The sequence below is a fragment of the Tetrao urogallus genome (assembly GCF_951394365.1).
Source record: "Tetrao urogallus genome assembly, chromosome: 8".
Taxonomy (NCBI): Eukaryota; Metazoa; Chordata; class Aves; order Galliformes; family Phasianidae; genus Tetrao; species Tetrao urogallus.
In genome coordinates, this window is record NC_136821.1 from 25407207 (window position 1) to 25479295 (window position 72089).

General features: G+C 41.6%; 2 protein-coding genes across 3 annotated transcripts; one reads left to right on the top strand and one right to left on the bottom strand.

Moving 5' to 3' along the window:
• Positions 1-8588: 8588 nt before the first annotated feature.
• Positions 8589-32708, bottom strand: NOP58 (NOP58 ribonucleoprotein; the record flags this gene model as incomplete). Of its 2 annotated transcripts, none has more annotated exons than XM_079539440.1 (15): positions 8589-8670; positions 9392-9510; positions 14338-14471; positions 16829-16890; positions 18126-18260; positions 18974-19137; positions 19754-19880; positions 20813-20958; positions 21704-21838; positions 23660-23724; positions 24879-25015; positions 25755-25879; positions 28028-28080; positions 29671-29747; positions 32664-32708. In XM_079539440.1, the coding sequence occupies 15 exons, from the start codon at positions 32706-32708 to the stop codon at positions 8614-8616; spliced, it is 1581 nt and encodes a 526-aa protein (XP_079395566.1). In that variant the 3' UTR covers positions 8589-8613. The 2 variants fall into 2 exon arrangements, with proteins under 2 accessions (XP_079395566.1, XP_079395565.1); XM_079539439.1 differs by having other exon boundaries at positions 9392-9513.
• A 7487-nt stretch (positions 32709-40195) lies between these two features.
• SUMO1 (small ubiquitin like modifier 1) lies at positions 40196-44283 on the top strand (the record flags this gene model as incomplete). The annotated part of the gene is made up of 5 exons (XM_079538883.1): positions 40196-40201; positions 40283-40357; positions 41455-41532; positions 43186-43257; positions 44215-44283. 5 exons carry the CDS (start codon positions 40196-40198, stop codon positions 44281-44283), a joined length of 300 nt encoding a protein of 99 aa, XP_079395009.1.
• Between the last annotated feature and the right edge of the window lie 27806 nt (positions 44284-72089).

The following is a 72089-nucleotide window of genomic DNA, read 5'->3' on the forward strand; positions in this document are numbered from 1 at the left end:
AACTTTGTTCGGTTCTTTTTTTCCCCCTCTGTATTAGGACCACACGTCCCTGGAGATTTCACATCAAAATGGAATTGCGTACTGAGTATTAAATATTTATCAATGAATTCACAGTTGAAAGCAATGATGGATGAAAACCAAAAACACCTTTCCATCACTGCTATCCTCAGATTTATTCTTAAGGAACTCAGCACTGACCTTCACAGATGCTTCTGCTTTTCACATCAGACAGAACTCCTTCCCTTCCTGTCTGGAAAGGCTGAGGAAGCAGCTTGCACCACCAGAATTACCACAGCTGAGCTCCGACATAGCCAGCAGCCACAGAATGGGCACAGCTTGGTCCCCAATAGAGACCCCCCCCCCCCCCCCCCACCAGGTGATAGCTGGGCAGGATGGCTTGTGGTGGGGGAGCTGCTCCAGCAGCAATTCTGTCTTCTTTACTGTTGGTTTCCATAGGCATCCTAAAGTGGAAAAAAAAGTACACCTTGGTTTATGTCACCTTCCATATATGATGCAGACTGCGGACTCCACAGTCTGAAAAACAGCAGAACTACCATTCTGTGCAAACTGAACAGCCAAAAATGCATCAGAGAAAGTCAGACTTTTGTCCCTCTTTAGGCAGCAGCTGTAGGAAGAAATCACCAAATTAGTCCCTTTTTCCTGCAGGCATCACCCTGTGATGACTCGCAACACCCGGCAAAGGCCATGTCTAACATAGAGTGACTGTGCAACCCCAAAGCTGCACAAGCCTTGTGCACCAGCACTCCTCAGCAATGTGCAGATGCTCTGCTTTGCAGAGCCAATCTAGCCAAAAATGCGTGGGTTGGGGCCAGCCCTCTCTCTGCATGGAGCAGAGGTGCCTGCTGGGGTCAGGTGGGGTCAAAAACAGATCTGCAGGGCTCCACACTCACACTCTCTTCCCCTTCCTCCCCAGGTGTAGGAAAGCACAGCTCCTGGTGGACAAACCCACCAGCTGCAGCTATTTCTAAAGGTCTGGGCTTTCGTAGGGGAAGGGGATCAACAGCTGACAGCAAACTTGGATTTTACATCACACATTGAGCAAATTTGATTGAGAAATCACAGAAACATCACTAAGTTCTCCTGTTTCACTGACTTTTCCTTTACGTTAAAAGTACATTTAAATATCTTTTTTGTAGCTGTGACCTCAGCACATGGTAGTTGCTCAGCTGTCAGCAGCAGAGTTGCAGTTCCAAAGAATTATTGCAAATTTCATGCTGTCTGATACATTTGACAGCACTATAGACTCAAGTGATTAAATTGGCGTTTCAGCTTTTGTCAGCAGGTTTCCCAACTTTATGCTAAAAGAAAGGAAATAAACTCCAAAATGCATATGAAGGGGAACCAGCCAAAAGCAGTGGCATACAACAGGTCCTCAGGCTCGCCCTTAGTGAAGCAATGCACATATGTTGGACTTCAGAAACCAAAGTAAACAGTCTGACAACGCAGATGGCTGGCTGCTGAACAAGACTCTAACCATAGAGCTCACCTCCCTACAACACAAGTGATCCTGAGCCCGTGCCCATCAACACAGCATCTATAGGCCATTGAAGAACATCTTGGAAAGCACATGGGAGACTGTCACTTGCTGCAATAGGCCCAGCAGCTCTCCGCCTCCTACAGACATTGCAGGAGATGTGAAGCTCCTACCGCAAAAACCTGTGGAGAATAAAAATCTTCACTAACAGCTCCATGAAACACATCAGTACTGCTCTAGCAGTTGAGCAGGTGCCATGAGGCTTTCAGGCTTGTTTCTTTCCAATTTTTGCATAAGAAGAGATACTTTCTCGTTGGCAAGGTGGAACTCAACAAGAGAAATGGTTCATTTTCTTTCAACAGTTCCCGTGCTATTTGTACTTTCTTTAATAGCTTTGGGTGCATTCAGTGATCAGGCATGCTGGCTTCAAAGCACAAGCAATGAAAATTCTTGACCTATATTCCCTGGGGTTTTAAGGCCTCTTCTCCTGAAAGCCACAGAAGTCCCTCTCCCAGATGCCACAGGGCAGAACCATTCTGACCACCAAAATACTAAACCCACAAACCCAAGAAAAAAAAAAAAAGACATACTGTAAAAGGCTCAAGCAAATAAGAAGGAGGGAAATAGACTCTGCCACCCTCCTAGATACAGTGAACACAATGTGGACCTCTCCACATGCCTGCCTGCAGCTGAGCTGCTCTGTGGCTGCCCCTGTGCAGTGCCCCATGGGGACCTCGATGCTGCAGAGAGCAGAGCAGGACGGATTGTGCCACGAGATAAGATTGTCTGCCAGCACTTTGTTGCAGGCAGCTGCCAGAAGGAAAACAATCTGTAAGGATGGTAAACAGAGAAGGGGAAAAAACACCCGGGGAAGCAATCTGGCACAGGAGATGGGTGGTTCCTTGTTGGCGAAGAGCATGGGGGCACACAGCAATTCTCATTTCAGTTCAGCTTAGGCTTGTCCTGTGCAGCCCAACCTTCAGAGCCCCAAGAGCTGAAGGTTCAACCCAGTCCTGCCAGCATTCAGACATCTGATGATGAATAAGTCAGCAGAGAACTGAGAGATCACCTGCAGCTTCCTGCTGCACCTCAGCCACCTTTGCTCGGTGTGCCTTGCATCGTTCTCACCAGGCAAGTTGTCCTCCCTGGCATTTGAGCTTTGGGCATATGCAGGAATCTCCTGGCCAGGGCAACCTGGTTCTGGGAGCACAGGAAGGCAAGGTGCAACAGCCAAGGCAATGGCTGATTCAATGCACCCCAAAGCCTAAGGCTTTTTTTCTGAGGCAAGGGAGAGAACTGCATTGGATGCTTCAGTTTGTTTAATCCTGAGGGGTTCAAAGCTTTGGTGTTTACTCTATCAGGCTTATTTCTGGACTAAATAAACCATCAAAATCTAAGGCTCCACCAAAAACATGCTAGTTGAAGCTGATGAACAGTTAGCATTCAGCAGAGACAAAGCACGAATCCATGATTATTAGAAGATGAGTCACCTGGAGAAACTAGAGCAGTAGCCAACTGAAGAAAATCCCTATTGTGTATCAAAGTGAACAAAGCTGTCCAGAGCCAGGCCAGCATCAGGACCACAGTGGCCGTGGGGAAGGCAGCACCACCCCAGCATTGGGGCAGACACAGCCACGTCCCTCTGAGCGCCACATGCCCGCCTCACCCAGGGCCTGGCCCTGGACACCAGCACCCTCTGCCATCCACATTCCCTCCATGACTCACAGCACTGCAACAAGCCAGACTTTTGCAGACAACAAAAAAGATAAAAATCATAGTGCTTGGGGGAGCGCCAAGCTATTATTTCATCCAATTAGAGTCTCAAGCTGCTAAAAGTTAAAAGGATTTCCTTTGGAAAGAGAATGTTCTCCAGCCACTAAGTCTCCAGCAAGGTAAAGAGAAATAACTTCTGGCATTCAGCATTAGGAAACAAGCGTCTAGACAAAGGTTTCTTTCTCAGCTTGTCGTTGCTGTTATTTTTAAAAAGATGCTACACTAGAGGTCCTGGGAAAAGGGATTTCTATTTTTATATTTTTCTTTCACCTGTGACAGACTCACACATCCAATACATGCTGGTTTACACATCTCTGGTGATTTAGCTACTACCACCAAAAGGTACCATACCCCTGGGGTAGAAATGCACAGGCAAGTGCTGACGCACCCGTTGGGGAGTGACAGCACACAGCCACAAGGAAAACCAGCTGCCACTGCTCATGGGCACTCAAGCTGCTCCCTGAGGACACAACATCAGCAGCATGCCACACATCAGCCCTGTTCTGTGAGGTGCACGAGGGGTCACCTCCACGCAGTGAGGTCTTGGAGAAAGCAGCCAGCACCACGCTGGGCAGCACAGGAAGCCCTGCTGGTGGTACCCGCCCTACCTGGTGAGGCAGCTGCTTGCCCTTCCTGCACTGTCTGCTACCAACATAGCAAAAACACAGAACATGAATAAAGGGCAAGAACTGTTTCCACAGTTTCCTGCCGTGCCCACCCCCACACAAGCAGGCTGGCTACAAAGGGGAAAGCATGATCCCCTTGCCACAGCACTGCGTGGTATTGCTTCAACATATTGCATAACACCGGTTGGGTAATGGGACATTATCTTTCTTGTATCCCTATCTCCAGCACCAGGGAGTTGCATTGAGTGCTGCACTGCTGAGAATCTGCCTCTCATCCAGAGTAGCTGCCCTTCTGCACAGCCTCTCTGGTCTCACAGCAGACTGCCACAACATCTGAGCTCAGCTTTCAGTGTTCTCTCACCAAGTAGTACCAGTCTTAACAAACTACCTTCCAAAGTGATACTACACCATTACAGGAGCAAACCTCGGCTTTGACACTGTGTGACAGGAGGATGTTACATGTACAAACACAGCTGGTTTCAGCTCCATCCAGGAGAAAGGTTTTAACGCGTCTGCGGTTCTGTCAGAGGTTTCATCATGGACTTGGACAACCCTGTCTGCAGGTACTGCATTAGCAGATAGATTTCCTCCCAGTTCACCTCAACACTTCCACATTGGGTCCCATTCAGAACTCTCACTGTGTCTCATAAACAGTGAGGCAATGAGAGTTCTGTACGCTCACTGGATGGGAAGCATTAGCTCAGTTTTCAGAGGGGGAATACAAAAAGTAGAGATTAAACATGGCAAACCCAACCAGCTCTGATCTGACTGAGCATTTTTGCACCACATTCACTTTGAATCTGTTGCACTTTCTGCCACAAATTAATACCACTGGAATTACAGTCACTGAATATGGAGATGCTTGTGTCTATAACAGGCATGACCTCACACCGGAGAAACAAATAGCGTACAAAGAATAGGTAAGAACAATTTGGCTTAATGTTGAAGTCATACAATAGGCAGGGCCATGTCACCTCATGCACACATGCACTTGGACTGGCCTACAACGTTATGTGTGTGTGCTCAGAGTGCCAACAAACCACTTCTGAAATAATTCAAGGCACAGGATCCCAAAAGTCAGGCTAGCTCTAAGGAGAAGCAGGTTGGGGCACCCCAGCCCAGAAGCCAGCCCGCATATTTGACAAAAATCTCCTTGTAGAAGAGAAAATGATACTATCTGCCCAGGTAGAAAAGTCACACCATTACCTCATGAACCTCCAGCAGCTCCCAGAAGGCAGGCTGTCAGCTTGGTGTCCTGCAGGGTGTTACAGCTGTTCCTGGTGAAGGAGTGTGTATAAGGCCACAACCATGAGGAATAAAAGTCATCAGATCAGACCTCATTGTCTAAGGCTTGGTCAAGACTGCCCTCCTCTCCAACACTGAAGCAACATCCCTTAAAAGGGAAAGGTCTCTGCAATAAGAAGTGCAGTGAGATGACAGAGCCAGCTATTTTCTCTAAAAAATAACTGTAGGAGAGACACACACCACAGAAGCCACCAGCGGTTTACATTAAGCATCTCTTAGATTGAATGGGTTGGAGATGCTACACTTCTTTCTGCTTCTCAGGCACAGTAGTAACTCTTTGGAAGAGAAGTTAAAGCTGCACGCACCCTTGCAGCCACACATCTCCCCCGTTACGTAGCTGATATGGAGATGTATCTGGTGGCTTCAGTTAGCATCCAACACTTAACTCTAAAGAATGAAAAATTCCTAATATCTGTAAAATGCAGAAAGCAAAGAAAGTAGCGTGAGCATGGCCCATGTGTCCCAGGATGGCAGGACCTGGAAATACAGTGTTGAAGTGCCCAAGTATCCAAGATGCATTGCATTTTTTTCAGCTAGTCTTCTTAAATAATTTTACCCTCTCCTAGGCTTAAGCCCCATCAGCAATTTTTCACTACTGGCTTTACTGTAACCCACACAGGTCAAATGCTCTAAGGATCACAGATCCCACTGGTCCACTTGAAATGCCAATGCCTTTTGCCAGCTACTCTTTCTGGAAATTAAACAAAAAAGATCTATCCTTAACCCAACGTCAGTAATTTTCTTATTAAAAGGCAAAACAAAAGATCCATTTTTGGACAGATCTGCTTCCTCACAAAGATTAGTGAGCAATAGCACTAGGCTCCGCATTAATGTCCTGTTGCACAATTACTCAAGAAGGAGGCTGTGCAAACATAAGAATCCGAACTACTTAAATAAGAAGGCTGAAGTCCTAATTAAGGGCCTATTCTAAATTGTGGCATTCACTGTTACCCATGTAAAGAGGTTACAGTATTTCCCAACTGTAGTTGTAGGCTTCATTATTTCAAAGATGCAAGATGGTACACAAATACCCAGACCTTTGTCTTGGGAAAACCATGCGTAAGCAAGCCAGTTTTATCTGCCTGAGCTGATAAGCAACTTCAAATACAGTGACCCTGGCTTAAAACGACTGCAGTCTATCACCACCGATTATTTTCACTGCTCACATTCAGCATTCAACTTCAATACACTTATCAGTGTTTCAGCAGCTGCCCTTAAGGGTACTGAGCACACTGTTCCTAAGATGAGGAGTTTAACAGTCAAACAACTCAAATCAGAACGTAGAGTACCTACTTCCTTACCTGCTAAAAAGAGGTGGTGTTGATAAGCACATGATCTAGTCAGGACTGAAAAGCTTGCAACTTTTTTCCTCACCTAGCATACTTCTATTTCCTGCAAAACAGTTTCATTTTGCAAAAACAAAACACACACTGCATTTCTGATGTTCTGATGCAGAATAAAGCAGAAGCTGTAGTTACTGTGATATTGAAATCCACACTCAGAACACTGGGACAGGAGAAGAAGCAAAGGTTCAGCTGCAATAGCCACCTTGGGACATGGAAGCTTGTTTCTATGGGACACTGGCTTGCAGTAATAAAATGTGTTAAGTATGAAGACTGGCAGGAAGTGAATGTGATTCATCTAAGGAATAAGCGAAAGGGAGGAAAGCAGCTACGCAAAAATAACCTTGTTCCACTTCGATCTCATTCATTAGACTTACTGAGCAACTGATGTTCATACAAGTTTTCTGATTAGGGTATGAATTATATAGGGCAGCTTTTGAACAGCACATACATTATTTATCTGAGACTTTTGAATAAGAGAGTACATTCATAGTTCAGAGGAAACTTAAACCTCACATCAGTAAGGACTTCTGTTTGAAAACGTACTTACAATAAAAAACTAAGTGCACTGAGAGCTAAGCCTTCCAACTCGCTATGGATCATTTTTAACATCTTCATCACCTGCCAAGAGACTGAAGCTGAATTCATCTTGCTTTTCCAGCAAAAAGCAAATGAGCTGAAAGGTCTTAGCACTCCCGTGCAATCCAGAGCTTCGCATGACAGAACATCGACTGCAGACAGAGCAACAACACAAGGACACATTCGTAACACCCAGGATTAGCAAATGATTGCAGTACAGCAACACAGCCCTGAATACTGCTTCAGATACTCCTTGATCCTCCTGGGTTATAGCCGTCAAGCCCAGAGCAATCAGACAGAAGGCAGTTCATGTTCTTGATACAGGCAGAAATACACAAAGCAAACACCTTATCAACTTTGTTAGGGATTCAATATGCTTCATTTCACTGAAAGATAAGCCAGCTACAGGCTGTTAAATTTCAAGAGCTGGTCAACAAATATATTCCACAGAAAAGCACCAGTGGCAGTGGCTGAAAGGCCACTAAATCCTGCCAACAACACTGCTATTTTGCTTAGCTTGAATGTAGCCTCATAACTACTAGGTGCACTACCATACCTACAATCTTTTTCACATTAATGAATGCAGTGCTGAGCATAGTCAAACATTTTCTTTTCCAACAATGTATGCTCGAAGAATTTTAGTCTTGATTGTATGATGCTACTTCAGTGCAATTGTATTCCCCACAGAGAATGGCAAAATTAGCAAATGACTGATTTCTGTTTCTAATAAATGAAATGCTTTCCTTTTCAAGTCCATTTTCAGATGGCTGAAAAAGTCATTGTGTTCTAGTTTTCCTGTTCCTTTTTTTTTTTTCCCCCCCTCAAGTGAAGAAAGTTGCCATAACCATCACAGAAGCCATTTGGAAACTAACTCACATTCGTTCAAAACATGTGCCTCAATTCTGTCAGACAATGTTACAAAACAAATGTTTAAAAGATGATAAAAAGTCTGATAAGAAATACACTACAGGCTTGATAACACCTCAGCTGTTCAATACTTTTTTATGTTACACATATTTGTATCCATTTTATGGAGAACTTAAGAATATTTACAAGGTTTGAATTTCTTAGGGAAGAAACTGCAATGGAATGTTTACACATCGAAAAAATAGTTTTATGCTGATCATTCAATTACAACATTAAATTTTAGGAACAGTCCCAATAATGGTTAGAAAGCCAGCAAATAAATTACAAGACAAAGGCATAAGATCTCCATAAAAATGTTTTTATTTTTTTATCAGTGAAGACTGCATATGAAAAAAGGATCTACTGTCAGCTTCTCAACACAATATACTGCAAAACAACAAAGCAGTATTCCTAAGCAGCAGGGACAGTGGGGTATCCTGCTTCAGGGCACAAGACAGCTATCAAATGCACCTCCTTGCCCTCTAGCAATATAGAATGGTAACAGTTTTCAGCTAGAGGTTAAAGAAATTACATCAAGAAATGCTACTCTGAAGCACTGTCCTATGGCCTGTGTTTCCACCTTTTCTCAGTCTTCATCCTCGTCTTTCACCTTCTTCTTTTTCTTCTTTTTTTTCTCTGTATTCTGGAAACAAACAAACGTTGCTATGAATAAGCTGTAATGGAGAAGCAAAACAACACGTGCAGCTAAGCAACAGAGCTCAAACTCAAAGCATCTCCCCCAGCTGCCATGCTCAGCACAGCACAAGAGATGTTCCCTTGCTCCGCTGCTACTCCACTTGATGGTTAGAACACAGCAAGGGAAGTTGTGCTGTCACACACTGCTGGCTGCTACAAGCTGTGGTAAGTCTGTAACAGGCAGTGTGGCTGCTCTAATGAAAGGGGAATAGATGAAATTCCATGTTAAGAACAGAATTTCAAAACTGAGCAATTAATTTAGTTACAGCATCCAGTCGGCTGCTGCTAGGAGACATCAAGTGATGCTTCATCTATTCAGCATGCACAGACTTTGCTCTACAGGAACCCTGAACAACAGAGATGCCTGTGGATCAGTACCAAGAGATCTCTAGAGAAGTAGTAACAAGAATGGAGACTAAAGCTGAGGGTGAGCTCAGAAAAGGAAGGGAAACACTACTAGTACACTGAGAAACTACAATTTCTCAGATCTTATTATGTAATACAACTCTTCTTGAAATTTACAGTGATGGATATTACTAAATGAAGTTGCTAAAAACAGTCCCTGCATAACAGGAGTTCAATAGGCAAGAATATTTTCCCCTTGCTCCATATATTTTGGAGGGAATCCGTCCTAAAAAGGGTCAGGCAGCTGTGCAGTTCTGCCTCACCTCAACTGTAGAGCTGGTGGGCACTTCTTCTGTCAGTTCCTCCTCTTCCTCAGCCTGTTTTTTCTTCTCCTTTTTCTTTTTCTTCTTTTTGACAGGCTCATCCTCTTCTACATTTGTCTCTTCTGTACCAAAGAAGGAAGAATAATAAAAGGCAAGTTGTTGATTATTACAAGTGTAAAAGGCAGAGGGAAAAAGCTATGAGATTTGAGAGGATGCAACAAGGATATCAAGAAAGCAAAAAATACCACGCTGTCCCCACACTCATCTTTAATCCTCTCCTCCCCTATTTGTATGACTACTGCTTGCTATCACCAAAACTTACAGCTACCTAAGACATAAATGACAATGTGACAGTACTAATCACATCTCACACAAAAAGCACTCCTATATGCCATCCCTAACATTCAAAATAAGCCTACATGTTTTATTTGCATTTCAGGTGCTCTTTTTGAAAAGAAACTGGCCACAGTTTGGCAAACATTTTCACTGGCATCACAAGAGCCAGGGAAGGACCCAACAACCCACATCAGCAGTGCATTCAGCCAGCAGCAGGTTATTGGCAACTGATTCCCTTATCTTCACATTGGAAAGAGGCAGATTAGCAGTCTGAATTCAGACTGGAAAACACAAAGATCTCCTAATGCTGAGCTGACAATATATTTAATGCAAGAGTAGAAACTCTGTCCTGAAAAACAAGATTTATATTAACCTTGAAGAACTGTTAACTCCAGGAGGGATTTATTCACGTTCTCTTACACTTATTTTTCCATCTATTTGCCAACCACTGGTGTATCTGATCACTGTGTTAGGAGGACTACAATTTACTACTACTCATCTTCAACAACATCTGCCACAGTCTAAGGAGTCTCCAGGTAAAGAAAACAAGCAGAAACCATTATCCAGCTGATAACTTTTGCAGTAGCCAGCCTGCTGCTGGAATATATTGAAGTTAAATTTATTTGCATAACTGAGTCAATGCTAGATAGCAAGTTTCTCAGTATGAAGTACTCATGAGCACATTCATGGTGGAGTAACCACTGTCCTTCAGCAGCTACAAAACAAAGATGCTGAAAATGGTAGTACCTGGAATTATGTATAGCTGTTACCCAGAAGCACGACTGAAGATGCTGTTTTCTCACTGTATTTCTCCAAGAAATATTTCAGCCTGAAAGTACACTCACTTATCACTTTCAGAAAGAAAGGAACAAAACTAGCATTACTACAATAATAATAAAAAAATCACATTCTAAAATCTTCATTGTACTGCCACAAGTTTAGTACTTCAGAGCAGCAGGACTGAGTCAAAAATAAGCTCCTATCTTTGCCATCAAAAAGCCTTCAGACAAAAAAATGGGCTTTAGTACAGAAAATTTCTAGACATTTCTGCAGCAAAATCCAGCCAACCAATACATGCATTTTTTTGACATTTAAAAATGCCAGAATGAAAATAGCAAAAGGATTCCCAACAAAGGAACCTTTTCACTGTATATATGATTTTAAGGGGATTCTGCCATAAACATGCTTTGCAATTAACTGTGTGCAAACATAAGGACACAAAACGTGTGAGTATACTCACCTTTGAACTACTACTTATATGAGATAGGTAAAATAACCCTATGCTACATTAAAGCCATACAGTATGACAGGAGTGTATGCATCACATTTTGCTACGATACACGCTTTCACTCAGCAGGATGAGTAAGCTCTGCATTGTCAAGCACAACACTGGGTAGCACATCTCTTGCTATTACCATGTGTGTCATCGAGTCTGAAACACCAGGCAGTGGAATCCGCCACAATTTACAGCCACAGATAAAGCACTGAACACTCACAGTCACTTCTCACAGCTGGCAGCAGATGCCTTCAAGAAGATTTAAGTTGTTGCTTTCTAGCAAAGCTCATCACAGGACTTCATACATTTGAACCTAGGCAGAATGAGGATAAAGGCTCCAGGGGGGCTACTCTTCTCCCTCTGGATCCAGTACTTCTAAGTCACTCAAGCCCAGCGGGACTTCTTTGTGATACACAGCAGTTGACAAGAAAGCCACCAGCCGCTGCTTCAGGCACTAAGGCACAAAAAGCAGCACCCAGAAGAAGAGTTTGATCAATGGTCCTGCACAGCACTGAAAATCATTAGTTCCAGTAACCCATTTTCCACCAGTCTTCTCTAAGCTTTTACACACCAGCCTCCAATGCACCCTCCCTTCTCCATATGATGCCCACACACACCATTAACTCACACAGCCTATCAATAAGGACATCACATCATGACACTCCTGTCATTTAAGGCTTTGGGCCTTGCAGGGCTCATGCCATTAATTTAAGATGATGTCTCTTGCCAAGAGAAACCTTCACAGGTGACAAGCTGCTGCTATAACCTGATGCCTCCACACAACTTGAGTACCTCACCGGGAGCACTGGCTAGCCTCACTAGTGGCACATATTGTTTGGCCACATCTAGCTTCAGACTTGAGGCAACAAAACATCACTCCTACTTCCCATTCTCCACTATTAACACATTTTGTATTAAAAAGCAACTCCTTAAGTGGATTACAAATTATTCCAGGCACGAACCCTCCCCTTAGTTCCTTTTAGGCGTAACATAAGAGCTGAATGTAGTTTGAGGTCATGCCACCCCCCTTAGCCCCTATGCTACTAAATTCCTGTCCAAGGTACTACCACCACACACACGCCTCTAACAGGCAGAGAGAAAACACCACACTTTGCAGTTGCATTTACATCTCAATCTAGCCCAACACAAAATACTGCTCCCCTCTACTACAAATGTTAAGGCAGTAGTCTGACAAAGCACTTTCAATGCAGCTTTCCACCTCGTTCCCATTCCTTACCTTCTTCATGGGATATGGACTGGATCAAACTTGATCTGGCTGAAGAATTTTTTTCCTGGACCGCTTTTCTACTGTGCCTGCTTATTATGCAGCTGCACAAACAGCAAGGGGAAGGAAGGGGGCAGAGAATTCCTACACAATGTATGTGTAATCTCTGACCACAGAAAACCTAAGAGTAGTGCACATGCGAAGAAGAGAGTACTGTACTGAAAAGAACAGAGCCAAGAACAGCAGAAACCGAAATGCCTGTACATATTCAAGCAGATATGCAACATAAATCAATGCTGGGACCTCCTCTGTACTCTTTGGTATGTTTCAGAACTTAATGAACTACTCAACGAACTTCTTGGACCAAAACCTCACCAGCATGCTGTTGCAGACATATCAACTAGAAAAAGAGCAAGGTCATGGTTTGTCTAGCCTACGCCAGGATGCTGAAGGGATAAAATCTATATACAGTTGATATGAAGTAAATAAGCTGTATGCTTCTTCTTCCATAGTCTGTCAAGCATTTGGCACACAGTAGGGCTCTAGTTCCCAAACTGTCTCAAAATTACACACTTGATATAGAGATCTGGGGAAGAAAAATAGGAGCTATGAACATCCAAAGGATGCCCTACTCTTTCAGGTACTTTGGGTATCATTAACTTTTCCAAAAATCAAACAGCACAGATTTCAGTAATTCGTAAGTATTCTTATGAACACTCTCTACAGCTCAAATCAGTCTTGGTAGCTCAAGGGCAACTATGAGGCTCCAACATTCTCAATTCTCAATAAAGCAAAGGAAGAAAACAGAAGCAGTTTACCTCTATAAAAGCACAAATCATCGAGTAACATTTACAAATAGAAATACCATCCTCATACTGGTAAGAGATCAGGCTGGAAATAATTGTAATACTTCACCTGCAAGGAGCTCATGCCTACAAAACATCAATATTTTTGTAACAGAAAGGAGACCCAAGGGAACAACTCTGAGGCTATAGTAAGGGGATTTAGTTGAAAGGACTACCAAAAGCAGTAGCTGTGAAAACACCCACATTCTACAAAAACCAAATGGGCAAAGTTCAAACTTTTAAAGTACTCAAGTATCTTTGTTTCATTATGATAAGCACAAGAGAACAAGCTGGAGCACATATCTCAGATTTGAAGTACAAAGAATTCCCCCACCCGTGTAATTTCAATTCTCTTAAGTTCAGTTTCCTACAAGTTGCTCCATACATGTACACAGACACCAGGAATCAATTAACAAACCAGTATCTGGAAAAATCACCTCTCTGTAAGTTGAGCGTTAAGAAGTAAAGAGTCAGCATAATTACTCACAACCAGCCTCTGATTTCTCTAGAGCACAGCAGCACAGAGGAAGACAGAAAGAAAAGGCTCTGACAGCCCCAATCTGCAGACATGAGCAGTAGATAGAACTGGGAGCAGTTCAAGCCCAGATCTAGTTCAGGGCTTCACAAGAGGAACTTGAAGTCATTCCAAGTTACCTACTGGGTACTCTACTGTCGTAGCAAGCATTAGGCCAGCCATTTAGGGGTGCTGCAAGTGTACGCACAAAAAGAGGGACAATGTTGCACAAAGTGAACCACAAAACAGAAACCAGAGTGCTTTGAAATCACAACCCCAAACCTTTCTACACACAGTATCTCAGAGAAGAAGAGAACAACTGTGGCCACAGTTGTTTTAGCTCTCTAGACAATAGCTCCTTGTGTACCATAAATTCAGACTGAATTTTCCAAGGGTCATTTAACCTCAAGTCCTGATGTTCAACTTTTATGTGCTGGAACTCTCCTATACAGAATAAAACAGCATTCATTTAAATAAAACTCAGGCAAGTTGTTTTTCTCCCCCCACAGGAACTTTCTTCTTTCTAGATGCTAAGAGTCACTGAAGATGAGCCTACTATACAGTGCAAGAATAAGTAGAGCTCTTACTTGTTAAAATGTTCAATGCCTACAGCAGTTTTATCAGAAGATTCTTTTTTATTATTATTAATATACTGCGTCAGACCAAGGAGAGCAACCAGGTCCTGTGGATGGCCGTCAGACTGCGCAAAACACACAGCAGCACGCTAGCAGCACAGATGCAGCAACTAACCTTTCATCTCTGCCTTGAACTTCTTCGCTTTCACTGCAACCCCTGCCTCCTGCTCTTCCACTTCCTGAATTTTGCGTTTCTTTGAAACAGCAGGAAGCGTAGAGTCACTGGAAGGATCATACACCTTTATTTCACTGTAATGAAGAAAACAAGTCAGTTCAGGTAATGAAGAACTAGCCTCCAGGTAAGATCTTGAAGTTAGCTTTCCAACACAATCTCCTGAAAACATTAGCAAAACAATCCTGCTCAGCTAACAAAACATCTACAGGTAGTTGGCCCTTTCTTCAACGCATGAATGGTTCATCGGTAATTAGGAGTACAGAATATATCCCATGAAGTACAACTGTCTGATCTGAAGAGAAGGATCAGTTCAGCCAAGAGCTCAGTTCTGGTTTATATCTGAGATTCTACAAAGCACTTAAGTTACCCATTTTATCTCTTGCCAGCTTAAAGTCTTCCTATCATTGCTGTATGGTCACAAGTACATAGCTCCCTACAAATAGGGGAGTTCATAAGCGTACCCCCCTAGGGTTATCAGAAACACAGGACTGGGAAGAGCTTTGTTTCTGCTTTTTCTGTGCTGTTTCTCCACCATCACATTCACAGGGCACAAGTTAGAAGGCAAAGTAATGGCTCATGTCTGTACCACTGACTTCACAAGACAGGAGAATACCTAATCTGTGGCTGAAGCCACCTCTATCTGAATACCAAAAGGTCCTTTGTTCAGTCTTTACCTCTTACAGAGACTGCAGAGAACCAGCTGCCCTTAAACACAGTTCTCTTCCACCATACTTTTTCAAGGACAGTTGAATCACTAATAGCAATAAAGCAATTTTTTTTTTAATTCAGAACAGAATTCCTAGAAGAGAAAGAAGTTCTGAAACAGTAACTCCAAACTATTTTCCATCCGGACATGTGAGCATCTAAACTTCTCTAAAGCTGGAATCTGAAGTAGCTACCTTGCAGAGGTTGCAACTGCAATTGAGACTAGTGATCAGACCGAGAAACACACAGCAATACTAGCAGGTAGCATTATCAACTTCTCCTCTAAGCATCACAGACTCTGATGGCTATGATCACAGCATGTTGCTTGGCAGAAACTGACTACACAGCCTCTTAGGAACAGTGGATTCTGTTTCACCTCTGCAAAGTAGTCAGACAACAAACTTCTGAAACATTACTGTGATGTAATTAACGCTGGGTATGTAGTTCTGTACAAGACTAAGAGATTCTTGCCAATATCCTTACAACACTAGTTTGGCCCTTCAAACAATATCCACAAAGCTGCAGTAGTATGGCTACTATGAAGATAACTTGAAGGAGACTGACCTGGTGTACAGATCATGGCCAAAGTAGTTATAACTTTTTCAGAAAGTAAACATGCTCCTGAAAATAAAACTTCAGAAATTCCGGAATTCAAATTATTTTGAGTGCATGAAATGAGTATTTTTAATCTCTTTCCCTTTCAGACAGCCAAGCTAGGCTAAACAGCACGAAGTTATCTTCAGCGCCTCTTCCCCCAAGCCTACACGTCTGCAGAACAAGCCTAAGAGTAGAAACATGTCCCAGCAGGACTTGACCACTCCTCACTTCAAGAGGTCATAAACCTACAAGTATGTTGTCTTCTCAACACCTTAAGTTACTGCCTCCTTACACACACTGATGCTTCCTTTATTGACAGTTGTTTTTTCAAAAACTGCTCCAGAAAACACAGCTATCACTACCCTTTGAGACACTTAACAAATGGAAATGCAAGTTACAGCCAGCCTTGAAAAAGATGTGTGGTAAATGCAAATGGATGCAATGCTGCTAGTTTTTCTGACAGAACTAACAGCCTGCTCTACTTCTGCCAAGCACTTGCCCTTTCTACACCAAGGAATCACCAGAATGGGAAGGCCAGGTTAAGCAAAATGCCTGCAAATAAATTAAGTGAAAAATTCAGACATCACAGCTCAAATTAACAGTAATACATTCCAGCCCTTAGATGTTCAGCCAGCAAAGCTACAATTCACTCATTTCAGGCACCAGAAACCACTCTATCTGTTCCTTAAGACTCTGCTACAGGACCTAAACAAGGAGATCAAGCTTTGCTCAAAACAAGTGGGTTTTTTGTATGTTTACTTTCCTAAAAATAAGATTTCTAGGACAGCTTTCAAACATGTCCAAGAAATTCATATAAACACCAATTTTTTCAATTCTAACTTTTTCAGACTTGCATTAAATAAAGCTGCTATGTAGTTATCTGATGATGTCAACAATTTTCTGGTAGAAAATCAGGACTGTTTCACTACTTTACTGGCTTCACTATAACCATACAATGTGGGAACATGGAAATTTGCATTAGTGATGGGGACATGGTATCAATGTTTTAGAGCACAGACTATGTCTTCTGGATTTGAAGGCAATCCAACCCGCAATGAAAAAACTTCTCAGGAATAAAAGTATGAAGAGTTATTTACCCTCAGTCAAGCTGAAAAGAAAAACTACTCACCTCTTGTTTTGATACTTGTCTGCCCTGGCCAAGGCTTTTCCAGTGCCACTTATTCTTCTTATCTAAAAGAAAATTTAGAAGTGAAAAATAAATTACTCAGAACAGAAACAATTCACAATACAAGATTCAGAGCCCTTGAAAGGAATCAGAAGTGGACAGATGGGCTTATGTGATTGGCCAGGATCTGGCACAACTGTACAAGTCCTTCTCCTAGGATTAGAATAGCGACAAGGTGACAACTGAGGTGAGAAAGGCCTCATGACATGCTTTTCTAATACTGCTCTTCTAGAAGCCAGCTCAACTAAGGGACATCTAGTATGGGATCAAACAGCACAGCCACAAAAAAGGATCATAACTGGAAATTCACTGAGCTAGTTCAAATTTGTGCACGCTTTCTTTTTTGTAAGGACAACTGTATGTTAGGGTAGGTATCATTCTTCAGCTGGCATAAAGCTGACCTTAAAACCACAACACAGGCTCAAAACTTGATTTGATTAAATCTGTACTTGTCAGATAAGTTGGTACTTTGGTATCAACTAATATAGCTCCTTCCTTCTGTTTCCATAGGAAGTACTGTGTCCCATGAAATACTCAAAGAAGAACTGGCAGGTTTTTCTGGATTTTTCTTTTTTTTATTTTTTGGTACTAGCAGTGCCAGTAGTACAACATAATAGCAGCAGATATAGCTTGGAAGGCTGCAAGCAGTCATAGCTTGCAAGACCACGTGCAGAAGGCATACTACCTAAAAGGGGAAAGTGAATCCTATGTTGTCCCAGTATGTTATGCCAATGGCAACAGATAGAACAGCAGGTACAGAGAGGCAAGACATGTATTAGGTGATGAGAGGGTAATGCAGCAGCTCTTCTGTGATGCAAATAACATCTAGCTTTGGCTCTGAAAGCTCTGAACTCTACACACCATCAGATTTTGGGAAATCACAATGAGAAATGGAGCGGAGGAGGAAAAATAAACAAATTGGCTTCCTTCTTAGGCAAAGCAGCCATGACATAACAAGTATATGTTTACAATTAATAAATAAATGTACTAGAATATAAGTGCATGATCATTTTCGCTTCTTCAAAGCCAGCATTTTTCAGTATAACATACATAGGGAACCACACAAACAAGAAAAACTGACATCAGCTCACAGGCCCTCCGGATAAGGTTTGGAGATAAGCTACAGAGTAACAATGACACCAAAGATGCAATGTATCAGAAAACCATGCCAGAAACAGAAGAGGTACAGAAGTCACATTTTCCAAGAAAGTCAGCTTCATGCAGCAATCCAAATGCTTACTCCTCTCTCTTCCAAGTGCCTCATTCTTGTCTCTACTTTTAATCTGTTCTCAGCTCCCATTTCAGCACTGGTATCCTCTCCAAGGGCATCGTAACGAATAGTCAAGGCAGTCTTAGCTGCCAGCATTCGAGAAATCTGGGCAAGGCAAAAAGAATATTAAATGCTAAGACTGAACATAAGGCAATGATTCACTCTGATCTGGAAACCATAACCACAAACAGAAGAACAAAGCAACCTTCTCCTAGCAGCATTCAGTCCAGAAAACAATTAGTATGTCATTCTTTAGCACTTACAGACAGTTAAAGTAACACCATATTTTCTACATCAGTAGGGGGACACTTCTAAACCTCACAAATAAGTTAGACATCTCCCACTCTACCTCAAGTTTTATCCCAGGTCATTTTGAGGTATAATTTCCAGGTGAATACCTTCACAACTCAAGACGTCTCCATCCAGCTGCTTTACAAAAACCTAAGCTCTTTAAATGTAAGCCATGAAAGTTACTACCTTCAGGACACAGTATGAACTTGATTTTCAAATAAGACTAATGCCTGACACAGCTTAGCTTACTATCACATAGAATAAAGCAGTAAAATCTCTTGAGAAAACCAGTGTTACATCACAACTCAGCAGGAATGGATCTATTACAGAGTTGTGTTGAACAGACCACCCCCTTCCCCTCTGTCAACAGGAATGCACACCACGAAGATTTGTGGGATACTGGTATAACCACGAAGCAGAACAGGAAACAAGGCCAAGGAAAGAGCCTTAATGTGAAGCTCAAATAATCTCAATGGCACACTTCCACATTCTGAAAAAAGCCAAGCTTCAACAGTTCTGAAACTCACCTTTCCTTTGTTCTTGGCAGTTGTTTGTCCCACTAAGGAAGCATGATAGATAAGGCCAAATTTAGGCGTGTCCCGCTTAGTCTTCAGTGCTCTGAAGAGTGCTTTCTCAGCACCCAATATCTGAACCGTTGAGGCTGGATGTTTTGCTAGATTCAAGAGAGAACCTAAAAGGAAGTGACACAGGAATAGTAATCTATTGGAAGAGCATCTAAACAAGCATAATACTAGATCCCTACAGTATTCAAAAGCAGAATATCTGAGCACTCAATTTCCCTACAAGTTGCTTCATGCCCATTTCCCAAAGAACAAGTAAGCCATTTCAATCTTTCACGCTTAGACTAACTCTGTCTCTGACTTCAGCAACAGGAAAGAAGGGTGAGTCAATAAAATGTTCGGTACAAGAGTCATATCTACTCCTGACCAGGTCCATCGGCAAGAATACATCACCACACAACTGCAGCAGATAACCAAAATAATGCTGCTACCTTGAGCCAATCTTAATACAAATGCTTGAAGCCAGCTTCTTAGTATTTTATCTGACTGGACTGTCAGAAGGGGGCTCAGTGTCTCAGAAGAGGTAGTGACTTAAGTTGCCCTCATATTCCAAAAGGATTCAGGCCAACCAAGAACTACATCATCACAGACCAGTACCAAGCTCACACTCATTCTCAAGAGATGCTCACCACTGCCTTGCCATGATGCCTTTAGCCAATTAGCTCCTGACACACAACTTGTGATGAGGTCAACTAAGCTTTATTTACAACGGACAGTGTGACCCACCTGCATGAGCAATGAGCCTTGCTCCTACCAGTTCACCCACCATGACAGTGAGATTAGGAGCAATGGCCATCATTCTGTTCTTCAGGTAGTCATACAGCTGTGTCCGATACTCAGAGATCTCAATCACCTGGCATACAAAGTTTAGTTACACAAATCAGAATTGGCTGACAGACAAATCAAAGCCCTAAATGAAAGTGTTGAAAATTCCAACCAAGGAGGCTAACAGCGCAAACTACACATTCAAGAGTCAGTTACAGAAAGCTTTATATAGGGCACATTCCCAGAGCAGAGTTCCATCCATGAAGTATATTGGATTTGTATTGTTCATTCTCTCATGCAACCTATTTTCTCAGTAGAGCTCCTGATAAAGGAGCTGACAACATGCCAAAGACAGCGAAGCAGAACAAAAATACTTAGTAAGGACGTTTTCTTTAGGACAAAACACTGGAACATTCAGTTTTCACATAAATCTTTGTCACCATTCTCTTTAAATAGGATAAATGGTCTTTACTTGTTCCATACAAATACACTCAATTAAAACACACATAAAAAAGCAGTCCAGTCTAGACTGAGAACAGGAACTGCTATTCCTAACCCTGCCACTCCCTGGTAAAGTCACAAAGGGATTCAGCTGGCACCAAAGTCAGAGGGAGTTCATAAGCAATACAAATGAAAGGAGAGGGCTCCTGATTCTTTTTAGGCCTCAGTACTAACTTTTAACCCAGGGCTTACCACACAGCTTCAAAACTGACAGGTTAGAAAGAGGTTGCACAGTACCATTCTCCTAAGGGCTTAAAAGCAGATCGATGCCAGAATTCCATGCAAAAGGATAACACTTGCAGAAGGCTTCAAGTAGACATGGACAGATTGAGATGGCTCAGATGAGGTAGTGACTGTGCACCCTCATGTTTGTACATCAGGAAAACCACAATATAGGAATCATCACTGCCATCATGACTGTGTTAGAAAAACCCTAGGAAAGCCTCTCCTTGGTAGAAGAATCTCTGATGTTGTGAGGCAATGTGGAATTTCTACTGCTATTCATATATGTGTACATACCTGATCACAGAGATGGATTATGTTGTTTATATCTTCTTCTGATACTTCTGTTCCCATGGAAATCTCAGCAGCAGCTTTTACGTCTTCCTCAATCTCCTCTGATAGGATGTCAGAAACATCAGAAGACGCAAAATTTCTTCTATCTCCTGCAGGGGACAGATGAAAGCATGTTTGTAGTGGGTGCAAGATGAACAAGTATGAAAAGAACAGAAACAGACAAAGATAAAGGCTAAAATAACAGTTAGTTAAATCTGCTATCATCCTAACCTAAACCCCCAAAATAAACATTTATGTTCAGACTTTATTTACGCTACCTGAGAATGGTTAGGAAAATTAAGTTTGGAACTAGAAAAAAGCCTTTATTCTGTAACACCAAATACTTCACCTTTTCAGTATTTTCTTGCTGTAAAATTCTCAGTCACAAGATTACAAAGGAAGAATACCAGGAAGCAAGCAGTCACTTTTAACTAACCAGGCCTAAGTAATTCTTCCTACAATTGGAAGAGAAGGAAAAAAAAAAAAAAAAAAAAAAAGCAGCTGTAGTCAAAGGGAACAGCCACAAACAGGCCATGAGTCCCTTTACATCGTATTTGGCAGCTAATATGCAAACCGATCAGCTGATTAATTCTAATTCTATGGTATGCTGGTGGTCTTCATGAAGAATTGGCTGGTCATATGATATTAGCTTTATACTAAGCTTCAGAATTTCAAACTGCATTAGCATACATATACACCACTTCTCTTCTGGCCCTATTTACACTGCTCTTGATGGTAGGATTGTACACGACACCATGACCTGCTGGAGAGCAAGCGGCTCTGGTCTACAGATGTCACAACATTTCACATTAGTACACAGTGCATTCCCCAGGCTCACGCCTCCTCATTACTCACCAACTTTCCGCACGCATTTACAATACGTTAGGTTATCTGTGATGATTTTACCCAGCTCAGGGAAGTGCCAACCGTACCATTCTCTACAGCGCATGATATAATTATTCAGTTCTTTGTCCAAGTCATCAAGAAGTGCTATAAGAAAGAAGAATGGGCATTTGTTTCTTACAAGGAAATGAGAAATGGTTAACTCTTAAATTGACAAACTTAAACAATGTAAAGAGATAAAAGTAGATATGTTGTTCCAAAAGTAATACCTCCTATTTATTTCCATGGAAACTGTAACAGATGCAAAAAGCACAACACCACTATTTGATAAAGCAAATTCTCACCTACCAAACACTGTTTTTTCCTCATCACAGTCACCACCATTAGCTATACATATTCATCAGCAGTGAAAAAGTCTGCATGCTGCATTAATAAAAGTCTGCACCAGAAGGCGGACCCACTGTCATCACTGCCTTGCTGTGCTGTCATCCACTGTCTGGTCTCCAGAAATGTTCAACAAGTATCACTGAAAGTCACTGGGCGCCAGTTTTTCCACACAGATGAATTCAACGACACCTTTGTTTCATATATGCGTCCATCTCAGATGCCATTTCGTAAGACAGCCCCGCTGCTCCCATATGTCACACAGTAACAAAACATAACACAGTATTGGTGGGAAGGTTCTACCTCCACTACCATACCACCAATATTCACCTCTGATGTTGCTGGACAACATAATAAAACAGGAGGCATTATCTTCGGAGCAGACTTCATATTTTATCAACAAGATTTTATGGAGTGAAACTTAAGATTCAGTAACGTAGAAGTCTTTGGTTTTCATAGAACTGCATAATCGTAGGCACAACAGTGCAGAAACATCAGAATTACCACAAACATGGTCTGAAAGTTTCACCACTGGGACCACCTTGGAGAACAGATTCCTTTAACAGCTGCAAAGGGCATTCTCTTGGATGGGATACAGAAGCCACTGTGATTCTCCCTGTCTATCAGAGAAGTGCTACACCCACAAGATGGATGTAACAGTTAGCCACCTAATAAACTTTACAGAAAAAGCCTAATGGTGAGAATGTATCTTGTATTCAGTTACTTCATTATATTAAGCCCTTTAATTGTCTTTATAGTATAAATGCATCCTCCAAATCCAACAGGCTCACCAGCTAGAAGATATGACTGATAACTGGATTTACAACATCAACATGTAACACCCACGGCATATATTGCTACAGAGCCCCGAGGCTAAAATATTTCCCTCTAGTGCAATACCAACATTCCCATCTGTTGTCTCAGTGGTAGTGACGAAGTAACTGAATTAAATCATTATTTTCAGCTTAACTATGTTTCATCATTGACAGCAGTCTGGGAATTAATATTCAAAACAGAATTCCTCGCTACTGCTCACAGCAAGAACGTTGATTATGATGTGGATGCCTACAAAGACAAATGAGGAATGGGTGTCCCTATCTGTGTTCACAGTTGCAGTCTGTTTTCCATTAAGAAAGCATGGGCATGGAAAGCAGCATAAAATACTGCAGTGGTTTTTACACCTCTGAAGTAAGAGCATCTCCAAATCGCTCCCTATGTGACCTACCACGAAAACGGAGATTCAGAAAGCCCTGTTGTGTGGGGCCCAGACACTCTCCCAAAACAACTGAAGTGAGACATGTTGGGAAGTGAAGTCCTCAAAGGACTGAACTTACACTGCCTGTATTTCAGCTGATCTATATGCTAAGAAAATGGACATTGGCTTACCACACGACCCTAACAATGTTACTGTTTGTGGGAAATCCTATTGAGATAACTAACCTTATGCCTAGCTGAAACACAATATGATTTACCATAACATGCTAAGGGAAAAAAAAATGACACCAATGCTTTTCTGCAACCAGCATCAAGAAGGCAAATAACGTAAGCTGAACCATTAATAATTTAGGCTTTAAATATACTTACAAATTGCCTGAACAATCATGGTATCTACTTTGTCTGGGCTGAATTTCAACTTGTATCGAGAAAGGCTGTGGATACAGAAATAATTTCATCAGTACACTGACATCCCACTGCAGAGCACATCCCACCCGTCCCTATTTTACAGAACGTGGCTGTCCACACATTCATTCATACCAGCTCAACTCTGTGGAGCTGACCACTCCCACTTGTGACCACTGAAGAAGCCCCGATGACCCAACCTGTGACATATGATGAACATATGTTGAACAGCTGTGACATATACATGTGCACCTGCTGTGAAAAAAGTGAAAGCTAAGGCTAACTGTACCACGTGCATCAGACTGAGCACGAACACTGTGGCAGGAAATAGGTTTCTGGTTTCTTTCTGCATTGCTTCCCACAAAAATTAGCACTTTCAGTTCTGCAGCAGTTGGAAGTGATCCACAAAACACAAACTACACTGCAACAAATATCAGCAATGGCAGTGAGAAGTAATAGAAGAAACTTCCCAGAACAGACTCTCACTAACTGAGAATGTCCATTATCATCTGGCTTTCAATATATGTTAAAAATTTCTACAGTAAAACATACGATATCCACTTATATCTTCTTTTTTTGTTTAATATTACTGCCTATGTTCTAGACACCATTAGCAGCAACAAAGGCATTTTTAAAGAATTCGCTACAACAAAGCAGTTCTCTAACTTGCCAATGGCTACAGAACAAGCTCATGTTAGAAAATGAATTAAAAGTTGCTCATGAGTGTATGCCTGACCCTGTGCTGATCCAGTATTTTTTTTCTATTTAACTACTGCTGCACTAAACCTAGCAAGGCGTGATGGTGAGAAGGAAAAGATCTCTCTGCCTTTAATATTTACATTATATATGTTATATGTGCATGTATGCCAGCGTAAATCAACAAACTATAATTCTCCCATCTCTAAATGGCAATGGAGTTTTAAACTAACCACTCAGCTGCAGCAGAGACATTACAAACCAAACTAGTTTGGTGAAGGGAAAAAAAAGCTATCAACTTTGGAGTGAGGCTGAAGCCTTTCCCCAAGAAGGTGGCTGCAAAGTGGAAAATCCCCGCGAAACAAGGCTTCAAGTACACACGTATGTTGATTTATAAAGTGAATATGAAACCATATCACAGCACAGAGCAGCCAAGGACACAGGAGTAGGGCAGTGACAGCATGAGAGAGTTGTGCTAGGAACTCACCTGTGTGCCAGACCCAGACACATAGCTGCCATCTCTCGAGAAGGCAGGCCTGTAATAAGCCCTTCAATCTGTGAACGAATCCCTCTCATCAGCTCTGTAACCATCGGGCTGTGTATACAACTCAAATTCAGCTTATCCTGTAAGATGGAAATTGTTGAGTCCAAGTCAGACATGACAATAATGTTTCTCTAAATCCCTTCTTCCAGAGCTTTATCTCATTACGCCTGGCTTCCCCATGGCAATTCTGTGGTCACTCAACAGGTTCAGGTCTTTTCTCATGCTTAAAGTAGTAACAACTTCAGTTCACTACACCGTATCCAACAATCCCAGTTTGAAGAGGCGATGCATAATTAACCCCCTATTTACTACACAGGCACTGGAAGTGCAGAATCACAATTTTGAAGTTTACTGGAAACAGTTTGGTCCCAGAGAGAAAATTCAAAGGCAGAGTATATGAGTTTTCATTTCTTCAGGGTTTGGGATCAGAGAACAAGAATGAATAATTAGGTCAGAATCCTTGGCAGTATTCACTTCAACACTGAAGCCTTCTCCGTTTGCATCCCACAACAATCTAACACAGGACGCGAATGTAGCTGAATAAAACTGTCTGAAACAGGCGGCAATCAGACATGAGATGTGAATCTAGGATTTAACAGCTAGGAGGTACCAGAGAAAGCAGACCACTTCTACAGCACTTGTTCCTCTGGTAGGTAAGAATTGAAGGAGACAACTGATCATAAGGAACAGCGATTCTACACACCACAGACACCACAGTGGCAGCAGGTTCTATTGCTAATAATTTTTATCTTTCTAGAACCTGTTCATAAGATCTCAGTAGTATGAAACAAAGATGAAAACAGGAAAGTCAATAATCACCTTTATGACACCACCAAGTTTAGCATCTGCTACAGCCAACTGTTCATGGGCATCTTTTGCCACTATCTTCTTGAGAATTTTCTTCAAGTTCTTGCTGAGCTTGCCTTCTACGAGAGCTGTAGATGCTGGAGAAAACAAGACCACCAAACATGCAGTTTCATTCCTTTCTTAAAACCTGCAACTCTATGACCTCTAACTTGGTATTTTTATTTTGATTGCCACAGTAGCTTTAGTCTGAGCTGCAATACCACTTCACTGCGTGGAAATTACATTCTTGCCCTATTGAAGACCTAGATCAGGAACCATTTTCCCATCTGCTTTGCCTCGCTTCATGTGCTTTCAATTCAGTTTTTCTGAATTTTGCTTACAGAATGCTACAAGTACATAATATCTATACAATCAATAAGTATACAGAGGTTAGGCTTAGTAAGATTATCACGGTGGAAAGATAATCAAAATAAATGGAAATGCTCACAGTAAACTCCACAAGGAGCAATCTCCAGAAAAAGACCCTTCTCCAGTGGGGGTCAGCCCTTAAATGGGGTCTAGGAGAGGTGCAGCCAGGCTCCACCCTTCCTGGCAAACAGCTGAATTGCCTTCCCCTGTGCTCCCATGGCTGACTCAGCGCTTGCCTCAGGTGGTCAATCAGAGGATCAGGTCATGATCCAACAGTTCCCATACACGTCTTAGATGTAAATTTCACATTTCCAAAAGCAAAGTTTTAAGGGAACATTTTGTATCCAATTTACTTAACCAGGTCCCTTTATCCACTTAAATTGAGTAATGGCTTATTTGCATCCCGTGCTGACAGTAACATACGGTCCTTCAAAGCCCAAGAAAAAACACCCAGCACACCTGCGGACCAGGGAGTCAGAAACAGACCCCTTTAGCATACACCACATAGACTGAAGAACTTCAAATGGGTTCTTTTCATACTTAAGTATTAACTGACCTGTAAAAGGTTTACAACCCCACACAATATATTTTAAAATGGCACAAATAAAGCCCTCTGTGCAGATCAACTTTGTACTCCACTGAACTTCGGTGATTGATACAAGGATCTTCAACATAACACACAGAACACAAGCCAGTGATTTTTGATTTCTAGAATCTTAAGGAAATGCAAGAGCAAATTGTGTGCTCACTTACCTTTTCCCTCTCATCCTTTCTAGAACGGAGATAAGTTATGAAACTTTCAAGATAGCCAATAGCTCCTGAGCCTCATAAAACAGGCACTTACATAACAATCTCTTCAAAATAAATGTAACATAGGTGGGTTGAGTAATCTTCTCCATTTTCCAGATAGACTCAAAGCTCTAAATTAGCATTTTTTGTTGGTTTTATTGCTTTGTTGTTCAGGTGTTGGGATTATTTTTTTTTTCCCCCGCATATTTTCAAATCAAACTAGCAATACATGATCTGAACATAAACCTAAGCAAAAGCAACATATGCCAAAAAACACACCAGAGAAATATACTGCAGCTTCAGTCTCAACTCTTTCATTTGCATATATGACACCTCCATTTTCACTGTGTTTCCTTATCTTCTTCTAAAAGCTACCCCTACTATCTTAGAATATGAAAATCCATTATTTGGTAGTAAACATGAGGTGTAACATCCACTTACAGAATTTATACACTGCCAATCCATTCAGCACTAACAATCATGCTATCCCTGAACAACTAGCTAGCACTTTCATCTTTTCTGTTCAAACTAATTTGCAGCACTGAGAATTTAAGTGTTTAAATAGTAAAAATTACTGAATATAAGGCTTTCAATTTTGTTTAAGCACCTGAATTTCTCTGAAGTGCAATATCAGCATTTTTTCCACTGCAAAAAAAAAAAAGTATAACACATCCATAAAACAAGCAGTTATAATAATATGTAGTCTGATATCATCTGTTGTCTCAGTGGTAGTGACGAAATATTGCCTCAAATCAGCTACATTCAGTTCCAACAAGTATCCATCATTGACAACAGACGACGCGCAACAAATTTCTACGTGGCGCTCATTAGCAAATTGCTTGGGCAATGAGTGATATGAAAAAAAGTAAGGCTTCGTTATGTCTCTACTACACTGTAGAGTGGGTGGATGACCTCATAAAACAACAGAAGCAGATGCCTTTGAAAGATGCATTATTGAAAAACTACGCAAAGAAAAAACAGCAGACAGAGGTAAGCAATGAGTGAACTATTGTCTGACGGGTTAGAGATTGTTGTTTGGCTGGCTTTTATTTTTTATTTTTCGATGAACAATGCCAACTTTCCCTTACCAGCAAGCGCTTCTGTTGTGTCCTGAAACTTTTCAAAGTGTTTCAGCTTTACTCTGCAAAAGAAAAATGCAAGCATGTAAACAAATGTATAGAAACTAGATGCTAAAAAAAACACTCGCTTTTTTTCTTGCCCTCGCTATTACAGTTTCCCTCTTTGCCCCCGATTGCAAGTGAGCAGAGATGAATATTCAGACCCTCAAAAAGGAAAAGGACAACGTATCTGATATTTAAGGACAGACATTAAGCACATGAATTTCAAGACTGCACCATGATTGTCACTGCTGACTGATAAAACTATCCTTCTCATCTTCAAGAGAACCTTCTGCCTCCATGGGACACAGCCTGCACAGTGCAGATTTAACACTCTTTTCCACCAAGAATTCTTCAAATCTTTAAGACTGAACTGATTCACTGCCCCTGAATCCTCAAGTCCGCCCTTGTAATTACATGTTAGAACAGAAGTTTTGAGCTGAGCTTAAAACAAACAACCAGTAAACAGAAAATTCTTCCATCGCCTAACTGCTCACCAGAGCCAAAAATCATATATGCAGTGTTTAAACACACTGTGCCAACTCCCACAGCTCAAGTTCCTTCTCCCCCTCACATAATCTGTGGTGTTGATATCTAGAGTCCCAGTGAAGAAGCTATCACAATCCAGTAAATTCCTTGTCAAGGGCAGGCATTTAACTAATCCAGTTCTGATTAACCACTGTGCTTTGTGAGTCAAGTATCTGCAAAAGAAGCAAGGTCACAGATAAAGCTGAATGCCTGAATTAAGAACACAAGCCCAACAAAAGCCCCAGGCTTATTCTGATGCCTTTTTAGAATCATTAGAAATACAAGAACTAACTTGATCAGAGAACAGATCCATTAAGAGCCATATGCTGTCTAGCAAGTGGCCAGGATGATGTTTCCAAGACAAGATTAACAACACTTCAAACAGACAAATGTGGAATATTCTGACTTCTCCTCTAAATATTCCTCCAGAGCAGTACAAATCCAACTCACAAGTCATAGCTTGTTCAGAGGTATCTGTTCTAACCAAAGCTGGTTAGAAATGCTCCAATAAAAACACCCTAAGCAGACTTGGCAGGAATTCACCATTGTTCCCAGCCTTAGGACTATTTGCTAGAAAGGCCAGCTTGGTCAGCAGGCACTGCAATCCCAGGCAGCTGCTCAGCAACACTAACAGTCATTGGTGGCATGGGAAGCAACACTGGCTCTCAACTCACAGAAGGTTTCACATGCTATTAGTTTCAGCTGGATTGAACCACGACGGGTTTTTATTTCAAGAATTTCCTGTGAGCACAAAAACATGTTATGTCAGCCAGTTTCAGCATCATAAACTTGGATGTTCTTGTCAGAACATCCAAAACCCCTTATAATATTGTTCTTTCCTTTCTTCAGTGGCACTGGTAATAACTTCTGCAGCTTAATTATGCAGCTATACACACACACACACACACACACACATATATATCATTTCAAGATAGTACTTAATTTCACGTTACTGGTGTTCACAGCTTTTAAGTTTTACAATATTTAAAAGTCAACACTTGTTTCTGAACCTTAGGTTAATAGAACTATACAGGCAGCTTTGTACTTCTAAAGTCAGGCTGTCACCCCCACATCAGGCTGCTTACATTTTGTTTGCTTTCTCAGGAGTTTCAAACTCCTTCCACAAACTGTCAACTTCTTGGAGTTTTTTCTCATTCAGAACCTGCAGACAAAAAACAAACAAAACACAAGTATATTAAAGCACTCTTGAACAACCTTCAAACCTCATTCAGTAGAGATGACCCGGCACAGATTCATGGCACATCCTACCACTGGAAGTTACTGCAAATTGAGTCAACAAACACAATTATGGTAATCTCCAGTCTCAGCATCTTCATCCCACCCGGAATGCAACTGAATTTACAGAATTACACTTGCTTTCAACTGCATTATAGAAGTTGCTCAACAATGGCTAGGTCCTTTTGAACCTGCACCATCAAAGCAAAGCCCTCTCCCTGTTTATCAAAACTGGTCTTGCTCCACCTCTTAAAGGATTCATTCACAACCCCAGTGACCCAAAACCAAACCTGTCTCTACTCTGGGAAAATACAAACATGTCTGGGACACCTCACAGGAAGGAGTGATCCCACACCTTATTTTCATGAATCCAAATGAGCCCAAGGAAGAAAGGACATCACAGTAGGGATGACTTTTCACCACACCTCAGTAATCATTTGAGTTAAAATTGCTTAAGACGGAGCAATGGCTTAATCCCATCTCTGGTCAGAGGGGATTCCCTTTCAGTATTTAAACAGGATAAGGATAACAATTATGCCATTAGACCCTGCATACATTTCACAAAATGCTGAGTGTACTGCAAATTCCTAGAAAATTGCTCAGGGGAACAGCATCAGCAAGATCCTTATAACTTTAAGTTCTTTATACCTCAGTAAAAATGCTGGATTTAAGTTCTGACAAGCTCCAGCACAACTACAATTTGACTTGGTCAAAAATTGTTCTTGCACCCTTGCAGATTTTTAAATTGAGGTCAAAGGAGGTTCTTTCTTTTTTTAAATTAATGCTGAGCAAATAAACACGATGACTCATTTCCCACGGGTCTCTGAAGCACAAGACAACCTTTGGGCACATCTCCCCCTCCCCAGCCTGTTGATTCTTTGCTTTGGATTGGGTTCATCTTTGATATGGAGTGGGTTAGTTCTTCCTACCCTGAGCTCAGAGAATTCTCTGTCTCTATAAACAGACATCAAGAAAAGCACAAGCATACAAGCTAATAATCAAGGTTGCTAGTATACAGAAATTATGGCTGCCTATGGGCATTTTATGTCCCACCAAATACTAAGATATATTGGAACAAGACTTCCAAGAACTAGAACACTCGCCTTTACTTCGTACACACTCTTCACTCCTGTGATGGGAGCAATACCTACAAGAGAATGCTGAAGAGCCACTCAGCTTGCAAAGGAAGATGGTTCTGTTCACCAAAGCATAAAGGCAGAGCACAGTTATGTTGGCTACAGATAGCTTCTGAACACTGCTGAAAAGAGAAGCGGGTGACAACTGCTTCCAAAAGTTCTGAAACCTAAATTCTCTCCAGTTCTCAAGGAATTAAAGAAACAAACTAAACAGTAACTATCTTTAAAAGCTGTCTAAAAAAACCCAAACACTATAGTGAATACTTGGATACAGAACAAACATACAGATATGACAATCACATAAACTTGCAGCTAGTGTGTGGAGGAAAGGAATACTCTTCCTTGTCCTGTGCATGTGCAGTGTGCATGGGCCCTCCTGGCAGTTACAAACAGAACAAGTGTGGAAAAACAAAACATGCCTCCAAATACACATCTTAATAAAATGTTAATTATGCTCGGTTCTAACAGACAGCTTCCAGCTCTCTTGCATTCAACCCAGACACAAACGCAGTTTGCTCTACCAGGGTATGTTTAAAGTCTGCAAGGGAATGCTGGAGCTTGCTGCCTGGCGCCCTCTGCTGCCTGGCAGGGACACCACAGCTGGGCCCAGCACGCAGCTGCTGACGTCAGCAGCAACACTTCTGCAGCAGAGTTCCTTCAGTTCTGTATCTCTACTGCCTTTACTTTAAGCCAACCTTGGTTTCACTGGCTTAAATATGGGCTGTTTACAGCCCCTCCTGACTCCTGCAGAATTACTGAATAGAATCACTGAACCTCCTGAGTCAGAAGGGACCCTCAAAAATCACTGAATTCAATTCCCTGCTCCACAAAGGATCAAAAGTCAAACCCTCTGCCCGTGTGCACTGTCCAAACACATTCTGAAGTCCTGGCAGTTCAGGGCCGTGCCCACTTCCTTGGACAGCCTGTTCCATGCCCACTGCTTTCTAGTGCAGAACCTCTCCCTGACCCCCAGCTGCCCGTCCCCTGACACAGCTCCATGCCGTTCCCTCGGGTCCTGTCGCTGTCATACAGAGCAGAGCTCAGCGCTGCCCCTCTGCTCCCCATAAGGAGCTGCAGCCACCATGAGGCCTCCCCTCAGTTCTGCTGCTCTGGACTGAACAAACCAAGGGACCTCAGCGGCTCCTCACACATCTTGTCCTCAGCCTCTTCCCCATCTCTGCTGCCCTTCTGCAGATGCTTTTTAATAGCTTTATACCTTTCTTACATTGTGATGCCCAAACCTGCACGCAGTGTTTGAGGTGAGACCGCACAGCATAGAGCAAAGTGGGACAAAGCCTGCGCTCCACCACCTAGCTAAGCAGGGCTTGACATTCAGCACTACTATGCAAAGACAAAGTGTTACACTGAATTTGACTCATCACCACAGTAGTTACTTTTTTTTCCCACGCTGAAATAAAACTCTCGTTAACAACAAAGCAGCAGAACGATAGGCCAAAGCCTGGAACCTTGGAGCAACTACCCACATTCCTCCATACAACCTGCAATGCGGGCTCTGGGCCTCCCCCCCAGCTCCCGCTAACTCGGCTGCCGCGGGCAGAAGCCCCAGGTCTGACGAAGAACACTGACCAATACCCGACTCCCCTCCCCAGGACGGACACGCCGCAACTCCGCGCCGCCCACCAGGCCCCAACCAGGCGCGAGGCGCGGCCTCCTCACCAACCTCGGACCGCGCGCCGATGCCTTACCTTGAAGATGGCGTAGCCAGCAGCGGTCTCGAACAGCACCAGCATGATAACAGCGGAGCGGAGCACGGCCGAGGGCGGCCGGCGTCAGCACAGCCACGTGCGCGCTCGCACGGTACCCCCCGGTTAAGCACGCGCGCACCGGAAGAGGAAGCGGGCGCAGCGGAAGTGACCTCACCGGTAGGGGAAGCGCTGAGGCCGCCCGTCGCGCGCGCTCCTACAGGCCACGTGGCGGGAGGCGCGCGCGGCGGGCGCGCGCAGTGGGCGGGGCTGGGGCTGCCGCATGTATAACCGTTAGCCTAGGGGGGCGGGCATTTAGCGGGAGTGGCTGCGCGAGGGCAGCGCACTGAAAGTCTGGCTGTCGCTGTGCAAGTTTCTGCCTATAAGTAGTAGCCTACTGGGCTGTGCTGCGACCGAGGGCCGCGCAGTGGGTACGAGCTGAGCGTAGTCCCTCTTTTGTTGTGTTCCCGTTGCTGCTTTCGGAGCTGCCTGTGCTGCCGTCGAGTGCTCGGCTCTCCCTGCCCGCCGGGAGGGGGCGCTGTTGCACCCTGGTTGGTGCTGCCGTGCCTCCCTGCCTTTTATGCAATCATCCCCATGAGTCAGCAGCGCTGCGTTTCCTGCCCTGTGCTTGTGGAAGGGGTGCGCTGGGAGGCCAGCAGCCTGAAATACGGGGATTCGCGTTATTCCAAAGGGTGTTTCTTTTTTTTTTTGCCGTGGGAGTTCTTTTTTACTTTCGATATTGTAATGAATATTTAAGCCTTGTAACTAATAGCATTATCAAAGAAGCAACGTTCATCTCAGGAGGTCGTTGTCAGATTGATGCGCCTACATTCAAAGCCCCGTTTCAGTGCTGATGGCCCAGGATGTCGTTTGGAACGTTATATTCACCCTTTTTACCAGCATGACCTGCTCCCGAGCAGCTGTGCCAGCATTAAGAGCCAACTAGATGTATTTAACGTTAAAAAACCTGGGTTTGGTAGGTTAAAGAGGCTTCTCACAGATTCTGAGCGGGAGCGCTGCAGCCCTTCTCTGCTCGGCTGCATCCGTGGCCTCGAGTACAGAGTTACACCTTAACCTGAGGGCATGAAGGGGAGCTCACCAACTCCAGGTGACAGATTAGTTGCAGAGGAGAATCAAGGAAGTTATAACACTTCCCACAATAGTCTAATTTAATTCCTGAGCAATGGCAGCAGCGATGGCTTTGAGTGTTCCGAGAAGAGCCTTACGTGTGCATGTTGTTTTCTTTAAAGCAGTGTGGTAGTGTTTTAACTGTGAATGTATAGTATATTGAATTTACACAGCTAAAGAAGAGGAGCGTGGGCTTGTTGATGCGTTTCCAACTTTCTCACAGGTCAAGGAGCAGCTCCGCAGACAGCGCACGCAGCTCGTGCCCTGGGGCCGCGACTTCTTTAACGAGGCGGAGCGGCGAGTCAGCGCGGTGTGTGCGGCCGTGCACGTGTCAGAGCCGAGCCTTTGTTCTGTATGGGGGCAGGCAGCTGTGCGAGCGTGCGCTTTTATTGCAGAACTGTGTAAGAAAATGGGTAGCGTTAAGAATTACGCTCAGGTCTTATGCTAGAGCCACACCGGTATACGGCTACCCCTCTGCATTTAGAGCTGTGCTTTCGCTTGTGAGTAGCAACGGCGTATAGGGTGAGCTTTGTTTTATTGTTGATACCGTGCGTCGTTTTGAAGCCGATTTGGGGGAAGGGCGTCGGGAGCGTTACTGAACTGACGCGCTCCCCCCGGCGGCAGTGCCGCCCGGCCCGCTGCCCGGCACACGGGCCGTCGGCGCCGCACCGCCCGCGATATGAGTCGCGTCCGCTGCGGGCCTAGCACGGCGCCGGCCGCGAAGCAACAGCGCAGTAGGCCGGGCCCCGCGTCCCGACGCGGAGCGAGCCAGGGCGGGCAGAGCCGAGCCCCGCTCGGGCGGGGAGGAGCCGGCGGCGGGAAGTGAGCTCAGGCGCACAGGAAATCCCGCCCGCGCCGCGGCCTGTGTTTGCGCTGCGGGCAGAGAAAGGAGCCGAGCCCCGCAGCGGCCCAGCCGAGCCCGCCGCCCGCCCCGCGCCCAGCCATGTCGGACCAGGTACGCGGGGAGCCCCGGCCACGGGGAGAGCGGCGTATACGAAGTCCCGCGGCCCGGGCGCGAGGCGGGAGCCGCTCCCTCCGCCCCCCCCCGCTCCCCCGGCCGCCCCCTGCAGACGGCGGGGCGGGGGTGTCCCGTCGGGGAGCGCGGTGTGTGTGTGTGTGGGGGGGGGGGGGGGGGGGGGGATGCCTCACGGCTCGGTCGAACTCTGCCTCCGACTCCGCTCCCTCCCCGCTAGGGGTGAATCCCTCCATCCCGCCCCGCTCGGGGCACTGGGAGCGGGGCCGGCCCCGGGGCGCGCTCCTGGTGGGGAGGGGGGGGTTGCGGCTCGGGGAGGGGGGCGGCGCGCGCGGCAGCCGCTGCTTTCCTTTCCTTTCGTTGCGGTTGCCCGGCGGTGCGGTGGGATGCTGCTCCATGGAGCGGGCTCTCCGCGGGTTGGGCCGGGCTTGCCGGGGCCCCCGGCTGCCTTAGGAACGCGAAAGGGGGGGGGGGAGGTGAACTCTGACTTGCCCGGTTCAGCGTTGTTTGCACGTATTAAACATCCGGTCCTTCACCCAGACCCTGTCCTGCCTCCGCTGGTGCGCCGTGATGTTGTCAGTTCTGACCGTCAGCCGGGGACTTCAATAGTTCCTTGTACGGCAAGTTCTTGGCTCGCTCGGCAGGCGCGCACAGAGCCCTTTGCTCGCATCCGTCGCGTTAGGCTGTGTGACCTGCTGGCTGGAAGCTACAACAGCGTTCCAGTTCCAATCTGTGTTCTGTTTGACTTTATCATTTATAGTACTTTCATATGGCAGTGTTTTCTAACTTTGTCACGATCGTTTGAATTCTGAAAAATCAATGTTAGTATCTACAAATGTTTCTTGCGATGCTGTGAAGTCAAGAATAGTGCCGGTGCCAGCCAGGGAATTACAGATATTCAAAACTTGATAGGCTGTATTTGCTGTGCAGAATAGCCTCCATAGGTTGTGAACAGAAATTATTGCTGTACGTGCTGGTGGTCATCTGCTGCTTTTCAGCCTTGTGCAGCTGTGTTGGTGAGGATGCTCCTGCCTCTCTGTGTGAGCGCAGCTGTTGCTGGCACCGGCTAGGGCACATCTTCAGTGCAGGGAACTGCAGGAAAGTGGCTGTGTAGACAGAAAGCACAAATTCTGAACTAGATTTTGTAGGCTGCAATTCACGTGACCCATTCTGTAGTGCTCTGCATTTGTGAATTAAGGCATGTTTTAACACATAGCAGCTTTCATTAAGTAATTCCTTCTCCAGCCCAGTCCTGCTAAAGCACATACATGTTTGGAACTGCTTGAAGTATGTAAAATTTCCTATATGGGATCACCTTTTTGGTCTTTGAATAACAGCCCATTTTGATATATTGAAAATAGTTAAGCTAAGTATTGTCGCTGTACGTGTCGCTGTACTGGGGAGACTGCAGCAAGAGCTCAACAGCTGCCTAAGTAACCATACAGCATGCAGGGCTGTAGACCTTATTCCCTTGTTTATCAAAGTAATCAGTTGAAGTAATATCAACTAGAATAATTTGCTTCTGTATGGGAATTGTTGAGTCACAGCTTGAACCTCTGGTTGAGCACCTGGGGAAGGGACCTGGTCAGCCCTGAAAGCACATGTGAAGGCACTTCAGCTGTGTGACAGGAAAGGGTTGATCCTGGCTGCACCTCCCCTAGACCCATTTAAGGGCTGACTGCCACTGGGGAAAGGTTTCTTTCTGGAGATCTCTCCTTGGTGAAGCTTTCCTCTGTGAACCTGGAATCTTCTAATACAGGGGAGCAATCTTCTCTTCCTTTACAGCACCTTTCTATTGTGCTGGTCCTTCCATCATCACGCCTTTGTAGTAACACCTTTCCCATTGTATTGATCTGTTCAATTGCTACAGCCTGAAATTGGACATTGCTTACTGTGTCTTCCTTGTGGCTCTGAAATTAAGAGGATGGATGCCATTTGGCAGTAGTTATGCTTTTGACCCATCCTTCTAGTATAAATCAAGAAACATGCTTGATTTAGTAACTTTATTCCCAAGGAGATAGGTACTTTCTTATTGTAAAAGTTACTGTAAGATAGGCAAACTGCAAAAAGCACATGGCTGCTTGGTGGGATCCAAGCAGAAGAGAAAATTTGTTTCCTTCTCTGAAGCATCCTGGGTTGTTTTTGCTCTAGTTGAACACAAGTGTCTGTCTCTTCCTGGACCATAAATGGAATGCTGTGGCACAATTTTATACGTTCTCTCACTCCTGTAGCAAATGTCAGAGTTCAATGGCTGGATTATGAAGCGTAGTGCAATTGTGTAATTTTGATCTGGGTATGTTTAGACAGTAAAGTCTAAGCACTTGAGAAAACTGGAAGAGGAAATTTGTAATACACAAGCTTACAATACTTGTTTTGTGGTTCTGCTAGCTATAGCAGCAAATACCTGGCACACTTAGTACATTTCATCCAAGAAGCTTTGGGTGCTTTAAGGTCATGAATTCAGTATTGACACAAATGTGAGACTACTAGCTGCCTCACTTCATGCTCTTTAGGTGAAAAGGGTTTGACTGTGTTTTTGGCTATGTTTAACTGTGTTATGACCTAGTTATAGGTGAAATAGATTTGACTATGGAAAAAACTCTATAAAACCTTGGAGATCTAATGGAAAGTTAGAACTGGGGTATTCTTCTTTTGTTTGTGTGCTTATTTTTCTTTTAATGTAGAATTTCATGGTGGAAGAGTAACATCATTGCTGTTCACAGTGGAAGTGAAAGTCTGGGGGATAGCTGGTGGGTTAGTGATCCAGGGTTTTGTTAGTAAATGCTAGTTGTTTACTCCTTGCTCTATTTGTTCTTACGAGGTTTTCTGCTGGGCTTTACCATTTGGCATTGAATCGCAGTGTAGTTAGCAATGACAAGATGCAGAGAGGTGTTTTGCAAGGTCTTGTATTGATTTCAAACCTTTTGCATTGTTTTATTTATTTATTTTTATTTGTGTCAACATAGATTTGACCTTGTTTTTCTTTTCCTGAAGTTCTGTCTCAGCACTGATTTTTGTGATGTGGGTGATAAGCTGCTTGGGCTTTAAACAAGCATCTTAATGGTATGGTGTTTTAGGACTCTAGTTCCCTTTTTCTAATTCCTGCTTTCTCTACTGCTTGCTGCTTTCCCTATTAGAGTTTAGTACTTGAGTCTTCTTTCCCTGTGAGTAGAAAACAAATAACTTAGGAATCATTGATTTCCAGCTGTATTGGCCAGAGGTGCTGCTACAGTAGTAATAATATTTTGTCATACTTTTTACAGGCTGATTTGGTTATAGGAGCTAAGTAGGTAAATGTTAGAATGAAGTGTTTGAACAAATACGAATACTTATTTTGGGATAATATGCTGCTGTGCAATTCAGTTCTTATGCAGAAGTAAGCTAAGACAGTGACTGATCTGATCCTTTGAAAGGAGGGGATGTCTTAAATTCTCCTACAAACAGGAGAAATTTGTTACGTGCTTTGTATCTATAGAGAACTGAAACATTTTGTTTCCTTGAGGCTAGTAATCCTAGGCAATACACATAGGCAATAAAAATGCTGCTTGTGCAAGCAATTAGGACAGGTGTTGGTTCTCATTTTTACTCTGTGAGTCAGGAGTGAAAGCCAGCATATTTTTATTCCTGCAAGTAGTCCATGAGATTAGAATTCAACTGTGTTAGAAAGGGAAAACTTAAGTGGGAAGCTTGCTTGTTGAGACTGTTACTGGTAAAGACTCTTTTCACGTGTCCAAAGTGACTTGCTCAGAGACTTGAGAGCGTCCAGTTCCTGGAAGGCTTGGGGTTAATCTTTTTTATTTGATCTTTGAGGGTGATACATCAATTCCAGTAGTCTAGATTGGGCCCGGGTGAATATCAGGCCAGGTGGAGTCTATGGCTTTTGATGCTGCAAAAATGGAATGGATTGGGCTTGAGGCAGTATTCAAAATTACACAAAGAGCTGCTCTTTTTCCTTTCGTCCGGATTAAGTAGTGCACATAGGGGAGGTAGTTACAGGCTTCCTGCCCTTTTGCAAGTTGTTATAATAGAGTCATAGAACAGTTTGGGTTGGAAGGGATCTCTAAGATCATCTAGTTCCAACCCCCCTGCTAGAGGCAGGGACACTTCCCACTGGACAAGTATGTAGTTATGCTTGTTTAACCTCTGGGAGGGTGGGAGGAGATGCTCAGAAAGGTTCATCTACCATTTTAATACGGAGTTAGAGGTTTATCTGGATGGCCTTAATATGTAGGTGTTGTATGGATTTTAAGTTCAGGCATACAGAGGATATTTGTACGTACTCAGTAAAAATCACCTTTATGGCTGGGAAGACATGTATTAGATACATGTAAACTTTCTACTCATTTTGTCTACTGTGCTAAGCAGTAGAATGAAAAAGGAAGATGGAACACGATCAGCAGGAAGTCTGTATTTCTGATTACTTGGGAAGGCTTTTTGATTGAATACCAGCTGGACCTGTGGTGGTGTCTGTATGGGATCCCTTGTGTTGTAATGGAACATAACTGAAGCCCTGATCCAAATGTGTAGTGGCAGGCAAAAGAGATAGGGCTAGTACTGCCTGCTCTTTGGCTTACTTTATTTATCAGCAGCTAACATGAGAACTTTGATGTCCCTGATTCATGCTTTATAGAATATGGCACGTAAGTTGAAGAGCTTTACTGCTTGAAATGTTGAGTCAAAGTTTCCTGTACAATTAATTCTTATCCTGGAGAAATACCAAAGCAATGTAGTTCTTAGAAGTAAAAGTTAAATTTTTAAGAGTTAGTCTTGTAACAAACATACTAGAAGGAAACTTTTAACCAATGTTGTTTTGTAGTCATAGGAGAAGGTGGCTTACTGTCCTTTTGAAAGTAGTATCTGCTGTTGATGCAGTAGAAAGATGGGAAAGTGTTGTGTGGTTCACTGCCTTTACACTGGTAGGGAGTTATGAGTATTTATTTACTCATGCTGTCCTTTTTGTCAAGTGTCTGAGTCTGTTGGTATACTTCCTTTTTTTGTTTTTTTTTTGTTTTTTTTTTTTTGCTATCTGCTTGTTGAGTTAGTGGTATAAAATCATATCTCCCAGATCTTTTCATCTGTCACCTATTTTTAAATTGTAGAATCGAAGGATTGCTCAGGTTGGAAAAGACCTCAAGGTCATCAAGTCTGTCATCAACGGCAACCTAACCTTGCTACCCTAACTCTAACAACCCTCAGCTAATTCATGTCCCTGAGCACCACATCCAAGTGGTTTTTAAACACATCCAGGGATGGCGACTCAACCACCTCTCTGGGAAGCCTGTTCCAGTGCTCCCCAGTGATCCTTCTTTTGTTCTTCATGGTGTTTCTTTCATCATCAACTTCTCACACATAGACAGCCTATTGTAGTAGCATGCTACTATTTTCACGCATAGAGGATGAAATAAGATACCTTAAATACTGTGAATTTAACATGATGAGGGTAACTGGCATCATATTGTCTAGTGAAAATAAGTGTTGGACTTCAATCGTAAGGGTTTTTTTTTGAATGCTTTTCTTGCAGGAAGCAAAGCCTTCAGCTGAGGACTTAGGAGATAAGAAAGAGGGGGAATACATTAAACTCAAAGTCATTGGGCAGGTGAGTTTTCGCTTAATGGATATCTGGGAGATGGTGTAAATCTTTAAACTATTGAAATGAATGGGAGAAAGTTGATACTGTAAGTTGTTCATTGTGAGTCTTCCCCTCCAGACCCCAAATAAATATTTACTAATTGTCAGCAGTGTGTGATAGCATACTCTTAAATTTGGGTCTTTGCATTTCATATACACCAAGTGTGAGATCAGCCCTACTGGATAAGAATAGGAAGAGGATTCTGTTGATTGACTTGTTGGTAATGGGTGCTGGATTGTAAGTCCGAATTTGTATTGTTTAAATAAATACCTAACTTCTTTCCGAACAGAAGTCTTTCTCCACAGAGAACCATTAGTTCATCTGATTTAACTCATTTGTTGGAATATTAGTGCAATTGTTTTTTACTGGAGACATGATTTTAACTGGTGCTAACATAAACTGAAATCTTGCTGGTTTAATCACCTATGATGAGAGCACATTCAAAAGCTGTGTGACCCATGTACTGTTTGTGCAGAACCTTTTGTGGTCTGCTTTATCTGCAGCCATTTTGACAAATGCAGTGAATTTTACCTTATTGCTTGTAGGAAGGACTACAGAATAATGAGAGCTGAGATTTTGCTTTAGGTTGATGTTATGTTGCCAAGTCAGCCTGTATCCTAAGTTCCAGATAATTGCTCTATTTGAACAAGGTTTTGCATATATTTTGAAATACAAGCTTTAACTTGTCTCGTGGAATCTTTGAGCAGAAGTCCCCTGCATATGTATGTTTGTATTTTGTAAGTATGTCAGCTGGTTAAAGATGGAGTACAGACTGAGCTGAGTATGGTATTTAATACTTCTAAATCCAAAAATGTCCATAGTGAGCCAAAGGCTATACTGTGCCATCTGTTTTAAAACAGGGCTTCCTGCAAAAGTGATGAATGTAAGTGCATAAGATGAACCTCTTAAGATGATTTAGCAGTCACTAAATCATGCCCAGTGATAGTTAAATAATGTTCTGTGCTACTTTTTCTGTAAGACTTTCTTAATGAAACCCTTAAAATGAGCATAGAAAAAGCAAGCAGTTACTAAAATAATCTTTTTTTTTCCTTTTCTGTTCTTAGGACAGCAGTGAAATTCACTTCAAGGTGAAAATGACAACACACCTTAAGAAACTCAAAGAATCATACTGTCAAAGACAGGTTTGTGAAACAATGACACTGGATGTATAGTGGCTGTTCAGAAGGTGTAGAAGTGATCTTTTAAAATGTCCACGCTTGCATTTATAGTTACTGTAAAATCTTCTGGGTCCAAATTCCCGTGAAATAGAATACTGCAGCTTGGGATGAGGGCAGCCTTAGACATTGTTACTGTCAAAAGTATGGTAATAAATTTACGCTAGCTATTATACCCTAACCTGAAGAAATATTCAGTATTAACGGTTGGTACAGGTAAATAGTAACTACTGTTCCAGGACAGAAAATGCATGTTCACTTGCAGGTTCTGTGGCAGATACTGTGGATTCAGTGATGCTATTTCTAGTGGCCCTGGCCTACTTCACTCCTAGCTTTGGGGACAGATGCCTTATATGGCCTTTTCTTGAGCAATTGCATGGAAGTTCAGTGGATAAAATTATTAAATAAAAAAAAAAAAACCTTTTTAGTGATGAGCTCAATTTGCATCAAAGTATGGCCAGTTCTGTTGAAATGCCTTTTTTATACTATGATGCATTAGATTTTCTGTGTCTTTGTACACTAATGTTGCTATATGGCCTCCTATCCTACTAGAGAAGGAGATAAAAGGTTAAACAACGGGTATCTTTGTAGCAAAAATGAACAAATTATTAAAATTGGCATTCATCAGAAAACTTAAAAGCAGATTCTGGAAATCATTTGTGCAGTTAGTCGTATTCACTGTTGGAAATGCTTGTGCAGACTTTTTTTCTGAGAAATCCATGTTTCAGCAGACAGAACTATATCCGTCTCCTGGCTGAATGCTGGAGAGTCCCACTTCCTTCATCTATAGTCAACACTGGTTTTGGTGTCAAGTAATCTTTATCTTCTAGAGGGACACCAAGCATTTCTTCCAAGCTGCCCAGAGGGATTGTTGGAGCATTGTGGAAAGCTTTTCCTACTTATGAGTTGTTCTGCCTAATAATTTGCAAGCAGTATTTCTGAGATGTAATTGATGCACTAAACAGTTCATATTTCACTTACGCTTACTTTGCTGATAATGCATATGAAAGAAGTGGAAAAGGTTAGATGTTTGTCTTAGTTGCAAAGGTGAAGTGTGCTATTGAGTTTAACAGAGGAATACTGTACACTGGACCTCATTTTATTTGCTCTTGGGGTGCACCTTTCTCTGCTCCCTATCCTTCACAGTGTAGAGCTTTTGCAGAGCTTGTAGCTGTAAAGGATACCATCCTTTCTTACAGTGATATACCACTGTGAAAGCAAGAGTAGGAGTTCCTGAAATACACACATTCTGTATGTTATGCTAGTCTTTAATAAGGCTGATAAATGGTTCAGAAGAAGGTTGCACCTTCATGTAATGTCTTGGAAGAGAGGGTATAGTTGGTACTTTAGAGGAGGTGAGGGGGGAAATGCTAAGAAAGTTTCCCAGTTCTTGAGCTAGAAGAGCTTTACTGTAACTTGGGAAGAACTATGCAGTTCAGAACCATTATTCCCCTCAAGACACTTGGTAGTTTACGTGGGAGCAACAGGATAGCTGACCTCTCTGTGTAACAAGAAACTACACTTTCTTTTTTGACTTACACGTGTGTGGTTTTTATTAAAAATGTATTATCAATGTGTACATCTCAGTTGAGTTTTTCTTATGCATTTCTTTTTTTTAAGGGTGTTCCAATGAACTCACTCAGGTTTCTCTTCGAGGGTCAGAGAATTACTGATAATCATACCCCCAAGGAGGTGAGTTTCTTTTCAAAGAGTGTTGCATACAGCATTCAGTGGAGAAACTAAATGCAAAATTTGTTAATCTGTTCTGCTAAACTAATCTGATTTGTTTCTTTAAATATAGCCGACCTCTTAGAATATATCTGACTAAATGTAGTCTGACTGTACTTGTCTGACTGAAGTTTTTAGTAAGGCTGGTACATAGGTCAGAAAAAAGACTGATTGGACCTTCACATGTAATTTTCCCTCAGAAGAAAGATATAGTCACTGCTCATCAGTGAAAAAAAATCTGGGGGAGCCGATCAGTTGTTGAACTAGATCTTCAGCTTGAATTTGAAACAAACGTGTATTTTGTTCACATTTATTAGATGGAAGTGTAAATAAACAGCAAACAGGTTACTTCTGCTGTACAGTGACTTCCACCAATTGTTATGATAAAGCAGGAAGAAACATTGAAATATAATGATGACTTTCTAGAAAAAAATCAAACGTTGAATTCCGCAATGAGCAGGTTACTTTGAGACAACAGCTGTGAACAGGCTTTGAGTTGCAAGCTGTCGGTCTTAGTGGTATCATGCTTAGCAGCATGCAGTATATAATCCATATGGCTATACAGCAGATGCATTCACAGTGTTGGTAGTTACATTCCTGTGCATCTGTTGCCTGAGAAGGAGTTCAGAGGAGAGTAAAGCTAGTAATTCCCAAGCTGATGTGTACTGCTTCACAAGTGGATTTAGACCACAGATAAGATTATTGCTTTGACTGAGATGTGCTGAAAAGTATATGATGGAAGAAAAAATACTTAAGATTGTGAGTGTTGGCTAGTAAGGTATTGAAAATTTTTTCACCCCTTTGTCCTTTGAAAAATTATGGGACAGGAGAACAAAGCATCAGATAGCTTTTCTAGGACCTGCTCTGAATTCAGTGCACCAGATTTATAACAATTGTGCTGTTTTTTCTCTGTTCTCACAGCTGGGGATGGAGGAGGAAGATGTGATTGAAGTTTATCAGGAACAGACGGGGGGTCACTCAACAGTTTAGATCCTTCTGTTTGTTTTATTTCCCCTTAATCCTTTTTTATTTTTAAATAATAGTTCTTTTGTAATGTGGTGTTCAACACTGAATTGAAACTGGCACCCCATCTCTGGGAGTTTATTTTCAAGCGTCTGGTATTTTAAATTCTCGTGCTCATTATACACTATTGTTTCTGTTTCCATTGTGCTGAACTTCTGTGATCCAGCTGCAGCCCTGCTCTCCTTTTCCCTTCCGCCCTCCCCTTTAGAAATACACGTACACACATGCATTTGTATGTTCACTAGGTTCGTGCATTTCAGGCACGAAGGTTGTAAGATCTGCCAGGTGGGCGAGTGTTCTTAATGACTTCCATATCTGCCCTGAAGTTTTGATGTGTGACTGTTTCACTCCTGGACTATAACTTTCAGTGCGAGATGAAGTTTTTCAGAACTAAACTGTGGAGAAATCATGTATCCATAACTCAGAGCTATTTTGCTTAAATTGTGCTGATGGCCCAACGAAGAAGATCAGAGTTTGAAATGAAAAGGCTAGAACCGTTGTCATCTGTACCTTGCTCCAGAGATGGCTTTGCTGAAGACATAGAATTGAAAACCCTAATGAATCTTAAATCTTGCCAGAAGAGCCCAGAAGCATTTTAACTTCATATAGCAATTAGTACACGCAGGTATTCATGCAAGAATGTTCACAGCAGGCAACTGGTGTTACTTTGACACTCTTGTTTGTACCTTTTGGCCTGGGACATGGGTTTTGAATGGACATTGTCTGTACCAGCTTCATTTAAAATAAACAAGAAAAACGATTTTGTAAACAATTTGCATTTTCTTTTCAAATGTTTGGAAATGAACAAAAATGTGAAAGGAGATAACTGGGGCTTTCCTGTCTAGTGCCTCTACATAGAAGGCAGAAGAAAAGTTGTGGTCTGTAAACATACATTGTACAAAACCATTTACTTTTTTTTTCATTTGCATAAGCAATATGTTTACTGGTTTGGATAGCAGGTGACTCTTTAAGACTACTGGCTGTTTCTTGTCCTGTTAGGGAATGTTCACGTAGTTACATACTGCTTTACTTTATGCACAAAAGTTAAACTGAAGATGCAACTTGGAAGAGAATACAAGGGTTTAATATCTACATTTCATATGACTATGGTACTAATGAGTGATCTATCTATGATGGATGACATGGGAGTGTCGAGATGCTTCAGCTCACTCGAGGGTCATGTTCATGTTGTAGCTAGTTGCAGGTTCCAGATAGCCTTGAAAACCTTTGATTGGGTGTGAAAGCTCATATGGAAGGTTATAAGCAGGGCAAGATAGCGAAGATTTCTGCATTGTACCTGCTCCAGTTTTTCAGCAGGTGGATAGGACTTGTTCTTGGTTTTGTAAATCAAGTTCATTTACGAATGACAGATTAATTTAAAAGCATTTTAGTGCTTGGAAGAAATTGCAGATGAGCTGTCCGTGATCAGTTTTTATGGCTCTTGCTATAAAGCTGTACAGGAACTTTCCTTCTTGTGGTTTGTGTCTGATTTTATTTATTTACTAATACTTTTGTATGCATAGTAGCACTGAAATTTTTTAAAACATTAAAACTTTTGATTAATAAATGTTAGAATATGGGACTTCAATTTTCAGGTATTCTATATAATTCAGTTCTTCCCACTGTGATGGCTTCTTTGGACTTAGCTCCAGTTGCTTTTTGAGAACAATAAGTGTACCCTCTTCAGAATACCAGAAATAAAACAGCCTTGTGATTACTATCAGATCATCTCTAATTTAATTTTTGTAATGCTCTTGTTAGTAGACAAGTTCTCATTATCCCACTTCTGCAAATTAAGAACAGAGGCACAGGGGACAGTGGTTTACTGAGGTCACTCGGGAAACTGAAGGTGGAGATGAAAAAAGAATCCAGTTCCCCCGTGTTTGATGCTAGCACTGTTGCTGTGTCAGCTTTCTTTGGTTCCTGCTGTTCACTTTACTCTTTCGAGTCTGCTTTACGTGCTCTTCCATATCAGTTTTCTAGTTTTGAAGCGCTGCCTCACCGGAGGATATGGAGGAGAGCTTCCTGGCAAATGCGATTGCAGCTTCAGTGGTATGAACCTCAAGGCTGAGGTGTTTGGTTTTTTTTTCTGTTGCATACCATTCCCCTGAAACATGTCTGTTTATAGAGTGGACATGATACTAGTGGCAAAATGACTTCTTTTTGATCCATTATCAAGCATCAAGGATCTAAGGCAATGTCTGTGCAGTTGCAACAGTTTATGGAACAGCAATAAATAGGAAACTGTACTCTGACTGCAAGATTAGCACTGAGAGCTTCATGTAAAATAAACAAGCTACACGTGCATTGGTGCCTTTTTAAGGAACTTTGTTTTTTGAAAGTTGTACTTTGAAATAAGCCATACATTTTGAAGTTGAGAGGATGAAGACTTAGTTTTTCTTTCATTTCTTTGGATCAAGTAATTTCCAAAAAACTGTTCTGAGAAGATGATCTGAATTGCTCTTTCTAAATCATTCATGGATTTGAAGCTCATGACTGGACATCAGTCTCCTTTGTATGTTGGAGAAAAATAGACAAAAATCTCTTCCTGCTTGTGAAATTTGGCATCCTCTTCACTGATGGGCTTACCTGTTAATCAGAAAAGCTCAGGTCAGCTGTTGATAGCTGCTCCTGCTCAGTGGTTTTTGGCTGTTATTGTTTAGAAAAGTGGTGAATGTTGGAAAAAGAAACAGACTTAACAGCAGGAAGATGTAGAGGCTATTCACTTCAAATATTAAAGCAATTTAAATATTTCTAATTATGAGTTAATGTACTTGATATTCATTATACTGTGTAAAAACTGCATTGGTAAATGCTGTATAAGATATCAGGTTCCATGTGGAGGTCTTTAAAGCTTATATGCTTGAAGTATTTGTATATTTTCTTAAATACGTTTATATCTACATAATCAATTGTAAATTCAAGAAAATGAAGTTTAGAAGTTAAATGTTTAAATGCTTGCAGGCTTTTTAGAACCTATGCTTGATGCATATTGAATTCAAGTGAAGTTAAGCTTCAGCTTAGGGAGATCACAGGAGTTGATTACTCTTCTTTGCAGGAGACTCTACAGGAACAGCAATACAATTTGGATCTACAAATGTCATTTTCTTTCACTAGATAATATTAGTCAAGCAGAAAATAAGATGACTGGCAAAGAAAAGTTCTTGTCTTGCTATAGTTTATCTTACTGTTGATACTGAAAACTTGCCTTTTCTGAAACAATAGCACGTCAATTGATTGAGTTGGGTGTTTCTTCCAAAAGTCAGCAATAAGGTCTTTATACCTTTTGTAAAAAGACAATTCTATTTTTGTTTCTTCTTTCTACTGAAGTGGGCCCAAAAATCTATGGTGAAGCTGCAAAAGATAAGCAAAATGTATTCTGGCACCTCAAATGGTTATAAAGGTTATCATGGTCTGTCTAGGTTAATTTTCACTGGCTGATAAAACACGAATGCTTTTACTTCCTCTCAATGTGATGTGTATACAGACCATAGTTGCAATCTGGGAAAATAGCTTTGGGAATGAGAACAGCACCAATTTGGTAAAGAAAAAAACATTGCTCCTCTTTTGAATAAGGTTGGAACCTTTAGCTGAAAGAACTCACTGCAGTGACCCATACCAAGTATTTATTCTGTGTGGTTTTTCAGACCTAGCTTTTCAAGTAGCTGAAAATAACAAAACACCTATGGATGAGAAGTATTTTGTGTTCTAGTCCAGTAGCTTCGATTAGCAGCGCTTACTAGAATTGCAGATGTTGCTTCGGAGTCTCCTCTTTGCCTGCAAACTGTTGATAAAATGGACCGAAAACACAAGTCAGACTTCCTCAGGTTAGAAAGCTGATGTTTTGACTTGAAACCTGTGAACTCAGTAGGCTCATGGCTGGCTAACTGGTGCTTTATGCCAGTATGCAACACTGCCCTTTGAGGCACAACCTGGACAGGAGCCCAGACTTACCTCGGAGTTGGCTTTGAGCGAGCTTTGAAACAGGCTGGGAAAGAAAATTTTTGCTTATGCTTATACCTTATTGTGAGACAGTATGTTTTCGTGTCACAACAAGATGGGTAGAGCAAACAGCTATTCCTGCTCAACTGCAGTCATGATGAATCCTTTCATCCCTTGAAGAGTTCTGTGCTGTTTGCAGTGTTTTGGTATGCAATGTACAAACTCCGTGTGTTGAGGTGTTCATAGGAAAGAGCTCTGGAAGCATGCTGTGCTGGAGTCTGTTCTGATGGACTACATGAAGGTAATCGTAAGTTCATGTATGCGTGGAAACCCAGTTGTGCTTCTTTCTGAAGTATGAACCAATCTGCATCTTTGAACTGCTTTAGAGCATAAGACGTACTTGAATTGCTGCTGGTATTTGGAGAAATGCTGGAAAACTGGTTAAATAGCAAAAGAACTGCAGTGCATCTTGAACTGAAGGTAGCTTAAGTCCTAATGCAGCTCTTCAATGCAGACTGCACTAATGGGAGTCCTGATTATTGACACTAGGCATATTGATGTTATTACTAAGGGAAAAAATAACTTCAATTCCTGTATAATAGCTATTCACCTAAGTGAAAATAGTGCTTGTCTCTGGCTTTCTTCACAGCTAGTCTAGCATTTTCCTTTGTTCTTGTTCCTTAGCCTCAAGTCTCACATTCTTCTCTGGATTTATTCTTTCATACTTGAAGTGTTCTGCTATCACCACCAGCTGCTGGCGTGACCTCAGTGCTCGTTCTTTGTCAGCAATTGTCTGCCTCTTAAAAAAAAAAAAAAAAAAAAAAAAAAAAAAAAAAGCCATCAAACAGATCACCATCTCCTTTTAGTTAATTTCATACTTCCTATTTAGGAAATATTTTTCATCAGTTATATATAGAAAATAATGTTGATATACTGATATCACAAGTATTTAAAATAATCTTTAAAAACATGTTTGTCTTAAATTGTGATTTTTTTTCTAGCATTTATTATTTTTCAAGTCTTTTTCTGCAAATGTATTTTAGAAATAGGATCTTTCTTCAGCTATGCAGTGTCGGGCTTGCAGAGGAGATATCAAATATACTGAAAACATCAAGAAATGAACAAATATAGCATTGATGTTGTTGCTAACGCCTTGTGCTGTTACATCAAAGCTAGGTTGTGGAATTTGTCTTTAAGGCAACTGTATAAGAGATGACTATTGTAACCATCTCTAATAAAGGTGCGACAGTTAATGCAAGTTTGGGACATGGTGTCAGGAATTGCATGGCAGAGACAAACTAAGTCTAGTTATCATCTTTTCAGATGAATTCTGTGTTGTTTAAATAAGCATTAGCCTTTTTATAGGCTACCTGCTCCATATTGTTTCTCTGTCTCTTCTGGAACTGCAGAGGCTTTCACTGATAATCCCCCTTACTGCTAAATATGTTCTTGCATTTTCTCTAACTGTGACTTCTTTGTTGCCACCTCCTCCTGGTGCCTCCACTCTTTTAGTTTGTTTCTGTAACCTAAAACAAAAATGATTATTAATTGCTATAGCAACCTTGAGTTTGCTTGAACAATCTTGGCAGGAGAAGAGGTACTTAGCCTGAAGAGCTCAACAGATTGCCTAAATGAAGGAAAGAGGAATGGGAATAAAGAGAAAACAAGTGCTGGTTAGTGATACTTCACATATGCCTGGTTGGTTCTGCAAATTAGTATTTAAAAAATAATGAAAGTCTACTTTCCCTTCTAACATCTGTAAGGGGATAAAAACCTGAATTACAAGTTTGAGATGTGCTTTTGGGAGGATACAAGACTAAGAGGAAGTTAGGGATACAAGTTAAGTGGTTGCTCTGACAGGGAGTCAAGGGATGGAGGACAGCACAAGAGACAGGAGACACTCAGAGAACGAGAGCTGGGAGAAATATTTAAAGTGCATTTTCTTGGTAGAATGCAAATACAAACATGAAACAAGTCTAGGAGATGTGACAAACAAGGAGGCAATGAAAAATACTGAATGAAGTTTTAGATGGAATGGTGATCTAAATAGGCTATTTTTTTTTTGGAGGAAGATTCATAATGAGAATAAGGGTTAAGAAAGTCAAGGAGGCTAATATTCTCCTTATTCTGAAATTATGTGGGTAATGTGCATCACTGAATGACACTTAAGGTCATGGTCCAAACTAACTTGCGGTTCTTAGTCCTGCAGTTTCACTTGAATGCCTGCTTTCTTTTCCGCAAACGGAGTCGAATAGGGCATGGTACTAATCTCAGAAAGTAAAACCTTAAGTCAGACATGTTCATTTTCAACCATCTGATATAATAAAAAAAGATAAAAAGTAAAAGATGTTACTCCTAAAAACCTGCTTCTCCTACAAATACCCTCTCTTGAGCATTATTTCTAGGCTGCAGCTCTGCGAAGTCACCCAAGGAGGTCGCTGTTTTCCCCAGTAAATACTATTCTTAAAAAAAAAAAATACAGCATAGAAACAGCAATGAGATGGTGTCAGAAGAGAATATGCTGTACTGTCTAATTAGAACGTTTCAAAAGGTAAACAGAATGCGATGATTAGGATGCACCAGGGCTTGTTTCTCAGAGCTTTGCCTTTATTTTTTCCCTAAATCTCCACAGCAGCAAAGATAAAGAACAAAATATACCCTAGCAGTTTTTTTTTTTTTTTTTTTAATTTTATTTGTAGTATAAAAACTCTCACTTCATTAAGAACTTGGATTACTATGAGATGTCTTTGTGTAGTTGCAACCATGCCAAGTTTTCTGTCAAGAAAGCATTCAGTAGTAGTTTTGGTGCTGTCTATAAAGTGTTTGGTCTTCATGAAAGTACCGTAGGCTAGATGGAATTGGCTGAAAAACTTGAATTTGTGTAATGACCGATAAGCAGTTCACTGTCAGTTTTTCATTAATGACTAGGAAAAAAAGGTAATCTTAGGACTCAAAATTCAGAATAATGGTAAATGGATGGAAGCATTGAGGTGTATTTAGGACAAGCAATGCTAAGCTTAGGAAAAATCTGCTTCTAAAAGATGCAGCTTTATGTATGCACACACTTCAGGTGAAAATGTTTGTTCTCCACCTTGGAATTTGCCTGGGGGTACAAGGTGAGTCTGCTGCACAAGGTTATGAACTGTCAGCAATACAGAACTGAGGACGTGGGATCTGTGGAAAGAGCTTGCATCAGCAGCAAGAAATAAGAAATAAGGCTGGGGTCCCCATAGTCCTCCCACCACAGCCCTGGGTGTTGAGACTCCTCAGAGCAAAGGAAACTGTTCTAGAATTTGCAGCGATTTAAGATGCTGCTCTCTAAGCATGTCTGATATCTGGGGTTGTTTTTGCTTGTTTTTTTTTCCAACCTCAGTCTGCTCTCACTTTATGAAAAGGGATAGAGGAGTGCTTTGAAAGTTGGTGTAAGATATTTGTGTCTGGGAATTGTAACTTTTGCTGGGCATTCTGTAATGCAAAACGGGACTAGCTGCCAAGTGCCGCAGAGCAGCTTGAGCCTTTCCGTGCCTGCCTCAGCACCCAGCTTCTCTCTGCTTTGCCTCACTGCATCTCTCAGCTTACGGAGGAGCACCTGCTTCCCGCCAAAATGAGGGGGCTTCTGAGGAGCTCCGCGTTGTGGCCGGAGCAGAGCTTTGCGCCTGCCTGGCTAGAGGAGGCGGCCAGCTGGGTGAGATGAGGCAGCTGAGGATGCGGGCTCCTCGTAGCTGGGGCCCGATTGGGCTCACGTGCTTCCCCTCGTGCGGTACTCACTGCCCTCACCTGCTGCAACACGCGGGCAGAAGTTGCTCCCGTTTTTGTCGATCTGCTAAAAAGCCGCCACGAGCGGTGGCTTCTCCCTGTGCATGATTGATACTCGGGCAAATAACTAACTAGGAGAATTAAGAGAAGGGCTGGAGCCACTTACGCAGCACGGCTGAGGTAAGCCTCCAGCCGGGCTGAGGGGGCCGCGCTGAGGGGGCTGTGGGGAAGCGGCCCTGAGGGAGGGGCTGCGGGCACCCTGAGGTGCGGCCGCTGGGGGGAGGCAGCGAGCTGTGCGGCTGTGTGGTCGCGAGTACCGCGCGCCGGGTAAGCCTTTACTCTTGTTTTCATGCTTTCATCACGAGGGGTTGTTTCAATGTACGTTTGCATCCATGAATGCCATTAATTGTCTCTGTGGCCCCGCCTGCCAACCTTCTCCCGCGTGGGTTCTGCTGGTTGAGGTGACCTGGGGAGGCAAGTGCTAGGCAGAGGTCATGGCTGGCTGTGGTCATCAGGGAAGCCTTCATCCTCCTCACGAGAGGTGGACAGGCTGGTGCTGCTGGCTGTTTTGCTGCGAGCAGCTGGACTTGTGCCCCTGTCTCCTCAAATCTGGTTACCTGCCTCCCCTTCGTCCATCTTGTGTCATCTCCTCACAGATATTTTTCGTCCCTCTGATTCTTTTTTCTTTTTTTTTTTTCTGGTTTTCTTGGAAAAACACAAACCTTTCCAAACCTACTGTGGCCAAATTGTTGTCAAAGTAGTATGGTGTTGATCTGGCAGTAAGTTTTTGCATACTGTGGTGATTGCTTGCTCAGACCAGAAATGTTTCCATCTAGAGGTAATTATTTTCTATTGAAGTGTTTATTTTTATGTCACGTTATCACACCTTGGGAATGTGTCAAATTTTAAATGGGGCAAAGTTATTGTTTTAATCTCATTCTGGGTAAGTGATTTACTCTGTCGTGTAATATTTTGGCTTTTTGAAGAAAAACTTGTTTGGTCTTTCTGTCTCTGTCTTATTCTTTGCTCCACCTGAGTTAATAAAAAACACCAGGAATCTTATTTTCTGTCTTCATTTATGGTGAAAAAAATAATAGGTACATCATCAGGACTGCAGTAAACTTTGAAACAAAGAAACTAGGTTAAATGTTAAAACTTTGATACAAATAACTATTAACTTCTAATTAATGATTTGTCCTAATCACCTTAAATGCTGCGCTGACTCCCCTAAAGGCTGAGGCTTACACTTCACAGACAAAATTCTGCATGAGAGCTTGAAATATGAAGATATCTTGAAGTTGTATGAATTTATTGGTGATTAAGAGCTGAGGAAAGATCAACTATTTTCCTCTCTAAATGATAGTTCAGAATTCATGCTAAGACTTAAATCTATGTCTACAGATTGTATAAAGAATTGCCATTTGCCCTGTGGGTTGTTGCTTTTTCTTTTTGTCTTCTAATTATCTGTCAATGCATCTGTTTCTGTGTTGTTCTATTGTTTTTTCTTTTTAATAGCAGACAGGCTATTTACTATGCTAAGAGTCCCTACTGTTTCACTTTACCCAAAGACCAGCTATTGGACCAATGAGGGGTAAACAACTGAGACCTCAGGATATGCTTTTCACCCGGACTTAATTATTCTCTACTACTACAGCTGCATTCTTCAGTGCTGCTGCTATGGTTTGGTTATAAGGAATAACGATGTTCTACCAGTAGTCAACACTGTGTGTGGATGAATTCTCCTGTGTGTAGATACAGGACACTTAGCGGTTGACAACGTATGATTTTTATGTGTAAATGAATGACTGTTGAGCTGCCCTAACTTTATGCTGCTGATTCAAAGCAATCTGTAGCTGAAGACCGGCAACTCATAGTGTATTACATTGTGCGTGAAACATGGCTGAAACCTGTTGCTGACATAGGTACATAGTCAAGGTTATTATAGGAGAAAGGGCAGAAATTTGCTGCCATAAGACTTACAATGTCAACTTTTGCCAACTGCTTTTTTCTAAATCTTTGATTGGGAAGGCTTCTCTTCTTCTCACATGTACTGCTTTTTAGAATACTTGTTTTTACTCTGGATTTTGTTTCTGCATTTCCTGGCAGCTAGAAGAACTCAGAAGACTTGATCCAGATTCAGGCTGTAAAATCCTGCCTTTAGAGTATAAAAGTAAAAGAAGTAAACTGAGGGAAACAACAATAAAACTGACTCTCACAATTTGAATTGCAGATGCTAATTTAAAAAAAAAAAAAAAAAAAAGTTCAGAGAAGAAAAAGAAAACCTGGAGGCTTGATTTAACTGCTGCCTTAACCTCTCACTATGTTTTGCACAGCTGTAAGCTCTGAAACTCTTCAGAATAATTTGTCAGTGCTATATAATGAACAGTTCATGTAATTGTAGTGGCCCTTGCAGGTAGCTGCTTCCATCCTTGGAGATCATTTGTTCTCTCATTACTGAGGCTTATGCTACAATGAAGATCCAAAGATTCGTTCATTGGTGCTTTGCACAATTAATAATGGTGAATATTCTAATATTGTAGTTTCCTTTCTGTAATTTACACCTTACCATTCAAAGGTCCTAATCTTCGAAACTCATGGTACAATTTTTATTTTAGGAATAATGTGTCTCCATAGATTGTTGTGATTTTAGCAGCAGTAAGTTCTTGGCTTTATGAGAGAATTAATCTAAAAAAATGTCATTTCACATTTCAGTGAATAAGTTCAGTATTAATGTTCTGTGAAGACTTATTTGGAAGGGTTGGTGGGGTTTTTTTTCTGAATATGATTCTAAGAGGTACATTTGCAAACAGTGGCTTTACTTTGCTCCCTGTCTTGAGGTGAACTGATGTAGAGCAGGAAGTTGACTTTAGCACTGCTTATTGTCCACTGCTCTTTTTGCCAGAATTCTGGAGTAGTAAAAAAATAAAATAAAAAAATTACTGTGAACATTGAATATGTGGAATATGGCAATTAGAGTTTAGCATAATTTTTATTTTTTATTTTATTTTTTATTTTTATAACATTTTACTTATTAGAGTGAGGGATAAAGCAAGAAAATATTTTGTGATCCTAATTGGCTATTTTATTTTTTCTTTTATTGACTGATTCTGCTTTGAGGACATTTGCTATAAATTCCACTGAAGCTGCCTTCCTTGAGCACTTCAAGTAAATAGATACCGATAGACTTGTCCAGGCTATATAGCGAGTTGTAGAGAATAAGCTGTGTTATCAGTCTTTCCCCTGTGTTTCCAGAGTTGCTGGTACTCAGCAATACCTCAGTCGGAAACCTGGCTTAACTGGCTGCTTAAGACCAAAGGCCTGGAAAACATAATTATCTGGTTAAGTTTTCTCCGGTGTCGCCATGTATCTTGCTTTAAGTAATGCATTTTCTGCAACTTATTTTATTCTAGAATCCATCCAGCCTGGTGTGTGTGGTTTTGTGTTTAACTTGAAGGAATTGGTATGTACCTGGACAAGGAAATTCATGAAGTGTTTTGTGTTTTTTTTTCTCAATTTTAAAAGACCTCATCAAGTCGAAAGCACTTTGATGACAAAGGTAAAAGAAAGGATGAGTTAGGGAAGTGGGGTGGATGAAGACTTTTCTTTCATATGAAGAATACCAGTAATTTATTGAAAGCTAGGAGCGTTACTTGTGCTTTGACTAGAAAGAAGTGAGTTCACTGTGTCACTCTGCTAGAAGTGTACGAACTCCCATTATAAATAACATTCTTCCTAAGGAAAGAAGAGCAGGCACAGAGCAGAAAGCATCAAGCCCAGCTTAGCTAGGTGGTGGAGGGCAAGCTTTGTCCCACTTTGCTCTGAGTGGCCTCGCCACAAGCACTGCATGCAGGTTTGGGCATAACAATATAAGAGTATTATAAGGATGTAAAACTATCAAAGAGCATCCGCAGAAGGGCAGCAGAGATGAGGAAGAGGCTGAGGACAAGATGTGCGACTACCGCCTGAGGCCCCTTGGTTTGTTCAGTCCAGAGCAGCAGAACTGAGGGGAGGCCTCATGGTGGCTGCAGCTCCTTATGGGGAGCAGAGGGGCAGCGCTGAGCTCTGCTCTGTATGACAGCGACAGGACCTGAGGGAACAGCATGGAGCTGTGTCAGGGGACGGGCAGCTGGGGGTCAGGGAGAGGTTCTGCACCTGAGAATGGTGAGTGCGGCCCTGAGTTCAAGAACATCTGGACAGTGCTCTCAGATATAGAGTTTGATTTTTGAGTGTGCTGTGTGAAGCCAGGAGATGGTCCTTATGGGTCCTTTCCAATTTGGAAGACTCAATGATTCAATTCTGTAATTCTATGAAAGTGCCTTAAGAATGCTTAGATGCTGTTGTTGTCAGACATTTTAATTGTAAGAGAAGAATCTGACAAGGGATTCCTGACAGTATAAGCAGGTGGCGTAATTGTTCTTTTTCACTATTGTATGGGAGCTGCTGAGTCACGGCCTGAACCTCTGATTGATCACCTGAGGTGAGCCATGAGTCAGCCACAGGAGCACAGGTGAAGGCAATTCACCTGTGCTGCCGGAAGGGGTGGAGCCTGGCACCTCCTAGACCTATTTAAGAGCTGGCTACCAGTGGGGAAGGATCTCTTCTGGAGATCTGCTCTGCTGGTGTTTTGTGAGTGAGCCCAGGATAGGGGTAAGCCTTCTATTTATTCTCTTTTGTTATCATAGTCTGCCTTGCCTAACTCTCTTGTTTATTTTGTGATTATAACATCCTAATATTCTTTGATTATGCAACTATGAATATGGTCTAGAGAAGCCAATATTGTTGGGCTACAATTGTCAAGAATTTTCACTGTGATGGTTACTGTGTAAGACGAAGTAATGGTCAATAATGTAAAATGAAGGTGCCTGACTAAAATAGAAGCAAAGGAAGTGGAAATGTAGTCTTGTTTTTAGAACTTCTCATAAAAGTTAAAATGAAAGGAATTTTAAGTTTATGCAAAAAAAAAAAAAAAAAGTCAAAATTGCGGAGCGGTCGGAGCAGATTTCCGTTTGTGTAAGACTTCATTCAGGCTTTCTGGCGGCTTTCTTTGTTCAGATCTCCAAAACTGTAGACCAGATCTTGGTCAGGTTGGGCAGGGCTGTTTTGTTCAGAATAGTTTTCCTCTGAACATCTGTGCTGCAGCTGCAGCTCAGTGCCATTGGTCTCAGCAAAGACGTAGCCAAACCATGGATGAGAGAATAGCTTTAGTTCTAAATCTGATGAAAAAGTGATTATGGTTTTTAAATACCTCGCCACAAGAGAAATTTGTAACTTGTTGTCACAGTCTCTTCTGGCAAGTGTTATAGATTTCTGCTACTCTTACAAAATGTGTTCTTTCTCAATGTCTAGGGTGGTGAAAAGAATGACTTTGCTTCAATAAGAGCTACTGGCTCCATACTCCAATTGATGTGCAAGTCAAAATTAATGAAACAACTGTTCATGCTTAAGTTTGGCATTAAAGGCAAAAGTTACGATAATAGGATTATTTTTTTTCCTGAAACCTGTTAGCAGCCAGCAGTAGTAATGGGACTTTCTTAATTAATAAAAGGTTCCAGGTAGCCTATGAGCCAGACTGGAGCTGCTATATCAGCATTGCCCATTTTCTGACCTGTACTCCTAGGAAATTCACGTGTTCTTTTTTTGTTTGTTTTTAAAAAAGAGGGCAAGAGGATCTGTAAAACAGTGCTCTCACTTCCTGACTCAGCCCTAGGAGACATTTTTTTTGCTGGTGTCAGCTAAAATGTAAGGTTAAACTGTACAAGAAAGCAGCGGTAGATAATCTTTCCAATGTGTATTTCAAGGACTCACCTCCTAAAAGAGGGAACTTCAAATCCAGAGTGGAAGGAGTGGAATTTTCTTTGAAACAAGCGAGCTATTCTGCTGTGGGTGTTCAGTGCTTTTCTCTGCAGAGCTGTCCTGTGGGATGGCACGTTAAGGCACCAGCAGAGAGAGCCATTGTTTCAAGGATGTGTAAAAGCTCTATGGAACGCTATGAATTGCTGTCAGGCCACAGCACTGGATTTTGTTTTACTGCAAAAGCTCATGTTACTTTTCAGGCAGAAAAAAAAAAATTTTTAAGGAAGGACCTTCTCTCCCCACCCACAAATATTTGGACAACGTTCCATAAGGATCACCTAACAGTCAGAATGATGTACTTGGTGCTTCTGCTTTTTTACCCATCTTGCAGGGTACAGCCTGCAAGAATGACTTGGCATATATGCAGAGCTTTTTGTCTTAAAGAGTCGGAGAAGTCTCATTTCCCTTGGGATGTTGGGCAGAAAAGGACTGAGGGAAACGTGAATTCCAACAAAATACGCCTGTATGAACCTCGTAACTTATGTGAAACATAGTGGAGATCAAATCCAATGTATCAGTATGAACAGTTCTTTCTAAAGGCGTTAGTGCTGTGAGGCTTAGAACATCATCAGCTCCACTGAAAATGCTGCATCTTTAGTGTGGGAGAGTTGTGTTGTTCTGTTCTGAGCTTCCTTCTGAGAGGGGACACAAGTCTTGTTCTGCTTGTAAGGATGATAATCCAAGCTCAAGAAGGAACACAGCATTCCCAGCTGTTCTCTTCCCTGTGACTATTTGTAAAGCTAAAGCAGGATACGTGTAGCTGCTTGGCATCTGCTTGGCCTTTGGAGAAAAAAAAGAAAAAAAAAAAAAGGGACTTCAGCATTGGAACAAATTTGAACAGGAAGATTGATTGAAGCTGCAGTTTCACACCTTGCAGCATGCTGGAAGCTTCCTGAACACTGGAACAATTGAGGATGATCTTAGTTGGAGGACGATCTCTTACCTTGCCAAACTTTTGTAGTGTGGGGGTAATGAAATCTGAAACCTGGCAAGTTTTGCATAGTTCTGAATTTCATCACAAATCGCATCTTGCACTTCCCAATTCTTGCCTGGGGGAGAAAAACTCTGCCTCCAGAAAGGAGGCAACGCCTGCATTGTTCCCTGTGCTGGCTGATTATACTGACTTAATCATAATTGAGGAAGGAGTCAGATACCAGCTTTGTATGTGATACTGGCATGTAGAGCCCTGTACAATCTAAGGCTGGTCCTGTTCTGATGAGACAGCAAGAAGAAAGTAGTGATGGTAGTATGAAAAAGAGCTTTGCTGATATCTCTGATGTCTCTAAAAATTGTGAAGTGCAGATCGAAGAGCAAGGAAAGCACCTTTTGGCAAATAAGCACCTTTAAATGCTCAAGAAATAGTGATTCAATAGTGATGCTTGACTTCAAGCATCAAGAAACTACACTATATGCTAAGAAAAGTTGAACTTATGTGGTTCAGACTACAGAATAAAAATATCTAGTGGTATTCTTTAAATGAGATTGTTTTGTTCCAAGGACAGCCAGAACACAAAAAAGGAAACTTCCCAAGATTGCTTTTGGTTTTTGTTTTGTTTTTTGTTTGTTTTGCATTTGTTTGAGCCTTCAGGAGCTCCTAAGCTGAAATGAATTTTCACTAATATATTTACAGATTTAATTCTTGTTATTTCATATTGTGGTAAGTTTAAGGGCTTGATGTCACAGGGCTAAACAGGTACAGAACGAATCAGGAGCACAGTCAAGGAATGAATGCTTGCTGCTCTGGATGATATTAAGGTATTACTCTGCTTTCTGCTTTTCCCACTGCTTTGCAGCTTTCTTTTTCCATTGCCAGAAAAGTAAGTCTCAAAAATAAGGGGAAAGAATTATAATTGCCTCGTTCTGCTTCTATGGCAGTGAATGATAGCGGGAAGCACTCATGAAATTAGAATAATGGGACAGTTTTCAAGTTATCTCAAATCAGCAGTTTTACAAGCACCCCACCAAAAGTACATAGCCTATAATGGAAAGCCCTTTATTTACATTACTGGAATCCTGCATTATTTTTGGCATGTTGGGATGCATCTTATCTTTCTCACCTCTTTTTCAGTTTAAAGACTTTTCACCTTTGTATGACCCTAATGATCAGAGATTTCAAGCCATCAGGAACTTCAGCTCCTTAGCGCAGTATCTGCGCTGCAGGAAGTAGTACTTTGCCTTGAAAGATCTAGGGACTTTTGGTAGGCTGTTGTAAGGAGGAAGAAAAGGAAAAGGAACTAACATAAGAATGAGTTCTGTGGAAACAGCTCTAGAGGGAGTTTTCAGAGCCGAGATGTTCAGTTGTTATGGGCTTACTAACAAGAAATTCCATATGTGTGGAGTTCAGAAAAAGAGAAATCAACTAAGAGATGAAACCCATGCTGTGTGAAAAGGTGTGCTTTAGGAACTTCCCTGGTGTGAGCAATGGGTAGCTGGGAGAGTTAAGAGGTTTAGCTAACAAATGCTGGGGAATAACAGATAAGAGAATGAAACTGCCTCACTAATGCACTGCGCTGTTTTCTTTAGTGTTAAAAACAGCAGGAGAGAGCTGGTATTGCTCAGTGTTAGCAGTTCTTGTCTGATACACTCACGAGGGTTTTGTACATGTGAAGTACAGAAAAGAACACATGGACCTTTTCCATCAGTTTTCTTTGTTGAACTGTGCTCCACTGCATTGTCCTCCTCTTGGACTTCCATACGCCTCAAGTTCGGCCGAAGTTACCAAGTGCTGTACTACTGTGAGTGTGGCTTTAGGCGTATGATCTTGGGTGATGACATGCAGAGATTGAGCCTAAAGTGACGTTCACAGATGGCCAGCAAAGATGTTATGGCTTACTCCAGTTTTCCAATTAAATCAATTTTGTGACTGGGCCGATGGCAACATTAGAGTGATGTGGAAGTCACTATAGTGTAAGTAGCTGAGTTGGCTTTTCATGTGATCTGTGTGATGCTGAACTTCTACCAAAACAGTTATTTAGAATAGCAAGCACTGCATTTAAAAGCTGCTTAAAAGAAGAAAGCGATGGGTTTTGGTACCTAAAGAGTTACAGAATCTTTACTTACTGTGAGCATCTTAGCAAGAAGCAGCTTTCTGGGTTCATTTTAGTGATCTGTGACATGCCCTTGATACTTAAGACTCAGTTAAAGGTGATATGTGTGCCTTGCTCCTGTTTAAACAATGAGGAATTTATTGCTCTGTGGCACACATACCCAACAACAACCAAAAAGATATTAGTCCTGGAAAATATGTGAGGACATAATTTGATTAGGAGTGACTAGTCTTTTGTTCAGAATAGCCAGCATATATCTAGCTCTTTTAAAATTACTTTTAATCTGAAATTTAGCTTTTGAGCAACAGTTTAAAAAAATGTAGTGTTTTTCCTCAAATTTCTGAACTGACAAAACATACATTAGAGAAAAAAAAAAAAAAAAGAGGGATAAACTGGCCATGAGTCAAGACTTGGGGAACTAAATTGAGCATTAAAATAGATTTGTACCATCAGTCTCCTTAGACATGAGCATTGCCAGGCTTAATGAGAAAGTACTGAAGCAGAATGACGGTTTCTTATTAACTCGACAAGACTTGTCTAGCTATTTCCATGCTGCTTTCTCTTGCTCATTAATGATCTCCTACACTATAAAAAGAACAACTCAAACACTCTAAGCCCTTGGGAAGACCTTTTTATATGGTCTATCAGATGCTAAATGGCCTGCTAGCAGTGAAGAAACAACCCTGTGAAATGCTGATGAAATTTTTTCTTGTTCTTGTGCCTAGACAAAAAAAAATTACAACTGATTAAATTGTCTATGGCAAGATAACAAATGCAGGTGACACACTAAGCCTGAGTCACTGATGTCTGCACTTCATTCCAACCAAATCCAAGTTGACTTCAAAGTAATGGAGTCACAGCTGTAAGTAGCTCAGAAAGAAGATAAAGCTGTCAAACTCTCCACTAACACCACTGTGAGTGAACTGCCTAGAAGGAAAATGTTTGTCATTGACCCATTATTCTAAAAAAGCAAGAAGTGTAGCAGGAAGGAAGTTAATATAACATGGATGTAAGTGATTGCTTCCTTCATGTGCTGGCTGGGTATCTCAAGGGGATAAATGAATTCCTTTGTTAGAATGTGAGCAGCTTCTTGCAGATGGAACAGAAAAGCAATTGCTGTCCAGGTCTGCTTTGTTAGTCTAGAGATTGCTGCTGCAGTTGCTTCCTTTCAGCTGTGTAGAATTGCATAAATAATTCCTAGCAGTGACTGGCTGTGAGTGGCCAGGTTACCTGTTACAGAGTTGCTTCCTATGGTAGGGGAATTGGTAAATTGTGATTATTTTTTTTTTGAGTTAACTTCCTTTTCATTGAGTCCAGCGGGCTCTGCTCATCTGTTGGTTTGGGAGATGGCTGTAGGAGGAACAGCTCGGAATGCCTCAAGGATTAAAGCTGTAGAACTCAGCGCAATGGAACCTTCAAACATATGCTGTTTTTTTTGTTGTAAGGGTCCATTAGGCATTTGAAGCTCAGGAAATTTGCACTGAAAGCTGTTTTCTGAAAGACTTTCAGACTTTTTAGCGGTCTTCAGTGTTGTCCCAAATAGATCTGAATGTGTAACAGTTTTCAAAGTGTGATGGAAATTGAATTTTGGCTTTGTTTTCAGTTTATCTGAATTGGGAATTGATAGGCATGAGGAGAGTTCCTACACTCGGGATCAGTGCAAGTCTATTGAATCTACAAGTGTCTAGGCACCTATGTAAAACCAAAATAAAATGCCTGCTCAATTCCCTTTGGACTGAGATTAGTGATTTGGCATGATATGAAATCCCTATCCTCTAACCTGAAAAGCTTGCAGCTGTAAAAGAAATAGTATTTAATAATAGACCAAGACTTGATTTCAATGGAAGCATTGTCTGAGTAGGGACATCAGAGCTTGATTCCAGAGCACCAATAAAAAAATATAATAAAATAGCCTTTTTTATTTATTGGGCACTCAGACTTGAAGACTCCCAGGTGCCTATTAGTCTAAGGGCTTGTCTATTCAGGAAAGTTAGTGTGCAGTAAGTTGGAATATGAATTTACAGTGCACCAATTCCTCTACGTTCCCCCTGTGCTTGAATATTCTTAGTGCACAGTAATGGTGCTTTTCTCTGTAGCAGCGCTCTCAGCTTTGAAAATAAAGTAAATCACATTTTACTTTTACGCCTGTGTGGTGAGTGAATGCTGAGTAGCCAATGCTCTCTAAATCTGAACTCAAATTTGCTGCTAAGGGACTCAGATAATGTTCAGTAGAATCCTGCCATTGTGCAATAAGATAGGAATGATTCTGCTTGCTTTTCTAGAAAGGAAAGAAGTAGTGTGTATTTAAAAGTCCTTATGCTTCAGTCTTTGATACAACTTTGGGTATACAGGGGTTTAGGTGAGGGACTTTGGGTATAATTACATGTAGAGAGTCATTTTCTGTGATCTTTTACAACTGACCATTTCTGAAAGAGCTTACCTGTTGCTTAGTCCGTTTTGCACAGGATGTCCTTGAGCTTGGCCAAAAGTGTCTGTGGCTGTTTAGTGAATCGCATGGACGTTCGCTAATATTTTCAACCAGTTTTAAGCCCAGATCCATTCAAACAAATGTTATCCTGACAACAAGAACGTGGAGAACAGATAAAGGAGAGAAGGAAGGTGGATACTGCTGTGGAATGTTTGTTTTTGTGGCAGTGCTGAAGTTCACCTATGTATTTTAAACTAAACTAAGATGTAAGATGCTTGCACAATCCTCAATTTGCTCAGAATTCTTGTTGTGAAAGTCTAGCACAAAGAAACCTGATTGCTGGGGAAAAAAGGGGTTGGTTGTTTTTTTCCATCTTCATCTAGAAAGAAAACTGAAACTGACTTGCAAATTCACTGGTTGGGGGAAAAATGGAAGAGGAACAGCCTTGCTATTTCAATCTAGCTCATTCTTGATCTATTTGTGTAATCAAGTAATTTGCCTTACTAAGAACATTATTTTACCCTTGATGCTCTGAAAGTAGATCGCTCATAAAGGGTGGAAATTGGTTGTGAATTTTACATCTTTCATAGAGTTGATGTCACCTTGCTGTTCTGCATTGGGTACACGTGGTATCTCATAGCAATGCAGTAGAAAAACAAAATCTGACTTGGTGTATTTAACTGCATTAATCTGTAGCTTTTAGAGATACCATCCTGACTTTGTGTCTCTGAATTCAGAAACAGTGCTTCTGTTTCCTAGCAGAAAAATGAGGGAGGTTCTAGATCTCATAGGGCCCATGTACTCAACAAATGGTGTCACAGGAATTAACCTCATTTTTGTGTAACATACCTTTAACTATCTCATTTCCTGAGAAGAATCTGCATTCTTTTCTGATCCTGCTCTCCTGTGCGGTTAAAAAAAATACATTAAAGCTGAAGTGAGTTATTTTTTTTTTCTTCTCAACTCAGTTGTTATGCATGTGAGAATTATTCTGCCTAATGTAGAACTAAAGGAGCCTGAAAGAAGCATTGCTGCTCAATTGTCATATTATGGTGTGTGGAGAGCAGATTCAGCAATGTGATGAGATGGCTGCAATGCTTGTGGGGATCTGCAGCTAGATGTCACATGCTGTCCATTGCATAGCCCTCTCTGTAGGAAATCCATCATAATTCCAATGCCATGTGACTGGAGGAGGCAAAAGATAACTGGGCATCAGTCACAGTGAGTTGTTTTCCTGGGTGGCTGTGGTGAACCAGTGAGCATTAGCTATTGCTGGAGACTCTTTCTGGAGATGTTTGCAAACATATTTTTGCAGCTAAATCAGGGAGAAAAATAATAAACATACATATTTCAGTCATGCTAGGAGAAGGCTCTCATCCAAGCTGAGATTTGCCTTGACAAACTTATGCAGTATATGGAGCTTGTCCCTGCTTGTGATATTTGCAAACCTGTGCTGAGCACTGATCTGACTGGGATGTACTCAAACTCGTGATCTTCTTTGTTCTAACTGTGCTGAGGATTGTGTGGCTACAGTACAAGTAGGAATACTGGTGTTAGTGGAGTAAACCTTTCTTCTGTCCTAAGGTATTTGTTCCCTTATGGAAATTCTGGGTATGGGAAGGGAAAGGCATTTTGACCTGAAGTGACTTCCACAAAGACCTAGAGAAACTGTTGGACTAGCTCTTATGAGCATCTTGGCTCCTGATCCTCTGCATAAGTCAGTAGACCATATGCATCTCTATTCACGCCGAATGAATTCTCAAATTGTGCTACATTTCCTCCTTTGAATAATAATCTTTAATTAAAAGGAAAATGAGAAAACAAGGTGATGACAGAGAGCACAGAGAAAACATTGAAAAGTGAAGAAAGAAATGGCTGGGAGTAACAACGTGCTGATGTTCCCATCTTAAGGAATCAAGAACTTTCTGACTGTCGTAGCAAAAATAGTGGGTGCTGCAATATGCAGAGATCTGGGGACTGTGGGGTCAAGTCTGAAACTGAACAGTAGTGGTCTTGATGTTTATTCTCAGAAGGTGCCTCCAGATGATTTCCTCTGCAAGGTGTGCAGTAGTCTCAAGAGAAACCTTTGTAGGTTTAAGCCTGTCATTAATTAAACTGAAATCCTTCCTGTCTGGACTGGCTAAGAGAACTTGAAGTTACTGAGACATTGATCTCAAAGAAAATAGACAATACTCACAGTTAGATCATTAGCTTTATCTGTGCCAAGATTGCATGAATGTGCCCTTACTGTGTCCTCTAGCTCCACTTCTGCTTTCCTTGTTGTCCAAGTACAGCTACCAGTGATTCCAATAGCTTTTATATAACTTTTTCCTTCAGAGCATGTTTTGTTACAACTGCATTCACCTCCCCTGCTCCCTACTCTGTTTTGAGGTCAGTCATCTGTAGCAGATACTATGTTCTGTCTGGTACATGCAACTAAGGACTGGCGATTTCAGGGAACGTGGTTTTAATTAGCTCTCCTCCTCTCCTCTGGTTGCTGAATGGAGGTGGAATTTTTTAATGGTGCTACTGCTGTGTATGCAAGCTGGAGTTCTGTTTTGTGGAATAAATTGAAACAAAAATGAAACTTCCTCTAGCAGACTTAATAGAACTGGTGAAAACATTTCATGTTTGTGTGAACAGTCATTTTTTACATGTTGGTAGCAGTATAGTCAGGAAAATACTGCCCTTGCAGCTTGTCTGATTTCACTACTTTTTCTTGTTTTTACCAAGTTAATTGCTGATGCTTTTTGCATATGGCTATGCAGTGATGGTATCTAAGTTGCCTTTTTGTTACCTGTGTAGGAGCTGGTTTCCTGAGAAATGTGAGAGCTTTTTCTTCTCCCTTTTTCTCAGTGGTATCAGTTCTCATGTTTAGCTGACCTTTGACTGAGTATCGTTTGCTACTTTGTCAGAATATATTCCTTTTTATTTTACATTTCTTTTTAATTTGAATTTTTATTTTTATTTATTTTTGCAGAGCTAGTTTCTGACAAGGTGATCAAGCTACTGGACTCCTGCTGGAGTTAGGCAAATGTCAGGTGTGACATAAGGGACGCAGGGAGAGCATTGCATGTGGCAGGCAGGGGAAGATGGTAGTGTGGGACTGACTGCTTTGGCATGGTCAGAAGTTTAGCCTGGCTTAATGAAGTGTGCTTGATGTATGTGAACGGGTGAGATTTCTCCCTCCTGTTTAGGAGAATTAATCCTTACCTTGGAAGCAAAGTGAAGAACGTGACTAAAAACGGTACTGGGCCAAGAGGCAGCAGTAACTGAAACATCTGACCACTGGTTTCCTTTCTTGGGCTCTGGATGCCCCTGGAAGGTACCGGCGTGGGAGAGAGCAACTCTCTGTGACTTCACGGGTGTTTTGAAGAGTAAAATACATTGATGGTAATTGTTTGCTGTATTTTTTTTTTTTTTTTTTTTTAACCGAAGCCCTTACTTTAAACTCTTTAAATATGCTCTGGAAAAAGCTATCTCTAGTTTGAATATACCAACCTCTTATCTATACAACCCCCAGAATCTCCCATCTCCAAGGTAGTGGGTTCCTGTAAAGATAAATTGCATCAGAGGCATGACCTTTATCCTTTGAGCTATTTAAATAGCTCAGATATCTATTGACTTTATGCCTTGTGATTTTAGTTGCTGAAAAGTGAGCACCAATGAAAGGAAGAGTTGACCTAGAGTGTATCGGATTGGTGATATCTTCATTTATAGAGCACTGCAAATACAGATGACATTTTTCTGACAAATTCTTCCCCCAAAACTACTGTATTGTGACTGGATTCATTTAAGGATTCAGTGCATCTATATAGAATCAAGCAAAAGAAAAGAGTAGTGTCTATTGTAAATGCTAAAGATATCTAGGATGACTGTGCAAGGAAAACAACTGGGAACCACCTTTGCCTGGAAATAAATGTTCCCTAATGGTTCTTCAGACTTCTCTTTATATATCTGAGTATTTCTGCATCTTTGTGGAAATTTTCAGTTGGAAGACAGAAACGGAGCCATAATTGATCAAGTCAGGAAGGTGTAATGCAGAGCACCATAGTCAGTACATTTAGTAAAGAAATGTGTTGGTGTTTGTCCCTTAGAGATCAGCAGGCTCATCAATTTACAGAGATATAGAACAAAGTAGATGGGACTCCATGTCATCTTTAGTTAAAAAATGCATACATTCACATGGAACTGTGCTCTGGAACAATCTAATCAAAGCAGAGCCCTGCTTTTATACATCAAAGAGCCGTGGAAAAAATACTTAATATCAGGCAGTGTGATACAATGCCTGCCCGAGTTTGGAGGCAGTGTGAAGCTATAGTTTAAGAAGTTATTAACTCTCTCATCAGCACTGATGTGTTAACTCTACGTATTTAATGGGCATTTCAGTGATCAGCACTAAGTGGGGACTATGGGTCAGCACAAGAATTTCAGATGATGTTTTCATTTCTTCAGACTTTTTCTCTGCATGCGTATTAACTGTATGTTTAGATTATATAAACTGGTGATAGCACTGGGTTTTGTGTTGCTTTTTGCACTGAAATACATCCTGAAAGTGCTGTTTTTGTTCTGGTTGCAGATGCAACCCTGCAGTTATGTGATGGTGTTACATAATTGTGAGAGAATACTCAGTGCAGGAAGTGCCTTAGTCTTCTTTTCCAGTCCTCTAAATACCTTTCTAATTTTGTTTTTGTAGATTTGACTGCTATCTTGGACCTTGCTTCTGCAATAAGATCTGTAAGAGTAGACTTCTGTGTGGAAGTTTTGGTGTGTCCTTGACTGCAAGTTTCCTTGCACAAGGTCTGCAGTTTTTTTAGTCTCAGCATAGAGCAGATTGTTGGTATTAAAGTATATATATGCATAATCTTCCTAATGTATTTCAAACCAGCAATACTTCACTTTGGAAGTGAAATACTGGGGTACTGTCTGTGTGTGTCTATCATAATTCTGTGAACATTCAGCCTTGAGAAAAGGAGACTGAGAGGGGACCTGATCCAGGTCTATAAATATCTAAGGTGTGGGGGGCAGAATGGCGAGGCCAGACTGTTTTCAGTGGTGAGTGGAGACAGGACAAGGGGAAACGGCCGGAAACTGCAGCATAGGAAGTTCCGCACAAACATGCGCAAGAACTTCTTTACAGTGAGGGTGACGGAGCACTGGAACAGGCTGCCCAGGGAGGTGGTGGAGTCTCCTTCTCTGGAGATGTTCAAGACCTGCCTGGATGCCTACCTGTGCTACCTGGTGTAGGGAACCTGCTTTGGCAGGGGGGTTGGACTCGATGATCTCAGGAGGTCCCTTCCAACCCCTACAGTTCTGTGATTCTGTGAAACTGATTTCTGCCTGTCTGCTCACACCATTGCCTGGTCAGGATATGAATGGTGACAGAAGACCTGCCTGGTCTCTTAAACATAATCTCTTAAACTGTGAGTACTGTTTTATGCAGTTGCTCTTCAGTTTGGAAATGTTACCCAACCCACTAGATACTGAATAACTCAGTAATCGGAGGTGTGTCTGTTCTTTTTGTTTGTTTTATTTTTAAAACTGAAAGCTTCCCTTTTCTTGAGTTAGCAAGTTGTGTATGCCAACACACTGCACATCATGCTCATGGAAATGGTAGTTGCAAAGATTACAACATTTATTAATGTCTCCATATTTGTAAAGTTCAGAGGCTTTCCTTTCTTCCAGACAGCTGCCTTCAGAGACTGCAGATTTTTATGTGTCTATGGTCAGAAGAATATCAATGATTTATAACAAATGATGCACAATACCTGAAATATTTTCAGAAATAGCTCTCATAACTGCAAATATTAAACTTTAGCTGCCCAATGTAGTAGACTGGTTTCATAGCCAGTCCTTTTCTTGGCTTTGGATTGTGGTGTAATGTCAGCTGCATTTCTCTAGAAGTGAAGAGATCCTATCTGTCATTTGCTTTTGTCGCTCAGGTTTTATTTTTTAAACAGTGTTTGTAAAGTGCTTTGAATGAAGTGCCATAGAACTTCATATTCTTATGAAATCTGTTCCTTCCTGTGATGATACTGAGTTTGTGTAATCTGGAGGAGCTGCACAGCAGTAAACCAGCCATGTGGCATTTGATCCTGTGAAACCCTGAAGAGCTAGAAGTGGACTGGAGTTTCTGTGGTGTTCTGCATTATGACTTTTGCTCTAAAGCTCCACTTTAACATTAGTGTGGAAGGTCTCCACAAATAGTGGAAATCTGGAAGCAGTAGATTTCTGATAGTGTTGGAAGGTCTCATGGGTGGCCACAGAGATGCAGGTGATGGAGAGTATTCGCCTTGCATGCTAAGCCAAGGACCCAAATAAAACTTCGGGGCCTTTTGCCTTGTTGTACTACATGCATAGTCTATCCTTCTGATATTTAACCATCCTACTTCTTGATCCCACTTTTCCTTGTGAAACTTTTCCAAGATGCTTTTTCTTACCAGTTATTTCCACAGATTGTTTCCAAAGTTTTATCCTGGGTTAATGTAAACTCTCCCTACTGAAAAAGGTAATGTGTTTATTCTGTATTTTTAAAAGTACCGTGTACATTTGTGATACTGTAAAATAATTAGCTTCAATAACATAGGAGCTCATTAGGGTTACAGATTTTAGGTGTTATGATTACATTGCGATGGGATGCAACTTGTGAAAAAGTACCTATCCTGCTAGCTGTTGCTTACATTTAACAATCTCCACTATCTATTATGGTATATTATGGAAGCTCGCTTGTAAATCGCTGCACGGTTTGGGTGCACAGACTGCCTGGCAGGCTTTGTGTAAATCTGACCCGAGGCTGGCACGGTGTGATTGGTGAAGATCAGGACTGAGCTGGATTGGCACAGAGGTGTGGGAAGCTCACGTAATGCAAGTTGTAGCTGGTGGTATTGGTGCTTCACTTTTTATGAACAAGGAGCTTAACTTTGCTGCCAGCCTGGCAACTTCCCACCAGGATAATGTAACGCAGCTGCAAGGTTGTTTTGGCTCTGTGCTAACTTTTTCCCATACCTTTTTTATAGTCTATCTACTGCCTTTCCTCGTTCAGTCATAAAAGCTTCTAACATTTGCTCTACTTTTAAGAGCTAGTAAGGGCATGGCAGTTGATAAGAGGCAACACCCTTCCATAAAACTGCACTTTTCAGCACTGAAATATGCTGCCTTTTTGTTAATGTCCAGAACTGATTCTAGAGTTATGAATTTGTTGGTTTGGTTGGTCTTACTTTTCGGCAAGCCATCCCTCATACCATTGCAGTGGTTAAGCTGCAGTTTGTATTTCTGTGACTACTTAAAGCTGGACTGAAACTTTTGCAATGAAATAGCCTATCTTGTATCTTGGTCTACTCAAAGGGATACAAAAAGGTCTGCAGCATCTCTTGAAAGACAAGAAAGGCTTCTTCAGGTTCTTGCTCCTGCCACGTTCATCAAATCAAGGCCTAGGCTGACTCTGGAGACTAGATGTGTAGCTGTGAATGCTGAGCTTGAAATGGTTGTCACAACTGCTTTGTAATGAAAGTAATTATTGATGTCATAATTCATGTATCAGTTAAGGCAGATTGAGATGTATTTTAATCTGAAAGAGACTCATTTTCTCTTTATGACTCACATTTCCGATTCTCAAATAACAGTACTGTGAAGAATTTGAAAATACTATTATAAGCTCCTTCCTTCCATATCTCCTAACCTAGAAGGACTAATACAGCTTTTCAAATCAGATCAGAACAAAGCCTTTCAAGGGCAATGAGGAAAACATTCGAATAAATGTAAATCAAAGCTAGCAGCTAGCTGCACTCAGCCTTTGGCTACATCCTCCTTGCTTGGAACCTGCAACAAAATCCTCCCAACCCATTCTTCCTTGTATGATGTTTCGTTTCTTTTTCCTGGATTTTGATCTTTAAATGAAAAACTAAATTGTTTTGAATTCTTGGGAGGGAGGCACAAATATGGATGAGTGTAAACCGATTCAGTAACAAATGTTTATGTCAGCAAAGGTAGAAACAGTAGGCCAGGGTGACAAAAACTGCTCTTTCCTTCTGCTTAATTAATTCCTTACTGTTTTATGTCATGCGGGCCAAGGTGCAAATTTCTAAGAATCTGAACTAACCTCTGAGGGAAAGGAGAGGAGCTGATTTTGTGTTTAATTACCCTCTTTCTTAGTAAGGCAGTGACTATTTCAGCAGTAGTTAATAAGATCGGTTCTCCTCTAGGGCCAAAATGGTAATTTGCTCTTCTAATGGCCTTTGTCTGTCCTGCTCTGGGAAATGTGGAATAGGAAGGCAGCAAGAGGTTAACAAATAGTGTGTATTGCAGATGAGCGGTCAGTGCTGTGCTGGGGGAGGGGAGTGCCAGGGTGCCTCCCCAGCATGTAAAGGCAGATGTCTGCAGGATACTTTGGGTTCCTGAGATATTTTTATGAATGAAAGGTACTTATGGCAGGAATGCATGCCGAAATAGGCAGTACTAATGGAGTGTCTCTACCACCTCCTTATCTTTTCCAGTAAATCTGCCTCTGAAGATAAATGTTTAATAACATTCCTATTTGGTTGCACTTGTTAAAGGTAGTTGAACTAATGACCCGTGATCCAATAGATCCATTTGTAGTGAATAGCACTGAGGGTTCAATCCTATGTTGCTGATTGAGCAAGATGTCTGCTTAATTTATTGCGTTTCACTTTTGCAGCTCTTGCTCACTGCTCAAACCCAGTGATTTACTTAGCATTGAATGTAGCCCACCTTCCAGTTTTTCAGCTACA